At 38.7% G+C, this 56,177-nt stretch overlaps 5 protein-coding genes across 5 annotated transcripts; all 5 read right to left on the minus strand.

The window, feature by feature from the left end:
• Positions 1 to 400: 400 nt before the first annotated feature.
• LOC122665997 lies at positions 401 to 10,710 on the minus strand. Its single transcript, XM_043862114.1, has 6 exons — positions 10,558 to 10,710; positions 5,700 to 6,319; positions 4,565 to 4,742; positions 4,370 to 4,434; positions 3,755 to 4,244; positions 401 to 940 (listed from the first exon to the last, which is right to left on the minus strand). Exons 1-6 carry the CDS (start codon positions 10,708 to 10,710, stop codon positions 401 to 403), a joined length of 2,046 nt encoding a protein of 681 aa, XP_043718049.1.
• Positions 10,711 to 11,165: 455 nt separating this feature from the next.
• Positions 11,166 to 13,608, minus strand: LOC122663926 (O-glucosyltransferase rumi homolog). The gene is made up of 5 exons (XM_043859595.1): positions 13,048 to 13,608; positions 12,424 to 12,616; positions 12,256 to 12,320; positions 11,928 to 12,138; positions 11,166 to 11,504 (listed from the first exon to the last, which is right to left on the minus strand). Exons 1-5 carry the CDS (start codon positions 13,554 to 13,556, stop codon positions 11,166 to 11,168), a joined length of 1,317 nt encoding a protein of 438 aa, XP_043715530.1. The 5' UTR covers positions 13,557 to 13,608.
• A 3,516-nt stretch (positions 13,609 to 17,124) lies between these two features.
• Positions 17,125 to 20,630, minus strand: LOC122663924 (protein O-glucosyltransferase 1-like). The gene is made up of 6 exons (XM_043859593.1): positions 20,348 to 20,630; positions 19,383 to 19,945; positions 18,362 to 18,554; positions 18,075 to 18,139; positions 17,768 to 17,978; positions 17,125 to 17,657 (listed from the first exon to the last, which is right to left on the minus strand). Exons 1-6 carry the CDS (start codon positions 20,522 to 20,524, stop codon positions 17,310 to 17,312), a joined length of 1,557 nt encoding a protein of 518 aa, XP_043715528.1. The 5' UTR covers positions 20,525 to 20,630; the 3' UTR covers positions 17,125 to 17,309.
• Positions 20,631 to 28,338: 7,708 nt separating this feature from the next.
• Positions 28,339 to 30,708, minus strand: LOC122663923 (O-glucosyltransferase rumi homolog). Its single transcript, XM_043859592.1, has 5 exons — positions 30,128 to 30,708; positions 29,705 to 29,897; positions 29,490 to 29,554; positions 29,184 to 29,394; positions 28,339 to 28,740 (listed from the first exon to the last, which is right to left on the minus strand). The coding sequence occupies exons 1-5, from the start codon at positions 30,682 to 30,684 to the stop codon at positions 28,378 to 28,380; spliced, it is 1,389 nt and encodes a 462-aa protein (XP_043715527.1). The 5' UTR covers positions 30,685 to 30,708; the 3' UTR covers positions 28,339 to 28,377.
• A 12,747-nt stretch (positions 30,709 to 43,455) lies between these two features.
• On the minus strand, positions 43,456 to 47,975 carry LOC122663925 (O-glucosyltransferase rumi homolog). The gene is made up of 6 exons (XM_043859594.1): positions 47,842 to 47,975; positions 46,836 to 47,395; positions 45,268 to 45,460; positions 44,230 to 44,294; positions 43,937 to 44,147; positions 43,456 to 43,830 (listed from the first exon to the last, which is right to left on the minus strand). Exons 1-6 carry the CDS (start codon positions 47,941 to 47,943, stop codon positions 43,474 to 43,476), a joined length of 1,488 nt encoding a protein of 495 aa, XP_043715529.1. The 5' UTR covers positions 47,944 to 47,975; the 3' UTR covers positions 43,456 to 43,473.
• Between the last annotated feature and the right edge of the window lie 8,202 nt (positions 47,976 to 56,177).

The following is a 56,177-nucleotide window of genomic DNA, read 5'->3' on the forward strand; positions in this document are numbered from 1 at the left end:
GCAATCCTTTTTCTCAAAATTTTTTATTTATTATGTAGAAGTTCTATTACAGTATTAAGAAAAAAAATAAGGGCGAGAGAATGCTACCTGGTTGCGTGTATCATGCGGCTCCTACGCCTAGACATAGGGCCGATCAAGTCCTACTTCCGTTCCATTCCTTAGTTCTGGATTCTAACCAAATTCGGTTACCTTCCAATTTTTCGACCAGGAATTGGTTTCGGTTTTGATTCCAATTTCAAATAGCAATTTGGATCCTCTATGGCCGGGGAGCTGAGAGCAAGGTGTGGACCCCATCCAGGCAGGGTGCTCTGGCAGTGGGTAAGGCGATCATTTCGCCCCTGCCTGTGTGAAAAGTTTTCATATAGAGCTCTCTATTGACCTTGCCCGATTCCTTCAAATTTCAAGTGATGGACCTTGTATCTTTTAGACTCCGAAGAACCCCAAATTTGGAGACCTTATCAACCATGAAGAAGTCTATTCCTCCATCCACAAGCAATTTGATCCAAATGCGGCAACCGTTGTCACCGGAAGACTCAAGCTCATCCCTCATGTCATCTCTTACATCATCCAACACAATTTCATCCCTAGGGGAGGAGATAGAAGTAAGTGTCTCACACCACAAGCCTATCTCACCTTTTGTGCTTATACAAACACCCCTACTTGCCTTCCATACTTCATCATGAGGTACATGAAATCGTGTGCTCACCCCCGCAAGCACACTAATCTCTCCTATCGCCGTCTTCTCACTTGCCTTTTTCGGGCTTTTGATATTTTCCTTGATTGTGAAAAGGCATCTACCTTGTCTTTTCAACATATCACCCGAAATAGCTTCCACACCATAGGTATCCCTCCTCCTTCCGATGTCTTTGTCGAAACCGAAGAAAACTTGAATGATGATGTGCCCCCTCCTCGTCAAGCACAAGAAGAAATACCGGTAACTCTACAAGAATGGATTTTTAGCAGTGATGAGTACATGGACGAAGCCAACACTCGGATCATGGAACTTGAATTTGGACAATAAAGAATTCAAGAAGACGTGACCTCTCTGTGCCAAGAAGTGAAATCCGGTTTTGACTCCATCAATTCTCGCCAAGATGGGATCCTCAATGCAATCCACAATCTATCTTTCAATCTTGGTCATCTCACTTTTGACACACGAGGAGCCACACCACAAGGCTTTACTCCTCAAGGGTATCGACCACCTTTTCGAGCACCCTTCCCCGGTGAATCAAGCTCCATCCCTCCTATTCCACCATTTGACCCAAATCATTGAATTCTCTCTATCCACTTTTTGACAATAACAAATGGGGAGAAATATATGGCAATGGAAATGGAATAAAATGTTTGTAATGGAATGGAATGTTTTGAATTGAAATGTTTTGAATATTGTAATTTGCTCATTTCATGTTTTATGAATATTTGTGCAACTTTCCTTGATATCAGAAATGTTTTGAATATTATAATTTGCTTATTTCATATTTTATGAATATTTGTGCAACTTTCCTCGATATCAATGATATGTGTTGAATTTCAATATAGTGCTTTAATTTAAGTTGCTTCATTATTACCTTTTGTTGGATTATTTGTTATTATCAAAAAGGGGGAGTTGTTGAGGAAAAAACCTCATAAACTCCAAATCACGATGACACAAAGGTTTTGATGATAACAAATAAAATCACTTTTTGGACTAACTCTTGTTTAAGTTGTTTAGATAAGAGCGTAACACTAAGTAAGGGGGAGCACGTACTCAATTGGAGCAAGCACTCAAGTCAAGTGACTAATGCTCAAAGTTAATCTTAAAGACATAAAATGAAGAATTAAATTTTGAAGATAAAGACCAAGTCAAATAGAAGAAGTCTACATTGAAGACTGTCAAGTTTTTTTTTTTGGTTGAAAAAGACTGTCAACTTTAAGTCTTGAAGAGTTTGTACTATTTTGTAAAATTGATTATTTAAAGTCACAATTAATGTAATGCATATACACACACACACACACATACATTCATATAGAATGACTTTAGGAGATTAAAACAACCCCAATACATGTGACCAATTTAATTTGGAAACCCCCAAGGTAACCCCATAAAGGATTTAACTTATTTCAGCAGAAAATAGCTAATTCGGCATACCGGATTCTTAAACGGTATATCGGATCATTATTGATCTCAGGAAATAGCCTACGTATAGTAGCTTTCTAGCGCACGTTGGATAGTGATTTAGCATACCAGATCACTGCTGGCTATATTTTACCCTGAACCGGCATACCGGATCAGATATGATTGTTGAAATTTGACCGTTATACGTTAGAACATATAAGGAAATTTGGTGAACTGGCATACCGGATTAGGAATCGGTATACCGAATTATTACTGTCTAATCCAATCCGATCTTAAGACAGTTTTTATAATTATTAGAGCTACCTAGTCTATAAATAGACTCTTGTTTAAGGCTCTAATCACAACTACTAATCACAATTAAGAGCCTTCATTACAAGATTCATTGCAATAGCATCAAGTGAGCCATTCATTGATTGTACGCATCAATTCATCACAAAGCTCACACACTCAAGCTCTTCTACCTCACTTAGCTTCAAGCTCCAAGGGTGGAAGGTAGCTTACACGCTTACTAAGGTTGAGGTAATCCTTTTCTTAGTAAATTTTTATTATATGTGTTAAGTTGAGTCCTCTTGCTCGAAATCAAGAGTAGTTATTAGTGTTGAGTTCTCTTGCTCTCAATCAAGATGTGTACGAGTTCTCTTGCTCATTCTCAAGATTCTTTTTAGTGGAATTCTCTCTAAGGTGAGAGGAGTGGACGTATACAAGTTTTGACCGAACCACTATAAATTCTTGTGTTATCTTTGTTATTTGCTTGTCTTTCATTGATAACTCTTTTATTTCCGCAATATTTTTTATATTCCACTACCTTCACCTATTCTACCGGTTCACCTCACATTGGTTGGACATGAAGTGCAAATAAGGGCGAGAGAACGCTACCTTGTTGCGTGTGTGGCTCCTACGCCTAGACACAGGGCTGATCAAGTCCTACATCAATTCTATTCCTTAATTTTGGATTCTAAACAAATTCAGTTACCTTCCAATTATTTGATTTGGAATCGATTTTGGTTTCGATTCCAGTTTCAAATAGTAATTTGGATCCTCTATGGCCCGGCAGCCAAGCGGCCATTGTGCAGCCTCACACAGGCAGGGCCAAGATGGAGTCCACACCCTACCTGTGTGAGACTGCACAATGGCCGCTTGGCTGCCCGGCCGTAAAGGATTAGGATCCTTCAAATAGAGACCCTAAACTCTGACACATCTCCCCATCCCTGAGCTCACACTGACCCCCTCTCTCGAGTGTGGATCCCATTCTCGTATGCCCTTTACGGATGTTATCATGCATCTTAGGCTCAAACTATGTTTGGTATGCATTATATTCTAGGCCGGTTTTGCATTTTCCAACAATAAAAATAGTTGCTTTTATTGTTTGAGAACGCGAAATCGAGCTAGAATATATTCCAACAGCGCATACCAAACGCAGCCTAAATTCAACCTACATTGCCGGGTAATTCCCTGAAAATTTTGATTAATTTTTATTTAACAGGTACTGAAGCAGGAAGACAGAGTAAGAGGAAAACGAATACTGGGTGGAGAACATTATTTTAAGGGCAATAATTCAAGATATAATCTTCTTATTTAAGTACAAACGAAACCTTTACATTATTGGATTCATAAGAAATTGAAAAATCTTTACATAACCCTCAAGAGATTAGAGGGAGGAGTAACGATGCATGGGCTTGAATCTGCAGTAGCGTTAACCATAGAATCCATCATATATTTCTTAACCAACCCATCTTCTGCAGGGCAAGCCATTGTCTCCGAACAAATTTCGCTGGCATTTTCAGGTATGGTGGGCTTATACTTCATCAGTTTACCATATTCATTCAGCAAGTTAAACATGTAATCGTACACATAATCCATCTTTAGCTCCTTCTCTATGAACTTGCTGCCTGTCCTTCCAATGCCTTGTGCCTCTTGATGGTGACTGTTTCCCCACTCGATTGCCACCTTAATATCTTTGCACATATCATTCCCACTACTCCTTATGGGCCAGTAGTGATGCATTGGCATCAGAATTCTTGACATGAAGTCATAGTAATTTGGCTGTACCACCAAACTGACGGAATCACAAGCCAGAATGTATTTCTGGCTTACTGACCAACCTACTCCTTCTATGTAAATCTTATATCTGTTCATCCAGAAATCCCCTAAAATTACTTAAGATGGAATTAATTATACGAATACGGGGAAATCATCGACTTAGAATGCATACCAAACACTGCCAAATTAATTAGTTTTTGTTAATAATTTCACCTGTGGCTGCAATGTTTCATTAAATCCGATTCTTTAAAACCTTGTAGACTCTCATTTTTCCAATTCTGCAAGAAATTGTAATAGCCACTAGTAACCCACAATCAACAAGTTAACTACAGATCGAGAGTCGTCATTACAGTGAGTGAATGAAAGAAAGATATTAAAGCGTTTTTTAGTTCACTTTTTTTTCATTACCACGGCATAAGCTCGAATGTATGTAGAATTGCAGTTCATCAGCTCTTCTCTGGCTTTGGATGTTAAAGGATTCCCTCTCCAGAAAGCATAAGGTTTCCTTTCAATCCATTTGCTCCTCTCATTGGCTTCTCTCAATTCCTCTGACAGAAGTTCCCATGGCTTTATATTAACCTCTGGCCTGCACCAACATAACACAAAAAATATCAAATTTTAGGATTCAGATCCTTTACTGTGGAGCCGCCCGGCAGGACCGTGCTGCCCAGACACGGTGTTGCGCACAAAGACCGCCTTACCCCCACTCGGGCAAGGCATTTGGGCAGGGGTAAGGCAGACATTGCGTGCAACACCATGTCTGGGCAGCACGGTCCTGCCGGATAGTTCTGCAGTAGAGGATCCAAATTGCAAATTTTAATCAACGGATTGGTAGAGAGAGGCACACAGATGTTCTATGGCGCGCTGCCCTGTCCTGCCTGTGCTGCACAGACACAGGGCCACGCACAATGACCGCCTTATCCCTGCTCGAGCAAGGCGCTTGGGCAGGGGTAAGGCAGTCAATGCATGCCGCCTTGTGTCTGTGCAGCATGGCAAGACGGGCAGCCCGCGCCGTAGAAGATCTAGATCCCAGAGAGAGAGAGAGAGAGAGAGAGAGAGAGAGAGAAAGAGAATTAGCTTTAATGGAAGTGTGGTCGGGCTTTTTAAATTCTAGTCCAACCCTGAGTCCTCTTAATAAATCGTTTAAAACGATTAATATATACATAGGAAGTTAGGTCATTCATGATGAACATAAGGATGTGGATTCTTTACTTCTGAGCTGCCCCTACCTCCGTGCGCCCCACACACAGCAAGGCGGGCAAAGCGGACAAGGCGCTCAGGCAGGGGTAAGACGATCATTTCACCGTCTTGTTATGTCTGGGATGCACATGACAGTAGAGGCAGCTTGGCAGTAGAGGAACCCAACGCTTAAAATAAACAACTAATGGTAATAAAAAACAAAAAAACAAAAAATAAAATAAAATAAAGAAGTCATTTGACTAAAGAATTAAAAAAACCATTTAAAACCGAAACCGTTTCATTGAAACTGAAACCAGTTAAAATAGAAACCGTTGAAACCGAAACCAGAGCATTTAACACTTACCAACCCCAGAAGGACCAGTCAGGGAAAACGATAGCTAACGAGGTAGCATCTCCACAGTATTGAAACAAGGGTGGCGGAGCAGTCGTGGTGTTTGGTTGCTGATATTCGGTAGATCGGATTTTGGGCAGATCACCACAGTTGAACATAAGGTCCAAGTTTGGTAATCTCCCTGGGTATTTCCTCAGTAGCTGCACAATCCCCCACCACGTAAACAAGTCCCTTGTTTGAAAGGATCTTTTGTAAATCTCTACATAAATCCTTCCATTTACTATAACCAATCGGAAATCTGCTCTATTCTTTGCATTTTCCACCATCTCCCTTGTGATCCCTGTATCCTTCCATGGCCGAAGATCTTCCTGGATAAATTTGAAATAGTCTGGGCATCGAGCAGACTTTTCATAATAATAATAATAATAATCTTCTGTTGTTTCCAACATCATAGCAGGAGAGATTATTGATGTTGGGCAGACATGTGTCTGGTTTAGTGTCGACGAACAATCAAATTGAATTTCTAGTTTCTTCTTCCAGTTATCTGATGAGGGAATAATCCCAATTCGAAACTGGTGGTGCTTTGGTATTAGAGAGTTGAAATACACATTCAGCTTTGCGTTCCTGATAGACTGCAAATTAAAATTAAAAGACCAAAAGAATTTAAAAAAAAAAAAATGGAATTAACGATCCAATAAAAATTCATCAAAGATTAAGAAGAAAAATCCAGAAACCCCCGCCTCGCCCCTGTGAAGAAGAAGAAGAAGAAGAAACAGAGAGAGTAGTAGTATTATTTTTGTAATTGCATATGAAAGAAAGAAATGATCACTTACATTTTCGATCCTGACAGTACAAATGAAAGCTACTACGAAAAGGAGGTAGAAAGTGAAAATGGGACTTCCAACTACTTTCTTTATTACCCGCCATGCATCACAGTTTCTGTTTTGCGGCATTGTGACTCGCGAGACAGAGAGAGAGAGGGGAAGATAGGTCTGATAAATAAAAAAGAGAGAGAGAGAAAGAGACGAAGTTGGGCACGCACAGGATGCATGAGTGGGTAGCCTAAGTATTTATAAAAAAAGAGAAGAGAGAAGGGTTGTGTCTACTAGACGTATAGACACATCACTTTGTGTAGATATGGCAGGAGATATGACAACTATTTGGATGAGTCACACCCTCAAATATATATCTTAAAAGGAAATAAATCTATTTTGTTTTGGTAATTAAAGAGGTATAAATCTTTTTTTTTTTTTTGGAAATATATGAAAAGGATTATAATCTTATTTATGTGGAGAAATATCTCTACATTAAATTATTATTTTTAGGTAAATCTTTACATTATATTATAGAGAAAAAGGATTCTGTAACATAGCATGGCTCCTGAACACAAACACAAGATGGTGAAATGACCATCCCGCCCCCATGGAAGGTAGAAATCTCACCCCTATTGATGTTTATGTGCGCTCTCCCTTGGCCCCCATGTTGATGCAAAGGCCACACTCCCGGATATAAAACTCTTCCCCTATACTATTATGGAAGAGGGGTTTTCAAGCAAGTGTCATAGATTACTGCACATATGAAGTGTGGCAAAACTGTATCTTACATTGGAGGACAATAAGGTCATTTCACATGAGGAAAGAGAGTATTATCTTTATCTTGTAACTTTGAAAACCTAGACAAAAAATATAATGGCTCACATTCTTTGTCCTGGGAGCGCATCTAGGCGCAAGCTACGTCCAGACACATGGGACAAGATAGGGGCGAAATTTTGGGCATTAGAGGGGTGGGTCAGTCATTTCACCCACCCCATGTGTTTGGACGCACCCTGCACCGGTGCGCCTCTGGTGCAAAGAATTTATCCAGAGAACTTATCCCAAAAAATATATATAGACAAAAGATTTTTTGGTCAAAGAGCACTATTTACATCATCTATCATGGAAAAAAACATTAATATTTCCCTCTCTTGAACGAAATTCCTGAAATACCTTTCAGTCTCATCCAGAACTCATTATTACTTTTTAGAGTGAGAGGTAGCAGCGCTACGGGTATTTTTGTTAAACGCAACTCCAAACGCAACGGCTTAATCTGAGCCGTTAGAATAATTTTAAATCAATTCTATCCATTTAATATATTAAACTTATCCTTAACATTAACTGGTTGTTACCTCCCATAGCCGGTTACTACCCTAAGTCATTTGATCCCTCATAGGACTCTGTGCCGTCTCCGACGATAAACCTGCTGACTGGAGGAGCAGATGGATTAGTCATGGGAAAACCACTCCGTGATTTTGCTGGTGATGGTAGAGATGATGACCAACTGGATTTCGGTGCTGCCGCCGGAACCATTTTTGCCTAGCCGAGTTCCGAAACGCAAGAGCAGAGAGAGGAATCGTAGGTAAATCAGCCATGAAAGATCGGTTCTGAACTCTCTCTCAATTCCAAAGGGTTTTTACTTATTCCATTGGTCCTTTGGATTATTCCTTTGATGGGTAATGGTTTCGGGAAGCTTAGCGTCTGTTTCTCCGACGTTGGAGGAGCACCTCGTCGGAACGACCTAGCTGTTAAGGGTTTGCCTCTCTTTCTGCTACATTCATCCCGATCCCTTCCACTTCTCTTCTTCTATGGTTCATTCCGAGGAAACCACTACCCTACTTCATTTCTGATACCTTTGTAAGTGCCAACACCTCAACCACTCCTCCACTACTTTTATCGATCTTTACTCCTATAAAATAGTCTCGATCGTGCTTCAGAAAGCATCCACCCGCCAAAGTTACACACAACATATTTGAAAACTAATCCAAGAGAAAAGTAAGAAAGAAAACTTATGGGGAAAAAAAATAAAAACCGTAATGGAAGGAGGAATTGCAAAACCAACTACTGCCAATAGAACCATCAAAAAAAAAATTACTATCAATAGAGGAAAATAAGCACCAAAAAAATATTTGAAATAAGAAAAGGGTGAGTGGTAGCAGAGATTATCAACCGTCAGCGTCGGAGGAGCAGCAGCAGAGATGAAGATGGTCACCGCCGGAGAAGAGAGAGAGAATGGTAGGATCCCGATACCTCGAAAGGGTAAAGTTGATTCACTGGCAGAAGTAAAGATGAAGAGGCTCAGTGCCGGAGAAGAGAGAGAATGGTAGGATTTGGTAAAGTTGGTTCACCAATGGTACCAGTTAAACGGTAAGGGAATGAACGGCTAAGATTTGCTTATTTAAATCAACGGTTTAAATGAATGGTGGTTGCGTTTAGTGTTGCACTTATCCACCTTTATCGGTCGCACTGTGACTTTTTTCCCTACTTTTTATTTCGGAGAACCTTTTACCAAAATTTCAACCCAAATAAAGAACTTTTGTAATCATTACCCCTGCGCCCGGTGTAGAGACCTTATCCCAGAAAACATATATAGACAAAAATTTTCTGGTCAACAAGCATTGATTACATCATCATGGAAAAAACATTAATATTTCCCTTTTGAATGAAATTACTGAAATAGCTTTCAGTCTCATCCAAAACTCATTATTTCTTTTTATTCCGGAGAATCTCTTATCAAAATTTCAAATCAAATAAAAAGCTTTTACCCAAGCTGCTACCCTGGTGCAGAGAACTTATCCCAAAAAATAAATATAGATAGTTTTTCTGGTCAACAAGCACTTATTAGATCATCATGGAAAAACATTAATATTGCCCTCTCTTGAACGAAATTCTTGAAATATATTTCAATCTCATTCAAAACTCATTATTATTTTTTATTCCGAAATAAAGAATTTTTGTAATCATTACCCCGGGTTATAATTTTACTAATTAGAAATCATCCCATATTTGATTATTAAATTTCACTTTATTTTGTATTTAAATCTTTTGAATTTAAAAAATAAATAAAAATTACATCTAAAAGGATCATTACTAAATATGGCAAAAAATTTAAGTATTATATACAATTAGGGGAAAAGAACACTATTTGGTAGCGTGTGGCACGCAACACTTGCACCTAGACACAAGGCCGCACAAAATAACCACCGCACACCCATAAAGGCGAAAATCCTTGAGAACGTGTTTGTCATTTTGTGCAGCCATGTGTCTAGGTGCAGAAGCCACACATCGCATACAACCAGGTAATGTCATTTTTTTGATATAATTATGTTGGATAATGATTACAAAAGTTTATTCTTTAGGTTTGAAAATTTTCCTTTCCCTTCAATTTCCCTTGCAATCAAACGGAGATGAAACTTTACATAAATAATCCCCCAATCAAAATATTTTCTATGGATTTTTCTCCGTTTCTCTAGATAATCATTAATAGAGATATTTTCTAACCCATAAAACGACTCAAATTTATGTGCATTGATCATGATGCAACATAAGTACAAGGTCAAAGCCTTAACATCTCTCATCGTGTCTTTATTAATTAAGGATCAGAATTCAAGATCATGCACCTCATGTACGGTATAAAACAAAAGTATATGAAGAAATTTATTTTTGTTTGGCCTGAGAATGAGAGAGGGATGGAAACGATGCACACTTGTATTGGAATCATATATCCATTATAGGGAAATCACTTTTAAAGGATCACAAATCACCCTATAGAGGGAGGAGGCCCACAACATTGATTTTATTTTTTATATTTTTTGGGGTAAACATACGTCTATTGATTTGCAAGTGAGGGACTTATGGTTGATTTACAAAGATCTATCAACCATAGAGTGGAAATAGGTCAGACTGTTGTACACTGCAAAGACAGCACCTTTTTGGTTAGGGAATCAGCTACGTACATTGTTTGATTTCCGTGTGAAACTAGAAGAATTACAAGAGAGCAAGTGGGGTATGAGGAATTGGATGTCTGAAATGATTGGCTGCACATATAGCGGAGGCACCTTTGAAGGATTCTGAATGTAAGAGATCACCTCTCGGTTAGCAATAGCCTCGCCTTCAAAGATGTTCTCAAATATGCATATCTCTGAAGAAGCTAAGATCGGTTTGTATAAAGCCAATTCATCTTTTTCGGCTTTTATGATTCGTGGAAGCATCACAATTTAATTTGTAGAAGGGCTGCTTTGGAGGTTCTCAGGGCCTTATAGGAATGGTAGCTTTAGCCGGAGTGGAATGTTTCCTTGAACCAGTAGGCAAATAGGCGTCGGAAAATTCAAAGTGAGCATCTTGAGCTGCTTGGATCACCTCCCAGGAGGTCCAGGTTTGCCTCCCAAATACCAGGTCGTTTCTTGCTTTCGATAAAAACCAGATTATGAAGCTGCATAGGCTATCAACCAGTCTTTTATATTTCTTCCCCAGATTGCTGCACCCCTTCCAGTCATTGATCCAATCAGAAAAATGCCTCTATATTGTAGCATGGGGCCGAGTTTTCTACAATTATGTTTACATAAAATTTTATTTTACAGGACCTAAACATAATTTAGCCATCAGAAAAAGGTTTAGGATTCATAAGAATTGAAAATGAAAAGGACAATCGTACAATGTTAACCCTCTAAGATTTCTTCTCCATTTCCTCCACCTGCTTTAATATAGCTTCTTTTTCTTTTAGAAAAGCTTGCCTAACCGGAGGATCAAAGGAAGAAGGCATGGTGCATGGGCTTGTAACTGCAGGACCCTTAACCATGGAATCCATCATAAACTTCTTCACCAACCCATCTGCAGGGCAAGCCATTGTCTCCGAACAAAATTCAATGGCACCTTCAGGTATAGTGGGCTTATACTTCAAGAGTTTGGCATATTCATTCAGCAAATTAAACATGTAGTCATACACATAATCCATCTTTAGCTCCTCCTGTATGAATTTGGTCGCCGCCTTTCCAATGGCTTGTGCCTGCTAAGTCTCAGGAGGATTAATACCAAAAAAAAACAGGGGAAGACAGGGGGAAGGGGGTGGAGGTGTCTAAAAACATGCGAGTTGTGGTTTCTAGTTCGGCAAAACTAGAGAGTATTTCTCAACTAGCACAATGTTTTACCACATGGAAGGGTGATAAGGCAATCTTGACTATATGAATATATAGAAATTGATTATAACTGGTTACATGTTTTAATTTCAGACTTAGGCTGTGTTTGGCCAACTCTATCCGCGTAAGAAAGAGAAAGAGAAAGAGAAAGAGAGAGAGAAAGAGTTAGTTGTGTTATAGCGTGGGAAAGAATCTCCACACTATCGGCATGAGATTTCATTTTTTTTACCTGATTTTAAAAGCGTTATCTTGATTGAAACTTGACATGAGAATTAAAAAGAGAGAATCATCACCTCTTGTTTGTAAATATTTCCCCAATCGACTGCGAACTTAATAGCTCTGCACATATCGTCGCCTCTTATAGGCCAATAGTGATACATAGGCATTAGAGATCTTGTGATGAAGTCATAGTATTGAGGGTCTACGAACAAAGTAACGGAATCACAAGCTAGAACGTACTTCTGGCTAACAGACCAACCTCTTCCTTCTATGTAAATACCATATCTGTATGTTGATTAAACATGAAATTTAATTACAAAAATTAAGAAGGAATTATAATCTGATATAAACTTAAAAAAACAGAATTATAAACATTTAGTGTTAATTTGTTAATAATTTCACCTGTGGGTGCATTGTTTCGTTAAATCTGATTGTTTAAAACCTTGTTGAATCTCACTTTTCCAATTCTGCAAGAACTACTTGTATTACCATTGCAGTTGCATACTAGTAACAATCAAGAAGTTAACAATAATTAATGAAGAAATTATAGAGTAGATCACTTTTAATTACCTTGGCGTAGGCTCTAACTTTCCAATCCTGCTGGTCTTTAGAATTGCATTTCATTAGGTTTTTCCTGCTTCTGGAGGTAAAAGGGTTCCCTTTCCAGAAAGCATAAGGTTCCTTTTGAATCCATTTCTTCCTTTCATTGGCTTCTCTAAATTCTTTTAACATAATTTCCCATGGCTTTATGTTAAGCTCTGGCCTGCACCAAAACAGATCACAAAAAAAATCCAATATTAAGGAATGGCTTGTTAGGCTGGTGGTGTCCATGAACTTTAGTGTTCAGATGCAGAGATGTGTGCACAATGTGGGTATTCAATAGAGATAACAACAATTCGGCTCTCCTCCAGCCATGGCGGGAGCTGGAGGATCCAGTCTAGCAAAACAAGGGATGTTTAGGTCATTTCACAGGTGGGTCCTGGGAATCCAGATAGGATGGGCTTTGCTGGGCTTTTCTTGAATTTTGAATTGGGCTAAATCAAAGGGCTTATACATGTTTTATTTGTAATTCAAGTTTTCATTTCTCATGGCCCGGCCCAAGATTCATCGTTCCACACAATGGTTTTGGTCTATGTTATTTTTTTTAATGTTTTGGTGAAGTGGTAACAAGGAAAAGTGAAGAAGGAATTTTACCAACCCCAGAAGGACCAGTCAGGGAAAACGATAGCCAAGGACCAAGCATTCCCACAGTACTGAAACAACGGTGGGGGAGCAGTAGTGGTGTTTGGTAGCTGGTAATCGCTTGATCTGATTTTAGGCTTATCGGCACAGCTGAACATGAGGTCCAAGTCTGGTAGTCTTCTTCTTCCAGGGTACTTCCTCAGTAGCTGCAAAATCCCCCACCACGTAAACAAGTCCCTCGTCTGAAACACTTCTCTGTACTTCTCTATATAAACCCTTCCATTCACTATAACCAACCGGAAATCTGCTCTACTCTTTGCACTCTCCACCATCTCACTTGTGATTCCTGTGACCTTCCATCGCCGTAGATCTTCATGGATCCATTGGAAATAGTCTGGGCATGAACCCGCCGCCTCCTTTCGATTATCATCTTCTGTGGTTTCAAACGTCACTGCAGGAGAGATTGCTGCTGTTGGACATCCCTGCTTGGTTTGGTTTACCGGCGAACACTCCAATTGCATTCCTAATTTCTTCAAGTCTGATGAGGGACTTACAAAGCTTCCTGATTGGTTTTGGGCTTTGGAGTTCAAAAAAGCCTTTAGCGTTGACCCACTGATAGACTGCTTAAGAGCCAAAAATAAATTTTATTATAAAAAAGGAGTTCGGTTTCTCTGCACACGTACGAATAAGAGAAGGTACATGTCAAAGCCAATCACTTATCTTATTTTTGTCATTTACAAGGGGAAGAGGGGGGGTTTTATGGAAATAAAATTAAAATATGATTGGCTTTGAGATGTACGTTTACCTGTTGGTACGTGCAAATGATCCATTCTCAAAAAAAGAAAAGTCCGATGTTGTCTGCATGAAAGGGCACAGAGCTGTAGGCTACGCCAGACACATCACACATGGGATGGATATCATTCAGGAGCAGGCTGGTCATTTTGCCCACCCCATTTGTCTGGGTGTAGAAAATATTTTCCCAAAACATTAACTAAACCTAATATTAAGGCTCCACTATTGCACGTAACACAACATGCTGTTCATGTAAACAATTTTTAGAGCAAGACTTTGTCATTTGATGCCAACCTAATAGGACAAAGACCAATTAAATATATGATATCATAGTGCTTTTAATTATGGTGTGTAATAATACTATTTTTGTCCTCGTTATAATAATAAGAAGAGTGCCCTCCACATGAATGAAGGAGGGCAACTTCTTTTGATTGTAGTCTCAATTCATCCAAACTTTGTTTACACAAAGCAAAACCCTAAAATTAAAACACCATAATTTGGTGGATTAGAAATAAATATCTATTCTAACACATTCTTTTTGATAGTTCTTATCATTGGACACTGATGACATAATTTGGATTAATCACATGTCAAATTTTATAACTTAGCTAATTCAATCTATTCTTTTGCCAGGACTATCAATATTAGGGCCAACTTGAGTAACCAACCTGAACTGAAAAGGCTCATACCAAACCAAGATTTCTTATTGGGTTGGTTTTGAATTGGGGTATTAGGACCTTGAAACCGAATGGAAAACAAAAACATCTGACATCGAACCCAAAATCGGCTCAAAATTAAAACTTGAAAATCATTAAAATAAAAACAGCTTTTTTTTTCTCCCATAGATAGGTATAAATATGTATGTTAAGATGAATCCAAATCGGGCCAAACCAACTCGAATCGAAACCGAACTTTCTTTATTGCTTTGATTTCGTATTAATTCATCATTCAAGAACCGAAACCAACTCAACTGGAACCAAAACCGTCGGGAACTAATCATTGCTTATATCCAGGTGAAGAAGAAGGACAAGAAGAAACAAAGACAGTAGTAGTCCTTTCGTAATTGCAGAAGAAGAAAAGGATCACTTACATTATCGATCCAGTGAGCACAAACGAAAGCTGCAACGAACAGGAGGAAGAATGTCAAAATGGTCCTTGCACCTCCTTTCTCCATTGGCTGCCATTTATCACCGTTTTCTCTCATTCTGTCTTTTAATATAAAGTTGTAGAAAATTATCCAGGAAATCTTCAAATTTCAGTTTCTCCAAAAGTGTCCAAGCTTGTTTGTCAGATTTTCTCAGACTTACCTTCTGATCTCCTCTAGTACTGCATGCGCTTCCACCTACCCAATTGTAATTTACACTTACTTGATCGATTTTCCTGTTTTCAGAGAATAAGAATCGATCAATAAGATGATAAAAAGGGGAAAAACCAGAAAAAAAAAGAACTAACATTAAGTTTCAGTTTACAAAATTAACCACCCAATGTTTAGGGTGCTTGAGATTCCTTCATCTGAATCGAATCCACCAAAATCTTCCTATGCATCGGCACCTGAACCAGAGCCAGCCATTGCAGGTGGGAACAGGAGAAGCTCTGCTGGGATGGATAGAGAGAAAGAGAACAAAAATGTAATTGCGGACACAGGATTTTTTGGAGATTGGTATCCACATTGAGAAGCTCAAAAGATTTCATGGAGAATGCGGTTATGAAAACTTCATCGTCGCTCATCCTTGGAATCGCCCACGGGCAACCAACCGGACAAGATGGGATACTATTTTGGCTATTTTTGTGATAGCCAAACTCGACCTGACTAATTCCGTTAACATAAACATTGGATGGTTAATTTTGTAAACCCAAACCCAATGTTAGCTAATTGGTAATTTTCCCCAATTTAAAGAAAAAAAAAAACAGCAATCGGAGAATACCTGAATTTCTACTCCTGTGTCTTTGTTGGGTTGGTTGGTAACGCCTTCAACTGTCCCTAGAAATCCAAGTGGGTTACCCTTACTTACTTTTGACTCTAAAATCAAATCACATAAGCCATGACTGCTTTTTGAATAACCAAAAGCAGAGTTAAACTCTTACAAGATGAAGCAGATGATGAAGACGACGACCAAATTGAAGAGAGGATAAGCAATTAACTCACGTTAAGTTTCTGGGTTTTATACTTAAAAACCTTTTAATTAATCAAGGACGTGTTGGGAATATAAACCAGAGGAATGAAATATTGTTTTGTCTGTGCACGAAGCTGGCATTACATTCACGTTCTACATTTGTAACATTCCTGAGCGTGCCAATTACAAGGCATGGAAAAGCATCAAAGGGTATTTCATTCAGTTTTTCTTTTTTTTTTTTTCTTTAAGATTTGATATCTTAATCATCCTTCAAAGTCTTCATTCCTGAAGTACAAAGAAACACTAACCTCCCACGACGGGCTGTGGTACTGTACCCAAAACCTAGACAGAGGATAGTGCGTTCCTCGTTTCTACAATAAACAACGGACAGTGGGCACCACTGCAATGAAGTCAGCCATAAAATAGCATCATACATTGGACGACAACAAAGCTATTTTATGTGAGGAGGAGAGAGATACATAAAATGGTACTATTGTACCTTGTCCTAACACTTCAAAGAACCTTTTCTTATAATTAGGAGAAGAAATCGTTGACTCGTTGCATGACCCTCACACCAGCGCAAGGCAAATGAATGCGCGTGCCAACATGATCATCAAAATGGATGGTACTTTGATTTTACAGGGGGTGGGGAGGTAATTTAGAATGGTCTTATGTCTGGTCAAAGGGGCCACACGATCCATTCAATTAATGTTCTTTTTCCCCTATGATTAATAGAATCGAGTTTTTCTATACCCATGGTAAAAAAGGAATCTCTCAATTATGGACATCTAACCATTTGGATTAGCTTGTGAAAGGTATTTTTGGCCTTGTACATAGGGTTGAGAGTTTATCGATGGCACAAGAATCCAATCACATGGTAACATCACTAGTGAAAAAGGGATTTCTCTACTTCACCGAGGAAGGGGAAGGGAAAACTTAATCCTAATTAATAATCACAAACCAGTCCAATGTAATATATCATTAAGAGAAACTAAGGTTGCTTAGTGGAGTAGATATCCATCCTATTTGTTGTGGCCAGTCTATGCTAGAGATGGGCTTAGATGAGAGTTAACCCTCATCTCATATTCTCACCGGGCCTTTATTGGGCCTTCCCAATTTGCACCTTACGAAACAAAGATTAAAAAGAAACCACAACAGAAGTGGTAGAGAATCCACTGTGAAATCCACAAAATTTCCTCTTAATGCTTTGTTTCTATCATTAATTTTCTCAGTAAGAAAAAAAAATTGAAAAAATAGAAACCCTTATTGTACTGTATTACACCTACAAGATTCCTATTCTCTCCTTGTGGGATTATTTTCTTTTCTGTGCAGTATTAAAGAGACATGAAAATGGAAGTTCTCTGAATGCTAATGCTGCTGATTTCGATTCTCCCAAGTTTCTACATATTTAGTGTAATTCTCCTTTTTACCAAGAAAATCCTGAAGAGTTGTGGAGTTGAAGGGAGGTGGCATGTTACAGGGTCCTGTATCACTAGGAGCCATCACCAGTGTCTCCTTCATGTACTGCTTCACCAACCCAGAAGCAGGGCAACCCATTATCTCTGAACAAAACTCCACTGCTCGTTCAGGTACAGTGGGTTTATACTTCAAAAGCTTAGAGTATTCATTCAAGAGATGGAACATATAGTCATACACATTATCCATCTTCAGCTCCTCTTGTACAAATTTACTCCCTGCATTTCCAATGTCCTGTGCCTGCAACAAGTTTTTGAAAAAAAAAGCCCATGGAATTCCCTTTAGATTCTTCTTTAACCTCCATTGTAAAATGTAAATTCCTGCAAGTGCAATTGGAGAATTTGAATTACCTGTTCTTTGTGAGTGTTTCCCCAGTCTACAACGAACTTAATAGATCTGCATAAATCCTGTTCTTTTATAGGCCAGTAGTGTTGCAATGGCATTAAACTTCTGGAAAAGAAGTCATAGTATCGAGGCTTCACTACCAATGCCATTGAATTGCAGGCCAAAATGTATTTTTCACTGACCGACCAACCTCTTCCTTCCACATAAATCTTATACCTATTTCAATGCATCAAATTAAATATAAGAATTTTAAAACTTAGAAATGACAAATAGCAGTAAGGTGATGAACTCCAAAAGTTAATGAAAGCTCACCTATGTGTGCATTGCTTTGCTAAATCAGAATTCTTAAAACCGTTTCGAGATTCTTTCTCCCAATCCTGCAAATGATTAAGGTCAGGTTTTTCTTCATTTTAGTCTCTTTTTTTTTTTTTGATAGATTCTGGAACTACAATGCATTCTGAAACTTGATTCGTCTCTATTTTATTGCTTCTAGACCAAAATCTATTCCGAGAATGCATCCCAAATACAATTTTAGTGTTTATGACAATAATCAAAGGGACTAGTTAATAGAGAGGATGAAATTAAGCAAGAAGTGTTACCTGGGCATAAACGCGAGCATTCCATTCATGGTTGAAGGAGGGTTTGCATTTCATGAGGTTTTGCCTGCTTTGAGAAGTATAGGGATTCCCTTTCCAGTGAGCGTAAGGTTCCCTATCACTCCATTTCAACTTCTTGTTGCCTTCTCTCAGTTGCTTTGACAGTGGCTCCCATGGCTTTACCCTCACTTCTGGCCTGTAAAAAAGCCCAAATGTACATATACTTCATCATTTCATGAATTTCTTTCAGAACTCATACAATCTCCACCAGAATTGAGGATTTTGAATCGTTAATTTGATTAATTGCGTTTGTGATATCTCAAAGATATAATTCTCATTTTCCTCTTTTCTAGGATTCTATTGGAACCTTCCAATGGAATCACTGTACTTGTTTTTTCCCCTCTAAATATCAAGAAGTCTTTTATACCTTATTGGGAAAAGAACGCTACCCCGGTGGCATGGCTCTTGCGTCTAGACATAGGCAGATATGAAATGACCGCCTAATTCCATCCCGTGTGATGTTCACACACATGCTCCCATTGACCCTTACGCTCATACACAGGACATGCGACGAGATAGCCATTTCTTGCCCATTTATTATAGGTTAAATTAAGGAACCTCTACATCAGTGATACGACATTTTCTTTTGCACTCTTATTTTTGAAAAGTTTAATTGACTTTCCTCTGCTTATAATATCTATAAGGGAATCACAACAATCAAAATATCTATAAATGCGCACACTAACGGCTTATTGAATACATTTCTAACATAGGATTAGAATGCCATTTGGATCCGGTTGTTCTCTTCCAAAATGGATTACATTCTCTAATATTTATGAACGACAATGTATACCAAACAATTTCTTTTTTAAATTCTTAGAACATGTTCTCAACCTAGAATGCATTGGAATATGAGTACAAAGGACAATAGAAAAGAAACAATGGGTTTTTTTTGTTTTTTTTTTGTTTTTTGGGTTAATTAAGAAGATAAGAAGAAGAGAAAGGAATATTGATATGTACTTACCAGCCCCAGAAGGACCAATCAGGGAAAATGATATCCAGTGTGGTGTCATCCGCACAGTAACGAAAGAGGGGTGGTGGGGCCTTCGCAAACAGTCCTTTGTAATCGTCAGATCTGATGACCGGCTGATCATCGCAATCAAACATGAGGTCCAAATCCGGTAGTCTCCCTGGGTACCTCCTCATCAGCTGAAGTATCCCCCACCATGTGAACACATCTCTGGTCTGAAATGCTGGGCTGTATCGTTCCACATACACTGTCCCGTTCACGATCAACAATCTGAAATTGGCTGTGTGTTTTGCTCTCTCCACCATCTCCCTTGTTATCCCTCCTCTCTCCTTCCATGGCCGTAGATTCTCATGAATCCACCTGAAGTAATGTGGGCATTCCTCACCTGATGATGATGATGATGTGTGATTATGGTGGTGGGTCCCAGAGGAGCAACCTCTTGCTAAGTCTATGTTGGAGCAATTGAAGGGGAATTCATGAATAACTCTCTCTTCAGACTGTTCGACGGTCTTGTTGGAGGGCAGAAATGACCTTAGAATCGTAACATCCGTAATTGACTGTAAAAGATTGTAGAAAACATGAACTTTGGCATCAGCTTATCTCATAACCAAAAGCAGCTTAATATGATAGTATGTGGTAACATGGGAAAGAATTGGGAAGTTGGCTTTTCCAGCCGTGGGATTTGTGACAAATGCCATTCTCAAGTCTCAACACACATTGAAATCGTTGGAAAAGTCCTAATTGGAGAAAATTCTTTTAAGGCCAAATCACTAATTTGGTGATTGACACGTGTGAGTGGAAAGTCCGAGATTCTCGCCGGCGGAACCAATAATGGCCGGAGCAATCAGGGGAGCACTTTTTCGCTGTTTTTCTTTATTTCCTAATTTGATTGATAAGTGAAACACGAAGAAGAAGAAGAAGAAGAAAAGTATTACAGAGAGAGAGAGAGAGAGACTTACGGTGTTGGTCCACCAAGCAGCAACAAGGGCGGAGACGAAGAGGAGCAGGAAGAGAAGAATGGTTTTGACCGGACCCTTCTTGAACACCGGCCATGTCGTTTCTGTGAAGTGCCTATAAACTTCAGGCACCACTGAGAAAACGCTCGGCAATCTCTTGCTGTTATCTCCCATATTCATCTTCACTCAGAGCACTTTGAGTTGGAACTGTCCAGCATAGATTCTCAGGTTATACTATCCGATGAAGCTTGCAACCCACTGCAATTCCTCTTTTCCCCCAAAAGGAGAAAAATTAAAGAGAGATTTTCCCACAGACTACTGATGTACTCCTCTAATTCCTTCAGGCTTCAGCAGCTCTACAGGTCGAGCTCTGTTAACCAAGCACAAATACTTCATACAGTCTTTAATTACTCACTTGTGTACCCCCGAAAAGAACTTCCCTTTTACGTCTTCTGTGGTTTCCTCTAAATTACAGACTTTTCAGCTCCGACGAAACAAAACTTTCCTTTTATCTCTTCCCCAACTTGCTTGCTCAAGAATCCGAGATCTGTACAACGAAGCTTTTGTAAATAACACGATTCAAGTACAACAGTAAAAATGGGGGAGGGAGGGAATGAAGAAAAGGCAGAGAAATATTTCTCTCACAGCTCCCCTGATACGAACCAAGTGCAGAAATTCAATGAAATTAAAAATTGAAGTAACGGAGGAAAGAGAGATGCATACACACCTGAGGGGAAGGGGGAAGACAGAAGACGCAGAAGACAAAAAAGGAAGACGGCGATGAAGAAGTCGTCCAAAAGTATGAAACAGGATTCCAGAGTTCCTGATCAACTATTTTTTTCATTTATATTCAAAATCATCTGTATTGAGTTCTTGAAAAAATACTACTTAATTAATTAATACGGTTAGGTTGCGAAATACGGATCAAATGTCAACAAGTTCGAAATTGTGTTGGTCGATCAAATCCATCTGCATCGATCCAACCAATGATCATGGATGGATCAATAGTTAAAAGTAGATGATAAATAAACTTCGTCCATGTATTAGCCGCCCACTATTTGTATTTCTGTTTGTTCTTGTTTATTTATTGGGAATGTTTATAGTGGACAAATATCTAATTATGTGGATATAAAGAGAAGGTTGGTCACGCCGACCTTACCCAATAGGAGGGACACGGTGGTCATTTCCCATTGGGAGTGGGGGAGGAATGGAGGATAGACTCAGAAACAGTGAGGCTCTGGTGGTGTGTCCACCCTTTTCCCGTGGAGATAAAACCATCTAACCATATATTTTTTGGAATAGACCTTAAAACCAGAATCAACTGACATGGCTAATTCTGAGGAGTCCATATTCTCTACACAGGGTCAGATGAGTGGATATTCTGTTTCGTTAGTTCTCCCCCCCCCCCCCCAATGTGCCATCAAATAGAGGATACCTAGTCTACTTTTTTTTTTTAGCAACTAAAAATGGTATCTTTATCCTCTCCAATTCTCTGCTCAGTCCCTAGTCCCCTTAACAAGAAAGCGCAATGACCACCCTACCCCTGCCCTAACACTCTATCGGGGTGGGGTTCACCTCCTATTAGAGGGGTTGGGGAATTGGGTGGGTAAGGAACTGAAGGAGATAATTTTCCCTACAAATATAGAAAATCTAAGATCAAACTTCTTCTTCTAACTAAATAAAGAAAAGAAATTAAATGAAAAATTCCAAAAACCAATGATCTTTGGAAATCTATGCTTATTTCAAATTCTTGTAAACACAAAAAACTAAGAAACAAAACAAATTCAAGTAAAGATGACACAAATATTTAACATGGTTCACACATCCATCAATTTGGTGTACTACATTCATAGATGAAGTTGAAGATAATTCATTATGAAATGAAAGCAAAATGCAGTGGAGATCTCTCAAGAGCACCAAAAGTCAAAGCAAGAACTCTCACCATAAAACCCTAACACGAAAATACCCAAGTGTCTCTTCTAATTCTTGCTTACACAGCAAGAGTATAAAACAAGGTAATACTCGTCCAAGTTAGGTTGATCCATTAGGTCGGATCATCAACAAAAATATTAAAATGGTGCAAACTTCAAAACGGATACAAGAATTCAAGAAACATATAACGATTTCATTTTCACAATTTTGACCAATTTCAACTTAATGATCCGAATCAAATTCGATGGAGGGCAATCTTGTACCTGATTTATTTTATGTCTTTAATACGATCTTTTAAAAGACTAAATTTCCCTACACCCGTAGAGAATGTTTCACCCATCATCCTAAGATTCACAAGCCGTCTTAGGGTTTTTGTATGTTCCAAAATGCCCTCCCAATACCCTTTCTCGTCCTATCCCACCCTATGATGAATGAGATCACATTCACCGTGAGTAGAGGGAAAATCGGTCATTTAAATGTCCAAAGTGCACTATGTGAAAATATAGAGCTAAAAATGTGATGAGGGAAAGAGTTGAAAGAAATATGCAACATGGAAAGCTAGCTTATACAATAAGTACTGAAAAAAGTACAAGATTTCCAGCTTTTTCATATTTTATCTTTTTTTTTTGTTTGATAGAATTTTCATATCTTATCTATGGTATATTGCTTTCGAATCAGGAGGATAAAATTTGCATCCTCCCAATAACACCTATCTTAGCCTACTTTTCATGAAAGATTTGGTTCGCTCACCCAAGAAGAAAAGAATTGGCTTTACAAAGTAAACTTGTGTTAATTCTGAAAGCCAATTGCTGTTCAACATTTTGGTTGCATTTTTTTCTTTTAACATTTAGGTTCATTAGGTTGCAAGCATGGATTGAGGTATCAGTACTGGATTGTATCAGGATCGATTGAGGTTGATACTAATATCTAGTTCCTGAATCAGGTATCGGATTAAGGGTAAAATTATCAAAAAAAAAAAATTCAATTTTTAATAAAAAGTAAAAGTAAAATTGATCGATCCGGGCCAATACCGATAACGATAACAATAGCTCAATCCATAGTTGCAAGTAAAGGGGTGGTAAAAGAAGTGAAATTAGTTTAAAAAACGAAATGGATAGTTTTCTAATCATGTTTATCTATTTATTTAAAACTCTTACTATATATGGTAATTATGCTTTTTTTAAAATAGAATACATATTTTTTTCATAAAATCAAAGAATTTAGTTATGCAAAAATAATAAAATTTAATAATCTGATTTAAATTTTTTTGGAGTTAGATGTATAATCATGTTAGGTAATATTTATAAAAAAGTTATTTTGATTGGATTTCACTTTCCTTCCTTGTAATTAAATGGAAGCTTAGTATAATATGATAAATGAACTTGACATACTTCCTTCATAATTAGAAGAAAGATAAATTATAAAAGCGAGATACAGTAGCAATACGGAACTGAGGACATGATACAATCTAGCATAAGTGTATCAAAATGAAACCAAAACTGAATACCGAAATCATCTCTTACAGGTTCAGTTTTGATTTGCACCATAAAACCGAAGATTCTAAATCGAATAGGAACTAGAAAAAACGAATAGAAAACCAGTATCCCAAACTCGAATACTAACTCATGCATAAATTGGGTTAATTAATAAAATAATAAATAAATTAATAAGCAACAATTGTTGCATCATATTTGAAATATAAAATAAGTAAAACTATATAATATATATGTTCAATAATGGATTGCTACTGATGGGTCATGTTAAGATGGATTAACAAAACCTATTGGTAATGGAAATTGTTTGTTTATCTAGTGAGAGTGGATAAAAAAAAAAAGGTAAACCAGGGAACAAAAATGGAAAAGGACATGTGAAGATGAGATGGTTTTTTTTTATCATATAGGCGTGGTAAGGATGAGTGGAGGAGATCGAGAGAGAATGGGGAAACACAAGAATATATAGGGTATGAAAAGTTAAGGTTATTTTCATTATCGTTTCCCAAAACTTAACGCTATAAACCGTATGTAAATCGATTATGAACCAGATAACAAAAACATAGAAATCAGTAACATCGAATCGTATACCAAACAATTTCAATTTTGATTGATTCCTATACAGTTCAATTTTGATTTCACTTTATCAAAATATATCTCACACTGAAATTGAACTGATTGACATCTTTATTCTAATAAAAAATACTAGAAACTTAGAGGAAGAGAAACTCCTCCCCAAAAACGCAAAATTGACAAGACGGAGATGGATGTATCCACCATCCGCGGGACAACCCCAGAAACAAAAGCCCCTTTAGCCAGGAAGTGAGCCTCTCTATTGATATATAAGAAATGAACTGAAACTTTATAGTAGAAAAAAGAGAATCTTTTACAAAACATCCTAAATGACAATCAAGTTCATGGTTCCTGGATTAAAACTCAACGTTAATTAAACACAAACTTCACCCCACATGAAGTGATAAGAATATCTCCTGAATGACAATAAGACTTTTTTTTTTTTTTTTGGATGAGGGATTGATTGTAAGGGTGTTAATTTAGAATCAAAATAAAAAAGTGAAACCGGTCATTTAAATCGAACCCAATTGAACCAAAACAAATTGATTTGGTTTTTATTTTCAAAATAGAATTTTTTTCCCATATTGGTTTTTGTTTCATGATTGAAACCGTCAAACCAAATCAGCTACCCATTTTTTAACGCAATCAAATAAAGAACCGAATTAATTGTATTTTTTTAATGTTTTAATCAATGCAGATGCTAAATTATATTCTTTTTTAATTTAGGGAAAAAATTATTGGTTATAATATTTATTTTTTAAGATATAAAAAATTGACCCAAACCAAATACAAAATGGGTCAAAATGAATATTAAGTCAGATATCACATCGAATCAAATTGATTCGATTCTGATTTGAAAAATAAGTTCCTATTCAATTTCAATTTCATTTTTGATTTCCACATGTTATATGTTGAACCGAAACCAAACCAAATAAATCGGAACCAAACCAATTGACAGTCTTAGTTGATTGGAGGCATTTGGAGCCGTGATTACAAGAAACATGCCAATGTGAAAACTGATCAGCAGTTATAAGAGGGTCAATGGTACCTACCCAACTTTGCTACTACTGTCCCTATTTTACCAAAAACCAAAATTATTTAAAAGTATTTATCTCTTCCGGAGAGTTGCGTATTTCAGTGCGTAGAGTAGACCAAACGCCGAAGTTATTTGTTTATATGAGAATATTCATGATACGTACAATAAAGAGGGGGAAAAAACAAAAAAAAAAAAAATCCATTTCAAAATGTTAGACTAGAGGAGGCGAAGAAGACTTGTGGCTGGCTGGCCGCCAACAACTACTTAATCGTTTCCTTTTGATTGACCGTTGACTGTTAGACTCAACACGCTTTGCAATAACAGTCTAGCACGTGTGGGCCCACCCACCAGTTAGTTCCTCGAAGCTCCACTCACACCAATCATCTCTCATCTCTGTTGTTTCCTTTTAACTAATTAGGCGACTCATTAAATGACGAGAACGACTCCTGGATGATTTGGAACCGCTTTTATTCTTCTGATTAAAGATTCCAAGGCAAATTTACCAAAAAAAACAAAAAGACTCCAAGGCAAAAGTTTTACATTTTTTACTTCACCAGTGTTGGAGAAGGAAGAATGCCTCCTCCAGCGGTGAACCGATCTCATGATTAAATTTTTGGATCATATTTTTCCATTTTTTATTAACGAAGTCAAAACTATCATTCAATACGACTGGAAAAATTTGATACCAATATATTAAAAATAAAAAAAAAGAAAGAAATATTAACCACCATAGAAAACAATAAATCATTTTTTAGAGATAAAGACCCTCATGTCGATTGTGTGGAGATATTTTTCCATTCCCTCTTACATTGACATTCTCTCTCTTTGTTATGGTAAATGTAGCGTATCGAATATCTCTCCCTACACCCACATGGTCAACGTGAAAAACCATTTCCTTTCATTTAATTACAAGTTTTAAATACGCATTGTTCTTTTACATCTCCACCTCACATCTTCTCTACTATTTGAATTTGGCTCTCCTCCAATTGTGGGGGGAGCTGGAGGATCCAACCCAGCCAAAATAGAGATGTTTGGGTCATTTCATAGACGGGCCCCCTACTATGAAATGACCAAACTCCCCTGTTTTGGTTGGGCTGGCTCCTCCTATTCCTGTCACGATGGAGGAAAGCCAAGTCCCTACTATTTTCAATTTTCATGTTTGTGTGTGTTCTTTTGGGAAAAATTCCCAAACCAACCAAGACCTTGGGATTTTTAAAAGAAAATAGTGTATACGAGACGCCTTATCTATATGTTATCTCACACATGTTTTCTTCTCTCACATCATTAATAAGTGTCATGTTGTACACTCTCACCCATTTAAAGAAACATTTTCCCCTCTAGCTTATCTGATGTGAATATACAAAGCTAATACAGATCAATAATCTCTCTTTTTTCCTAGAGATAATGTTTCCAACCTAGAAGTAAAGGATGTGCTAGCACCTCAAATGAGGAAGAGAGATAGAGAGTAAAAGGTTGTAATGTACCCTCTACTCCGGGGAGCTTTATCCCTTCAATTTGTCTGTCTTTCAATTTCCTTAATTCCATCTAATAGGGGAGTGAAAATGACCACCCTACCTCCTGCCCGAATACACTGCCCAGATAGGATCCACCTCCCTCTGTTAGAGGGAATGGAGGTTTGACGAATAGGCAAATTGAGGCGATAATTTTCCCTACTCCGGGGGCCAAAAAACCCCTACCCTTTTTTAAAATGTAAAATCAGATGCAACTCTTGTGTTTGATTGCATTCCCAAGAAGATAATGTGAAAAAGTGGATACCGAAGGAAGAGAAAAATGAGGAAAGATGTTTCAATTCTCCCTCCAGTATCCATGTTGTTCGGTTGATCATAGAAAAAAACAAGATATTTTTTTGTGGGAACCAAGAAAACAAGTGTCAAAATTGTTTTGGTGTTTCCCCTTCTTTATGGTGAAGTCATTAAGCATCAAACAATCCCACATTGTTGATGAAACTTTCTTTCCATAGTATATTATTAAGGATTTTGCTACTTTGACACGGGTGCTTAATTTAATGCTTTCTTTACCTAATTAAAGATCCATCTCATGTATCAAACACCACTTCATGTGCGATTATTAAAACATTAAATTAATAAGAGTATTTCAAATCAATAAACCAGTTAATTTAACTGTCCAACTCCCAATGGCAGAACCAAATAATCCCTAGACATATATGTGATTATGATCACGGACTTCTTGCTTAATTGGATACCAATCCGTTGTTGGAAAAATTCTCCACAAGTTCCAAAAGGAGAATTCCTCAGAGAATTAGAATACATTAACTTTTCTTATAGCTAGAGAGATCTTGCATTGGACGCTTGTAAACCCAGAATCTCTCGAAGTCACAAAAACTATAGAAAGCCATTCATGCGGATAACAAGTGTCACTAACCAAAAAAGTCATCTTACAAACGGTTCTCGAGCCCTCGACGGCCAGCTTAATTCTTAAACCCTTCCATCCTGTCCGGTTTCCATGCGATGGAATGCAGTATCGTTGGTAAATAATCTCACATTGAATTTTTTTTTTTTTTTAGGATTTTGAATGCCACAAGGTTTAGGAGGGGCAAATGTATAAACCTGCAATCTGATGGTTGCAATTGCGCAATTTAATCATTGCACCAAGACTCATATAGATATAAATAAAAAAACAATGAATGCGTGGTTAGTTGCAATAGTGCAATTTACCATTGCACCTAGACCCATATATATGTTTAGGGAATAAAAAAAACCCGATTGTATGGGGTTCATGTGCCTAGACATTGGAGTGAACTAAAAAACACATTCAGTCAAATGTTCTTTCTGTATGTGCTTTTATTTGCCCCTGCGCTGATGCAAACGCTACACGATCAGATAACGATCTCTTGCCCATATGGTTAATAGAAAATGTTATAATTTTAGTAAGTTAAAAATAAATGACCGTAATTAAATATTTTAATGTATGTTATACTTTTTTGACCAGCAATTTTACCTCGTATGTAGGGGGAAACCTCTCTAAATTTGTTTATTTTGACTTTCCCAGTATCTCTTCTCCCATCTCTGTACTTGATTTATTGAACCGTACTTTCCCTTATAGTAGGCTTGAAGCTCTTGAGAATCAAAAGGAGGCGTCATCGTGCATGGACTTGTCTCTGCTGGAAACTTAACCATGGATTCCATCATGAACGTCTTCTCTCTACCTGTTGCTGGACATGCCAACGTCTCTGAACATAATTCCATGGCATCTTCAGGTACAGTAGGTCTGTATCTGAGGAGCTTTGCGTATTCATTCAATAGATGAAACATGTAATCATACACATATTCCATCTTCATCTCATCTTGTATGAAGTTGCTCGCTGCCTTCCCAATGGCTTCTGCCTGGTCATCAGTCAAAAAAACAAAAAAACCCTTCAAGAGAGAGAGAGAGAGAGAGAGAGATATGCTGGGAGTACAATGTCTTGTATTTGGTCTATTACATAAGTAGGTTGATTATAAAGGCCCCTTTAGAAGCCATAGGGCCCAAAGCCCCTGAGAGCTCTTGAGGCCCAGTGGCTTCACTATATGGGTATTTTGGCAAAATTCTTGTATAGGTTTCACTATAAGTTTGTATGTGAGGGTTCTTTGTAATGCAATCTGAGAGATGTGGTGTGATGATAAGCGATTATAACCCTATTCTCTATTGATAGTGAAGTAGATCTCATCTCATCGTATACTTAAGCAATCTTGCTGAACCATATAAATCCCTATGTCCATTGTATGATTGTTGTATGCGAAGAGGGGGAGAAGGGGCGAGAGAGAGAGAGAGAGAGAGAGAGAGAGACCTCTTCGGTGTGATTGTTACTCCATTCCACGGCAAACTTAAGAGATCTGCATTTGTCGCCGTCCTTTATTGGCCAGTAGTGACGCATGGGAAGCATACCTCTTGAGAAAAACGTGTAGAATCTAGGTCTTACCATCAGAGTAAGAGAATCACAAGCTAAGATGTATTTCTCGCTAACAGACCAAGCCCATCCTTCAATGTAAATCTTATATCTAAATGAAATTCCCCAAAATAAAAGAAATAAGTTACTCCTATAAAGGTAGAAATTAAGAAAGACACAAATTGTCAAAAAATTTTATTTTTTTACCTGTGAGTGCATTGATCAGCTAAACTTGATTGCTTGTAACCTTTTTGAGATTCACCGATCCAATCCTGTAAATGCTTGCTAAGTATTACAATATATATAGAAAGATATTTACTTGAGGAGAAGGAGTAATATCATACACTTTTCTTGGGGGAAATTAAAACTAACAGAAGCATTGATGGACTCAATAAGGAAGTAGTCATCATGCTTGTACGTACCTGTATATAGAGACGAGCATTCCAGTCTTGTTTCTCGGATACGTTGCAATTCAAGAGGTCTTGCCTTGTGGGAGCCACAAATGGATTCCCTTTCCAATATGCGTAAGGTTCCCTGTCAATCCATTTGGTCCTCTCATTTCCTTCTTTCAATTCCTTGAGAATTGTTTCCCATGGTTTTATGTTGATCTCGTGCCTGTTCCATAACCAAATTGTTTAAGTTGATCATTGTTGAAGTGATATATTGAAAAAAAATACATTCAATATGGGGCTGGGCCTTGGGCTCAGATCAATGGACTGGCCCATAAAGTAGCTAAGCCTTGAGAGATTGGGCCTGGGCTTTCTTCAGTATTTAAGCATGACCCATTCAGAAAAACGAATACCTAAAAGAGGAAACCAAAAGAGGGTGGAAGAAGAAGCATTTACCAACCCCAAAAGGACCAATCAGGGAAGACAATATCGAGGGTCCAGTGGTCCCCACAATAACGGAAGAGTGGAGGTGGTGACGTTGCATTGGGACCCCTATAGTAGCGTTCTTGAACGAGAGGTCTGTCATCACAGTCAAACATGAGGTCCAAGTCCGGTAACCTCCCAGGATACCTTCTCAACAGCTGTAGAATACCCCACAACGTTATCTCATCCCTTGTTTGAATTGCATCGCTGTATTTCTTAACGTAAACCTTCCCATTCACAATCACAAGCCTAAATTTTGCTGTCTTCCTCGCTTTCTCCACCATCTCCCTTGTTATACCCTTATCCTTCCATGGCTTTAGATCCTCGTGGATCCACCTGAAATATTCCGGACACTCTGAAGAAGAAGAAGTTGCATTCTTGTTATCGTCAAATGACGTCGGAAAGCTTGCCGGGCATGTCCGTGTCAAGTTCCCGGCCGAGCAGTTGAGTGGAATTTCAGGTCGACGTGGAGGGATTGTTGATTGTTTTGGTGTATCTGTGCTTTGCACTGCTTTGACTTGCTTTAACATGGAGCTTGAGCCGCCTATGATAGACTTTAAAAAACCAGAGGAGGAGAAAAATTATAGGGTCAATCCAACGGCATATATAAAATTCAAATTGGGTGTATGAGATTATTATGAGGGCATAAGAGCAATTATGAGGGACCACAACAAGTCTCCAGAGTCCCAAAAGGTAGTCCGGCCCCCAGAGCCAGTGATTTCTAACACATTGGATACCAAATTGGTCACTATCGATATCCATATTGGTATAGAATTAAGAGGTAGGGTTTAAGGAATCAGACACACACTAACGGCGTCTTGCTCCTCTCCTAATTGGTAGGCATCCGTTCAATGAGGGATCCCACGGCTGGGTCCGCTCGTTGGAGAGGACCTGGATCCTGCACCAATGGCGATATCTGGCCAATATAAGAACGATGATACAGTAGACAGACAGAAGGTAAAATGGTGACAAAAGGTACAATATTAGTATCTTTGAGGGTAAAATCGTCTGATAAAAATTAATACAGATGAGATACATATCAATTTCTAAACTGTCTGATACTCAAATGCCGATATTGTGAACTAAAACCCTTTTTTTACCCCACACACACAAAAAAACAAACAACAAAAAAGGAGGGTGAACTAAAACCCTGAATACCAGTGTATTTTTCTTATCGTATGGGTCTAATATCGGGTCTGGGCCCGTCCATTAGTCCATACTCAACCTATTTGAATGGGGGTACTACTTCTACCAAAAAAGAATGGGGTACTACAAAAGGTAGGTTATATAAGGGTATTTTCGTAATAACATTTTTTAGTTCTTATTCACATAAATACCCCTAGATATCTTTTCAACCCTCTGCTCACACCCGCTAGTGATGGCAAACTTGAAAACCAAAGCATTTCAGGGCTATTTTTGGTAAATAGAATGTTCTACAAGGCGGCGACCTGAAATTCGTGCATTGATTCCTTGCAGAAGGAGAAAGAAAGAAAGTCAGGGAGACCTTTTAGTTTTTTGCTAAAATCTACCAAGAATTGGATGCAGCCATGGAAACTGGAAAAGTCATGGAATTGTTATGGAAATTATCGATTTCAGACAGAGCACAACGAAGCTGTCTTTTTAGAAAATCTCCCTTCTTTGCACACGATCGACCAAATACTTTTGCCGGAATAGCTAGGTTGATCTAGTCCGCTATGTCTGTATAAAAAATTTTCTCTTGGAAGGTTTTAAAGAAGGGACTTACAGTGTCAATCCAGAGAGCAGAAACACAGACGCCGACGACGATGATGAAAACGAAAAGCAGGGTTACTCTTGCCCGTCCCTTCTTTCGATTTGATAAATGGTGAAGAAGCCCAGATGCCTCACCGAACAATCTCAGAAATCTCTGCGTGTGCTTTCTCATATTCTTTCTTACCCACCTACCTGTAACTGCCACTATACATTCCAAACGATCAGCCACCTCACTCAGACCTCTTCTCCTCTCTGGTGACTACTTCAGTCCGAAGCTCTGTAGCTGCTGTAATGCAGAAAGTGTTTCTTCAGAATTTTTCACAAATTACTCTCTCTCTCTCTCTCTCTGATTGGAAACGACGAAGTCTATGTTGGCTGCTGCGGCTACTCTGTGGGGACCTCCACCTTGTGTGTTTGTTAAAGTTTCCTCTTTTCTTTGGGCGACTTCACGTGTCCAACTATTAGAAGAAGCCAATGAAGAACCAACCAGCTTCAATCATGCTCTTAACCTCATCCTCCCAAAACCTCTTTTCATTACTTTTTGTTGTATTATTATTTTATAGATACACTTTGGGTCAAAGCACTTGTTTCAAAAAACACTTTTTCAAGTGTGTGTCAAAGTTTTAAAATTGTGTTTTGTTTCATTCCTTCTTTTTTTTGTTTCCCTCTTCTATTTTGTTTGAAATTGGTTGTACTCTCTTGTGTGCAAGAGGCTAGAATTGAGCTCAAGAATAGTCCCACATTGGTTGTGGGAGAGTTACTTGAGGGGTATATATATAGGATTGTTTCCTTAAGGTGTGAGCCTTTTGGAGAGGAAGACACCCTACTCTCTAGTATGTGGGGGATCCTTGGGGTACTTTTGAATCGCGCGCGCGCGCCGAGCCGGGCCGTGGCCGAGGTCGGGGTCGGGGTCGGGGTCGGGGTGTAGACAAAACCTTATAGGCGTTTTAATGTTTTGTTTAATAGATGAACCACACTTGTCTATTCGTACATATATATGAATAGTTACACCCCCTCCTGTACGTGGAGGTATACATACGGTCACACCTCCCATGTAAGGGTTACACCCCGTACGTATATTACCCGTATTCATACGGATGTATCCCTTCATGAAAGGGTACTCCAAAGATTATATATATACACCATGTCATGCCTTTTTATATAGAAAAGAGACGTATTGTCCCCGCTCCGTTCGAGCAGACATCGTATTTTCGTTTAAGTAATAAGAGGGTTGTATAGCCGTTTGATATCCTCGGTACTCGTATTAGGTTCCGCAACCTATACGTTTAGGAGTTGTATTTATCTTGGAGGGTAAGGTGCAAGGTCAACCCCGCTGCGTAAGAGGGGCATCTAAATCCTTAAGGAAAGTATCTTACGATACGACTCAACTTGATTGTCCGTGCTTCTTCCTCTCTGGTTCGTTTCACTCGCAATCGGTGTGTGATACAGTATTTCTCTATTTCGTATATCTCGCTTTGTCTTACGCTTTATACCTAATATAACAATCTTAAGGATTTAGATCTTATTTGGCTTATTTTCTGTAAGACTATGGTCGGATAATACCGTGGATACTACTGCATCGTGGACCTTCCCCCCTCGCCGTGCCCAAAAATCGCTGCTACCATACAACCAAGTATGGAGAAACCGAGAATAGTCTCGTAGTTTGATAAGATAGCACAGTTCACCGGCGAATTTTAAACGGTGGAAGCAGATGATGCTATTTGCATTAACGCAAATAGGGGTGGCGTTTGCATTGACGATCCCAAGCCTCCGGATAGTGAGGATATTGATCTCGATATGAAGAGGCTTGCTTGGATCAAGCGATTTTCAATGCAAGAACAGAGATCTCAATGCTCTATCGAATGAATTGTGATAATGTTTACAATTCCTTTGATCATGCCTACATGATTTGGAATGCTTTGGTCAACAAATATACTCGGAAGATGCTGGCTTAAAGAAGTATGTGGTGTCAAATTTTTGAACTTCCGGATGATCAAGGTGAAACCATCTCTTCTCAAGTAGACAGATTCCAGGTTATGGTTGGGAATTTAGCTAAAGAGAACATGATTTTACCAGATCTGTTTGTCACGAGTTCTTTAATTGATAAACTACCGACTCTTGGAAGGATTTCAAAACTACAATGAAACACAAGAGGAAGGACTGGTCTTTTGATCGGTGGTAGTTCGCATCAAAATAGAGGAACGGAACCGCATTAAAGACAAAGGTGAAAAGCCCATTGGATACATTCGATCCAATGCCCATCCGTGGAAACAGAGAAGAAACCAAATCTTAAGAGGAAAGGCAATCCCTGTTCGTAAAAGTTCAAACTCAAAGAGGAAGAAAGGAAATTGCTTCATGTGCGGCAAGCGGGTCACTTCAAGAAAGACTGCAGAACAAGAAGAAGGTTTTGCGATAAGGCAAAAGTCAATCTTCTTAAGAGGAAGTATTTGCAGCAATGATAATCAAGTATTTTTGGTTGAAAAACCAAATGATGGATAATTGACACAGTGCTACGAGGCACATCTCGTGGGGACCAAACTCTTTTTTGAGTTATTCTATTTTAGATGATAAGGTCTATATGGGCAACTCACCAACCAAGGTTATCGGCAAAGGGAAAATTACTTTGAAGCTCTCTTCAGAAAGATACTTGTTTTGGACAATGTTCGCATGTGCCAGAAATAAGACGCAATCTTATTTCGGGCCGCTTCTCAACAAGGCAGAATGAAGTTACTTTTTGAGTCCGACAAGCTTGTAGTTCGAAAAATGATGTATTTGTGGGCAAGGGTATCTTAGCGATGGTTTATTTGTACTAAGTGTTTTCGAGATAATAAAAGAAAAGCCTAGTGCTTCTTCCGCTTACTTTATTGATTATTATGATTTATGGCATGGTAGATTAGGTCACCGCAATGCATCTTATATTTCTTATATGCATAAGAAAGGCTTAATAGACAATCATATTAAGCAACCATTGACAAAGTGCCCCACATGTGTGGAGGCAAAATTCACTAAAAGACCACATAGGTCAATGGAACGACAAAGTGGCCTTCTTGATTTAGTGCATAGTGATCTTTGTGACTATAAGTCACTTGAATCTAGAGGAGGTAAAAATATGTTGTTACATTCATAGATGACCACTCTAGATTTACCATGGTTTACCTTCTTAAGTCCAAGGATGAAGCAAGTAATGCTTTTATATCCTATAAGGCGAGGTGGAAAATCAATTAGGGAGGAAAGTGAAAAGGCTTAGAACCGATGAGAGTTCGAATACTCTAATCTTTCTCGCTTTGTGAGGACCATGGTATTATTCATGAGACCACCGCCCCTTATCAACCTGAGTCTAATGGGGTGGCAGAAAGGAAGAATCGAACATTGAAGGAAATGATGAATTCAATGCTCATAAGCTCAGGGTTACCCCTAAACATGTGGGGGGATGCCATGTTATCGGCATGTTATATTTTAAATAGAGTTCCGCACAAGAAAATCGGATTGTTACCCTTTGAATTATGGTATGGAAGAAAACCTACCATAAAGCATTTAAGGGTATGGGGTTGTCTAGCCAAAGTGGCTATACCAGAACCAAAGAAAAGGAAACTAGGACCAAAGACATGTGATTGTGTTTTTGTTGGATATGCAGCTCACAGTACTGCATATCGATTTATGGTTATTAAAACCATAGATGATGTGTTTGACGAAAATGATATCATTGAGTCAAGGGATGCAGAATTCTTTGAGAATGTATTTCCTCTTAAGTCTAACCTATTAGAAAGGAAGGTTGATAGTAGTGTATCATCTTTTGGCCAAGAAGTGTCAAAGAATATTGAATCTATATCTAGTGATTCAAGTTAATTACGGAAGAGTAAAAGGCAAAAGAAAGCTACTTTTTCGGATGGTGATTGGGTTGTCTATCTTTTAGACAATGATCCTTTATCGTATAAAGAAGCGGTGACATCTTTAGATGCCGTGTTTTGAAAAGAGGCCATCAAAAGTGAACTAGATTCTATTTTAGCCAATCACACATGGATATTAGTTGACTTACCTAAAGGTTCCAAAGTGTTGGACACTAAGTGGATATTTCGAAAGAAATTGAAACCAGATGGATCACTAGATAAGTTTAAAGCCCGGTTAGTAGTAAAAGGCTTTAGACAAAAGAAGAATATAGATTACTTTGACACATTTGCTCCAGTAGCAAGAATAACTACTATACGAGTAATGATGGCTGTTGCATCTATGTATAATTTGGTTATACACCAAATGGACGTGAAAACAGCGTTTCTAAATGGCGACTTGGTAGAAGAAATATACATTAAGCAACCTGAAGGTTATGTTGTGCCTGGACAAGAACACAAGGTATGTAAGTTGGTTAGATCACTTTATGGACTCAAACAAGCTCCAAAAGCAGTGGCATGAAAAACTTGATTCGGTACTTGTATCGAATGGTTTTCTCATAAATGATGCTGATAGGTGCTTGTATAGTAAGTTCAATAAAGGCAAAGGTGTGTTCATCGTACTTTATGTAGATGACATGTTGATAATGGGAACGAGTTTAGACATTGTAAAGCAAACTAAAGGTTTCTTAATGTCTAAGTTTGATACAAAGGACATAGGGGAGGCTGATGTAATTCTTGGAATTAAGATCATCGAGAAAAGAAAAAGAGATTATATTATCCCAATCCCATTATGTTGAAACCATACTAAAGAAGTATGGTTATAATGATTTATCATCGGTTAAAACACCTTTGGACATTAATTGTTTTTACAAAAGAATTTAGGGGAACTTGTCTCCCAAAAGAAATACTCACAAATCATTGGTTCAGATTACATATCTAATGAACTGCACTGCACAGTATATCGCTTTAGCAGCTTGGAAAATTGAGTCAATACACTCATAATCCAAGTATAGAGCATTGGCATGCTATGACAAGATTATTGCGATATTTAAAGGAACGATAGCCTATGGCCTTCACTACGATGGAAGACCAGCCGTGTTAGAGGGCTATTGTGATGCTAATTGGATTTGAGATACCAAGGAAACATTAGCAACTAGTGGATATGTTTTCACACTAGGCGGTGGAGCGATTTCGTGGAAATCGGTAAAGCAATCCGTGGTACAGATCCACCATGGAAGCCGAGTTTATAGCTTTGGAAAAGGCGGAACTAAAGCGAGTGGCTCGAACTTTGATGGCAGATATTCCATTGTGGCCAAAACCATTGCCTTCGATATCACTTCATTGTGATAATCAAGCGGCAATAGCTAAAGCTAAGAATAAAATGTACAATGGAAAGAAGCGCCACATCCGCCTAAGACATAATTTTGTACGCAAGATATTAATGAAGGAACAATAGCTATTGATTTTGTGAAATCGAAAGCAACTTAGCCGATGTTTTCACAAAACCGTTGCTTACAAAAATAATTCATGATTCATCTAAGGGAATGAGCTTAAGGCCTGTGACATAGGTCATGTGATGGACACCCAACCTATGTGAAGAGGTAAATTCCTGAATTAGGTTCAAAGGGTACAAACGAAGTCACCGGATGACCTGTCTAGTACTACTACATTTTTGCTCATTCTAGGTAGATAGGAAAAGTAGTACCACCACAAAGGAAGGAGGATGAGTCTTATAGACTCTTAATCTAGTCGGATCTTATGTAAAGTGGGGTGTGTTAACGTGGTGCACACTATGGACTCGACCTAAATAGATGTAGGAGGTGAGGCCGCCACCGATGAGAATTTTATAGGCGAATTCTCTAAACATCTATGAGACCAGGATAGGGACAAGGCCAGTTAAAAAATGTCCATCTTTATAAAAGGGATATCACAAACGGTCGACTAGTAGGATGTGGTCAGTGAACTAGTCGGCTACACCGATGAGGAAAGGTTCAAGAAGTCGACTTCACTGTACTCGTGGCGTAGTTCATCGGACCTAGTGTAGGTTCAAGTCCCGAAGACACCCGCAACGATGTGTCCTACTATGTCTAATATACTTATCACTCGATATGTATCACTATTTTGAAACTTGTGGGGGAATTGTTGTATTATTATTTTATAGATGCACTTTGGGTCAAAGCACTTGTTTCAAAAAGCACTTTTTCAAGTGTGTGTCAAAGTTTCAAAATTGTGTTTTGTTTCATTCCCTCCTTTTTTTGTTTCCCTCCTCTATTTTGTTTGAAATTGGTTGTACTCTCTTGTGTGCAAGATGCTAGAATTGAGCTCAAGAATAGTCCCACATTGGTTGTGGGAGAGTTACTTGAGGGGTATATATATAGGATTGTTTCCTTAAGGTGTGAGCCTTTTGGAGAGGAAGACACCCTACTCTCTAGTGTGTGGGGGGTCCTTGGGGTGCTTTTGAATCACGCGCGCTCGCGCCGAGCCGAGCCGAGCCGGGCCAGGCCGGGCCGTGGCCGAGGCCGAGGTCGAGGTCGGGGTCCGGGTCGGGGTCGGGGTGTGGACAAAACCTTATAGGCGTTTTAATGTTTTGTTTAATAGATGAACCACACTTGTCTATTCGTACATATATATGAATAGTTACACCCCCTCCCTGTACGTGGAGGTATACATACGGTCACACCTCCCATGTAAGGGTTACACCCCTATACATATATCATTGTATTCATACGGATGTATCCCTTCATGAAAGGGTACTCCAAGATTATATATATACACCATGTCATGCCTGTTTTTTATATAGAAAACGAGACGTATTGTCCCCGCTCCGTTCCGCAGACGAATCGTATTTTCGTTTAAGTAATAAGAGGGTTGTATAGCCGTTTGATATCCTGGTACTCGTATTAGGTTCCGCAACCTATACGTTTAGGAGTTGTATTTATCTTGGAGGGTAAGGTGCAAGGTCAACCCCGTTGCAGAAGAGGGGGCATCTAAATCCTTAAGGAAAGTATCTTACAGATACGACTCAACTCGATTGTCCGTGCTTCTTCCTCTCTGGCTCGTTTCACTCTGCAACTGGTGTGTGATAACAGGTATTTCTCTATTTCTGTATATCTGCTTTGTCTTACAGTATATGCCTAATATAACACTTTTAAAAAGAAGAAGCAACCAAAACTAAATTCCATATGAAAAAGAGAAAAAAATAAAAATTCAGTGGACTCACCTCTGTGTCATTTTTTTGTTCTAATGTGGTGCCTACCACCCGATCTCTCTCGATTATTGATAAATTCTTGAATCCAAACTTTACGGATCCACAATGTTAATTCCTCCTAACAGGTCATTTCAATCGGTGAAGAAAGAGAAATTGATCATACAAATTGAAATGTAAAGAGAAAAAACAAAAACTAAACTATCATATTTATACACGAAAGAGAGTGTTTTTACTGGATCGAAAGAGAAAGAATCCAGACTCTCTCTCTCTCTAGGTTGAAAACCTTGTCAGTGTGACAATTACGATTCAAACAGACCCACAAAATTCGATTTTGATTGAAGAAAATTTAGAATTGTTAACCCGATCTCGAATAATCGGGTAGGAGCATTGCCTTTTGGAACTGTGAACTTAACCTCTTAATTACCACTGTCTCTTCTTGGCTACCACAGATTTTAAAATGAAAAAGTCTGGGTTTGTGTTCTGCCGGTGAGAGCCATTTCCCGGACTTTAATATTGTTTAAACCCATTGAGGTGTGTTGAATAATGTGGCACACTCATTACCCTATTGTGCGCCGACTGCCTTACATCATTTGACTCCAGAAATTCGACTAGTTACATCCACATGCAGGGAGGAGGAGGCATCTTTTCTGTTTTTTGGTCTATCCAAACACATGGGCTCACAGGCCAATTACAAGTTAAAGTTAAGGGCGAAGACTAAGACAAACCCACAATCTACAACTTAGAAGGGGAGGGGAGAGATTGATGCCTTTTTTGGCACAATATATAATTTAGGAGATCCGAGTCCCTTAACCTCCTGGGGTATGCCCTCAACTAGCAATGAACTAGCAATGCCTCCAACCAACCGAGTTAACAGTTGTTTGGGAGTAGGAGGTATCAAGATGGCTAGAAGGGTAGTAAACGTTCAATTACCTTTTAATATTCTACATTAACGATGATAACTATTGACTATACATTCGGATACAATGTGACTTTACTTGCAACCTTCTATGATGGGGATGGATGGATTGTCATTTGTTACAGATCATGCATTTCAGTCACTAACGAAGCTAGGGGAGGATGGAATTCTAGGGTATCAATCAATCGGGTCGGTCTGGTCCAATTTTGATTGAGTTGAATCGATTTTTGTTCTGTTAATTTAGTCAATTTGAAACCACATCGTTGTGCAAGTTTCAGTTTCGGTCTAATTTGATCCGATTTCTTACTGTTCCTTTTTCTTTTTTTCTTTTTTTCAATACCTCAACCCGAAAACAAAAGTTATAAAAATCCAATTAGGTCTGGATTGAACGTGTTGGTATTGATCGATCTGACCAATTCGGGCTGAACTTTGACACCCTCAATTATTGAATTCGAAAGCAAACTTACTTCTCATGAGATAAGACAATCCACCAACCCGTTTAACGTTTAACATTTAACGTTGGGAAGCCTATAAGAAAGATGGATCACGTTAATTAAGTATTCAATTAATTAAGGTGAAAGTTTCCTTCACCTTCACCTTTAGCAGTGGAGAAGGATAAGGAAGAATACACTCACCATTGGTGGGATTCAAATCCTCTACTGCCGAGCTGCCCCGGTAGGATCGTGCTGCCTAGACATGATGAGGTGCACAATAACCGCCTTACTCCCACTTGGATAAAGTGCTCGTACAGGGATAAGGCGATCATTGCATGCCTCGCCGTATCTAGGCAGCACAATCCTACCAGACAGCTCGACAGTAGAGGATCCAAATTGCCATTAGTGAATGACCTTGTGATTGAATTCTTGTGTCATCATAAAGTCCCACCCTTATTGTATAAGTTCAACTATCTAAATTGAACGGGGTGGTTTTTGATCAAGCAGACCAATTCGGACTGAACTACACTTTAACACCCTAAATATTTAAATCTAAAACAAGCTTAGTTCTCATGTATGAGATAAGCGACAATCCACCAACCCATCTAACGTTGGAAAGCTTGTAAGAAATTAACTGCTTTGGGAACGTTATGTTATTAAGTGTTCAATTAATTATGGCGTAAGTTTTCCTTCACTTTCAGGGAGAAGGAAAAGGAAGAATACGCTCACCACCGGTGATTGACCTTGTTATTGAAAATTTCTGTCATCATAAACTCACACCCTTATTGTATAGGAACGGGATTCGGGAATACCCCTCTCTAATCCATTCAGACAGGACCCACCACATGGTTTAAGTGATAACCAAATAGATTTAAAATATTGATTATTTATTTTTTATTTTTTTTGATAGAAAAATATTGATTATAAACATTAGTAAAAAAAGAAACTGTCTTAGTGCACCACATCCCTGCTTCGCAGGAGAAACCCGTTTCCAAATTTTGAACCCGCAACCAATACGTTGAAATATATAGCACAACTCAATCGATCACCAATAATAAATAAGTAGTAACTCTAGGTACCATGGCCCCAACATTTGCTCTTAAATTTGGAAGTCGCTTCGGATGGCTTCCTTGTTGTAATTAGATATTAATCCATTAAACATAAGACGACATTTGGCCAACTAATGATTAGATTGGACGGGTTAAATGTAAATTGGTCATCGAAGCTGATTATTTGTGCTTATGGTTGGGCTATAGCACATTTTAAGTCTCTCCACTCTGGATCAGCCACGTGTACATAAATTGCACCGAAAGGCAACAGCCTAGATACACCCTTTAGACCTGTTAGTCTCAAGAAATTCGAACCATTAATAATATTCTCCATAAACTCATGAGACAATAAAGTTTGGATTAAGTTTCGGTTCTAAGATATCAATCATGTTAGGTTGTTCAATAACTAGTTTTTCATCCAATTTAATCCTAGAACTCAACGCTATTTGGTCATATGCAATGCGTGGTTTCTGCACCTAGATAAAGGGTTTACAAAATGATCATCGTGCCCTCAAGGATTTTCGTCTCTTAATGGAATAACAAGTTTTATAAATTGATGATTATAAATTGTACCGAAAGGTACCATTCCATATACACCCTTTGGAGTTTAGGCTTGTTAGTCTCAAAAAGCTCTCCAACCATTAATTTTCCATAACTGATAAGACAATAAAGTTTGGCTTTTAAAATTTGAACAAAGTTTTCGTTCAAAAGATATCAATTATATTACATTTGGTCAATAACCAATTTTTCATCCTCTTTAATCATCAAACTTTAACAAATTAATATGACGGGAAAAATGAGGGTGGGGAGGGAAGTGCATATGCATCCAAACCTGAATTTTGGACTGCTAAAAGGATAAAAAGGAAATGCACAATATATTGTGGACCATTTGAAATGTTGGTAATTGGCTTTCTAATTAAGGGTGTCAAAAGCTGGCTTGCAACGGTAAGTCCGTTTGGAATCGATCCATAAAAGCTTGAAATTGTGTTGATTGGTTAGTAAACGTACACTCTCATACTTGGCATAGACCGATTATTATTCTGGCATTCATGGTACGTGCTTGATTATAGTGCAATGGTAATTTGATCGAACTGATCAACATCGGTATTCAATTGGGACCAACTATTTGTAGTCCAATTAGACCAATCATTTATAGATTGATCAAATCATTTATGGTCAGTTTATAATTCATTTATAGTCCAATTACCTGTTTAAACTTTAAAGACCGATCATAGCCTGATTAACTTGATCACAATTATAGACAGGTAATCAGCCAAAATTGAAGCCCGACCAGTCGAATTGAGCGAAGTGGAACAAAAATATCAAAAATTTGAGAAAAACAGCTTCTTTTATAATAGAAATCAAAACAAACTAAAACCGATAGTGGACCAATAAGAACCCACGAAGGCAAATTGATAACAAAAAAAAAATCATAATTATACCATTGCACCAGAATAAGAAAGACAAGGCTCCTTATGCCCGAGTTAGGCGTGCACAACTACTTTCAAGCGAGACAGCGTTGCTTGTTAGGAGCGAAATGGAAGACTAAATAGAGTGGCATGATGCGTTTGTTCTCCTACAGTATTCATTCAATAGGACACAAAACCAAACTAAAATCGATCCAAACCAAACTTTGCCTTAATGGTTTGATCTAATACACGTCTAAAATTGATTCCATCCGACCTAAATCAAACTGAACCGACGAATTGACACCCTTCGGTACAAGTCCTGGCTCCAATTTGATTGATAACCTTATAATCAATTAGGGACCAATGTAATATGGATCTTAAACAAAGTTTAACTCATGAAGTGTATTCACTATACAAGAGGGAAAAGAAAAAGGATAAATAGACCAAGGGGCGGGACATGGAGCCCGGATCCTCTCCAATGACATTTAACAATCAGAATCGAGGGAGCTCGATTCTGATGGTTAAATGTCATTGCAGAGGATTCTGGGACATGATGTATACATTGCCGGTGGTACACACCCTCTCACACAATTCCTCTCCTTCCTTGCGAGGTATTCCCTCTTGTGCGCTTGGGATTCACTATGCCAATACATGCGGTGGTTAAAATACAGACCAAGGTTTACAGTTACATGTTGAGATTGTCCCAATATTTTTTCTCCCATAACTCCACCTGATGTATTGAATTTGCTTTTCTCTTAAGGAAGACTCGGAGAGATAAAGGGTCAAAGGAAGGTGGCAAGGTACATGGGTTTGTGTCTTCAGTAGCCTTCACCCTGGAATCCATCATAAACTCCTTCGCCAATCCTTCTGCAGAGCAAGCCATTACCTCTGGACAGAGCTCGCTGGCTTGTTCAGGTACGGTGGGTTTGTATTTGAAAAGCTTCCCGTATTCATTCAGTAGATGAAACATGTAATCATAAACATAATCCATCTTCAGCTCCTCTTGTATGAATTCACTGGCTGCTTTTCCGATTGCCTGTGCCTGCCATGTCCTCAAAGCTTTGATCAGACTAAATTTCATACAGATACAAATAACATAGAATGTAAAACATTTTCAAGTCTTAGTTAAAAAGATTTTTCATTTCGACCTTTTGTTTGTGATTGTTGCCCCAATCAACGGCAAACTTAATAGATCTGCACTTATCATCCTCCCTTATCGGCCAGTAGTGATGAATAGGTTGTAGATTTCTCGTAAAGAAATCGTAATACCGAGGCTTTACTAGAAAAGTAACAGAGTTGCAGGCTAGAATGTATTTCTCACTAACCGACCATGCCGACCCTTCAATGTAGATCTTGTATCTGTGTACGATATTCAAAGTAGGATTTCATTGATGTTCAACCCTTGAAACAAAAAAAAGCAACAACTAGATTGTATTATTACCTGTGAGTGCATTGCCGTGACAAATCTGATTGCTTGAAGCCTTCCTGAGATTCACGGATCCAATCCTGCAAATTAGCAAAATCTACAAATCAATGAAAAGTTTGAAGAAAATTTTTTTGACATAACATGGGGGTCGGTTTAATTCAAAAACCTAAGTTATTAAAGTCCAAATCAAAAGCTTAAGTTGTTTGGTGGAGATAGCCAAACACATTCAAGGGAGTCCAGATCCTCTCCAATGACGTTTAACCATCAGAGTCAATCCCCACACCCCATGGATGGTAGGAGATCTATTCTAGTAGTTAAACATCATTGGAGAATAACTATACATTCTCCATTCAAGGCCCTAGATAACTCTTGTGAGACTATATTTCTCTAATTCCCAACATTTCACCGTTCCATGTCCTTGTATACATATTAAGGAGGACAATAAACAAACCTATCTTAGATAGCAATGGGATAGATCACGAAATACCACTTGGGCATCCAATGCAAAAGCTTAAGCTAATAGGTGGAAATAGCCCAATATTGTAGGGGTGTCAAAATATTGCCGAAACAGTGAAACCGGACCAAACCGACCTGAACTAGCCCGAATTGAACCGAGGCTTATTAGATCAATTTCGTGTTGTGGTATTGCGGAACTAAATGAATTCCAAGCCACACTGGTTTGACTAAAAACCACACCAAACATGAAGAATTAGATCGAGATCAAACCCAAACCAATTAAAACCAATGCCAAACCAAAAATAATAATTAAAAAAGATATATACATGTTTTCTTCCATAATTATGTATATCTATATAGTTATATACACATGGTAAACTTAACCGAAATCAAACCTTCTTTTATTTTGATTTGATTAATTTCAGTTTCGCCAATTTAACTTGACCAAAACCAAACCAAATCCACCCAACCTATTGACACCCTTAACCCAATGGTATATAAAGTCGCAGTCCTAGATGACCTAGATGACCGATGTGAGACTATATACCTCTATCACTCTCAACATCTCAAACCCTAAAGTTAAAAGGAAGGTGTTACCTGCCTGTAGAGCCGAGCATTCCAATCCTTTTTGTCAGAGGCATTGCATTTCATGAGGTCTTGCCTTGTAGAAGCCACGTCTGGGTTTCCTTTCCAGTAAGCATAGGGTTCCCTGTCTATCCATTTGGTCCTCCCGTTTCCTTCTTTCAACTTCTTCAACAGGTATTCCCATGGCCTTACATTGACCTCAGCCCTGCACCAGCAGCCAACGCTTGGTCAATTCAGTTTGAGCTCTGATGGTCATGAAAAGCGATGGATCTGCAGCCTACCCTAGCTACACCACAACCATCAATTTCCTTTAACGTCCAGATTTATGTTCAAGGGATCTCACCCATCAAACATGGTTCGAGTGTTGGGAACACCAGACCCAGCTGCACTAGTCTTCAGAGTTCAGAGTGATTTTGCCTTTTCATTTCCTTTAAAGTTTGAACTTACACCTCCACTAATGGAAGATAGTAGCTAGCTAATTAGTACTCATCGAAATGAAGTAAAGGAACGGAATAATCAACTTTCCCTATCGTTTTGCAAATAGGACCGTTCTCTCAACCCACTGCCCGAGTACTCTGCCCGGGTGGGGTTCATACCCTCTTTGTGTGAGGCTGCACACCGGCCGCACAGACAGGCGGCAATAGAGGATCCAAATTATTGCAAATAACCCACTTAGGTTTGGATTTGGCTCCTCTCCAAGGAGCTCAACACTCAGGGAGTGCCCAGAGGCATCCAAGGTTTGGGTTGTGTCGCACACATCTCGGTACATGCCTAGGTATGTGTGCGGCACAGCCCAACGGCAGGATGTTCCCTGGACGTGCTGGACTCCCTGGAGAGGTTTGGAAAAAAATTTCCTATAAAGTGGGCAACGATTTTTCTATTGGTCAGGCAAATGGAATAATCCCCTTCCTTTAGTTTTTTGTATTTTTTCAAAACGTGCTTTTCAATTGGAGCAACCAATACCCTTGGTTGCTCCAATGTTCAAAACCTTTGTATGCTACCTTGAAAACCAAGGATGAAGCATTGGTATTGTAAATCCTCTTCTCTCAAATCCTCAATTGGAGCAAGATTCTATTTTGGCGCCTCCTATTACTGAATAGTAGGAAAATTCTTAGATTATGTTTGAAATAAAGAAAAACATAATAAGACAAAAATACGATTATTTTTTTGTATATCTCTATTCAATTTAAAATATTTTAATTTTTTTTCCCTTGACTTTTAAAACATGGCCTAATACTATCTGATTTGCAGGAAAATCTTGTTATCAGGTTATCGTATTTTTTCAAAATATCCGGTTTAATCAGAACGGGATTTCATTTCGACTATTTGCGGGAAAATTTTGTCATTGCAGAAAAAAAAAAAAACAAAATAAAGAAGAAAGTGCGCCAATAAAGAAAGTGTGAGAGAGAGGGAGAGGACGGAAAGGAGTTCAGCTCACATTCACATACGAGAATGGCTCTCAACTGTTTAGATGGAATCCACTCTCTTATTTGTGGGACCCACTTAAAATGGATTCCATCTGAACAGTTGGAACCGTTTGCGTATGTAAACGTGAGCCCAACTAGACAGCAAGAGCTTACCAGCCCCAGAAAGACCAATCAGGGAAAACAATATCCAAGGTCGAGTCGTCCCCACAGTAACGAAACAAGGGTGGAGGGGCAGTGGCGTTGGGCCCTCGATAATGGCGTGCTTGGATGACAGGCCAGTCGACGCAATCGAACATAAGCTCAAGGTCCGGCAACCTCCCCGGATACCTGTTCAAAAGCTGTAGGATCCCCCACAGCGTGAACACGTCCCTCGTCTGGAACGCTTTCACGAAAGTCTCCAAGTAAGCTCTACCCTTCACGATCACCAGCCTAAAATTAGCGGTCTTTCTACCTCTCTCCACCATCTCCTTCGTAATCCCCGTTTCCTTCCACGGCCGCAGATCTTCATGGATCCACCGGAAATAATCAGGGCAAATTGAGCTCGATGTTGAATTCTCATCGTCTGCTCTCTGAAATGTCGCTAGGAAGCTTGCAGCGCAGCTTCGTGTCCGGTTTTCGGCGGAGCAGTTAAGTGGGATTTCAACTCTCTGAGAATGTTTAGGAATTACTCTCGGATTTACCAATACTTTCTGCTTCGAAGCACCTCTAATGGACTGCAAAAGAAAAACAACATTCACCAATCACCATATCAGCAGTTGAGCAGCACTGGTAGGTGTGGATTGTGTGTAAGTCATACAATGGTGATGGAAATCTGGCAGGGACGACCTTGGTGACAAGAGACAAGTGTCGGTGTATATGAGAGAGTGGCGACTACCTGGCCTAGAAAAATTCTGTGTCAGATAATACTAAACAACAATAGATCTCTTTGCCGACAGTTTTGAAACATTGAACATTAATGGAAGCACCATATCTCTCTCACAAGGGTACTTTGCAGGTGATCCGGCTTCATTACGAATGCTAAATTGCTAACTCATGGATTTGGATAAACGAGAATCAAAGATGGATGTTGAGATAAGAAAAGAGGACAGAATAATCTTTTAATTTCTCGAGCTTAGAGATGTCAGAAATTTCTTTTAGGGGTTTGTAAAGGGAAACTTACAACGTCGATCCAGCGGACACAGATAAAGGCGCCAATGAAAATGACGATGATGAAGAGCACAGTTGTTCTTGCAGTTCCCTTCTTTAATGGCCGGTTTAACATCCCTGAAAATTGACTACAGATTCGAGATCCGAGCCACCAGTTAGATTTCTCTCCAAGTTCTCGATTTCCTATCATCCACCTCACTACTGTCTACTTAAGGGGAGTATCTCCGGACGAGCTAAAGTTTACTTCGCTCTGAGACCGCAAAGCAGGCGCATTTCACAGAACTCTCCCCATTTTGCTTCCATGATCTAGCTCTCTTGAAGAAATTCCAAGTCCGATCCTCAAATCAGCAGAAGTTATTTTGTCCTGCACTTCACTTTTGCTGATAATACAAATCAAACTAGTTTCCCATCCCTTCGTGTTTTGGAATTGGAAACTGAGGTTCAGAATGAAACATTAACTTACAAGTTATAACATAATAGAGACCTTCACCTTAGTTATGGCTTGTCTGCTGCTCTGCTCTTCTCGAATGATTTCCGTCTAGTTTATCTGTTGATTTGTGCTGGCGAAGTTCCGTCAAGATAAGACAGAGATGAAAGCTTTTCACCTAACCAAACATAAATCATAAGGCCATAAGATATAGAAGATAGAACAGGGAAGGAGGAAGAGAGAGAGCTAATCACAACTCAAAAGAGAAGGCATCTCGTGAACCTGCGGTAGTTGTACAGAAGCATTCCCCGTGAGCAAAAATGGATGTGCAGAACTACAGAAGCGCGGAGGGAGAGATTAGAGAGGATCCCAATGACGCCTTTTCTTCCAAATTCCCACGGTACTGTGAAGCTCAAAACAGAGATCAAATGGATCCCCTGTTCCAATAGAATATCAGAACTTTCCTTTTTTTGTTCTGTTTTTGGCAGAAAGTGCTTTACATGGGCCTGAGGAAATTTATCCTCTCAAATGCATAGCGATGCACTATCTTGTACGCTGCACTTAAGAATTCAATAGTCCATCCAACACTTGAGAGGATAAAAAGACATCATTATCCATATTTTTACGATTAGGTTCTTGAGTGTGGTGCATTGGACTAAAACTGACTTTTACTCGTAAAAGCTCAGATGCATGATAGGACTTTCATCGCAGTTCTTACAATTAATGTACTTGAGAGGATGAAAATCCTAGGCTGGTGGTTGGGAACTAATTAATCCTCTCCAATTCCTAAAGCTATGCAGTGCGGCATTGTTAGGTGGAGATATCGACACTTGGCAGCTCGGACATCCAACGGTCTGAGCACAACAGAAGTCAATGAGTTTGGACCGTTAGATGTCCGAGCTGTCAGGGGTTGACATCTCTACCTAACACTACCACACTACACACTTTCAAGGAATTGGAGGGGAGGGGGTGAATGTTCATGTACGTGAACAACTCACTGCCCGTTCAGATGGAACATTCCCACAGAATAGATTCCATCTGAATGGCTGTAAGTTGTTCAAGTACGTGAACATTGGAGAGGATTATTTTCCTAGTTATCAATTTGAATTTTGAATGGTTCCGGTTCACTAGGGTAGCGCCTAATAGGTTCCAGTTTTTCGGTGCAATCAAAATCAAATTAATTAATTAATCAATTCCAAACTTTAGAATAAATACCAATTAATAATCGCATAGATTGGTTTAAATTTTTAATTGGTTTATCCATATATTCGGTCCATACTCCTACATAAATTAGTATAAATAATTATGAACCCCTATAATCCATTCAGTCCAGTTCCATTTCTTAAATCACCCTAAGGGCTAACTCATTAATAATTGGTTCTGTTTTCTAATTGATCTGTTTTTAGTCCAGTTGTCACTTTTTCGATCCCAGGATCCCAGATTGACATCGGACTGGGATAGGGGTACTTGGGAATTGGGATAGAATCAAAATGGGTTGGGTTTAATGGGTTTCCGAGCTCTCGACTGACCCAGATTTTGTTTGCGTTAGGTAGTTAAGAGTAGCTGACCAAACTCTGAAAGAAAGTTTGAGGGTGCTGACTTTAACCCACCACGCGGATCAACGAGAGGAAGAAGAGTAGCGCGGACCTGACTCTTGAGAGTTGAGATCGATATTATTTTGACCTTTGGAAAGCCACGCGGACCAATACGTGGAAGAAGATTAAAAGTTTGTTCCCCAAAACACCCGTTCTTTGTAGATTGGGTTTTGTTTTTTTGATAGAAAGAGGGTTATTCATTCATGTGTTCCCAACGTCAAGCAAAAGAAATCAAAATACATAAAACAGATGGAGGACTTGATAAACACAAGGTGTGAATATACAGTAGTCATAATCAATGAGTGGAAATTGATCTGGTCTCACATGTCATTGACTAGATCATCTAGACTAGGGGATGGGTCACAACCACTTCACTAGATAAAAGGCTATAGATACAGCTAAGATTAAGCACATGCACATGCATGCCAATTGAGAGGCCCCTATACATGTCGAAAAAACTAACTCCAAACTGCCCACACATGTCGAGCTACCACAACCTACTTTCAAACAGACTTGCCAGATCGACAACGGTCTGCTAGATTGACAAGTGGAGCATTGTACTTCCCCTGCATAATAAGGGTTGATATTATGGTTTAAAGTATCAACACAGTCTGTATCGAAAGGATAATTATAAGAGAACAACGTTAAAAATATGGACAATTGGAAAAAGATGAGAAAGGTCATAATTTTTTGGGAGGGGGATCGCTACTCTGTTGCTTGGCTGCTACGCCAATGCAGGGGCCAATGGGAGCACACTCACAGGCATCCAACAAGGGGGTGGGGTGGTCATTTCATGGTGCCCCGTGTCTGGGCATGGAGGCGCTGCCTAACAACGTTTTTCCTCCTACTTTTAAGAGACTGAGCAAGCAGTATAGAGGAGCACACCAATGAGGTGCAATTGAATGACTCCTAACAATGGAGGGCGAGAGATCATTTCATGTGAGGAGAAGAGATGCTAGTGTATCCCTCACATTCACAGTGAATCTTTTCGCTTTGAAAATAAAAGAAAGCATTTTCCCACTGTGAGAAGAATAACCCACAACACCAATCACAATATAGAAAATACTTTCATCAATGAAAAAACCCACATGGACATGAAAGAGAGGAATCACTCTCTGAATTAATACAAGAAAATATGAAAGTATTGATGGTGGAAAAAAGATAAAGGTTAATCTATCATGAATTTTGTTTTTTTTTTTTTTTGGGTAGAATAATCTATTATGATCACATCTTACATTATTGAATCATGCACATGCTAGAGGGACCTAGGTGACAAAAAGTCTAATCCAATGTTGACGGTACCTTTCTAATTTACAAGCTAGTGCAGCGGGCCATCTCAACGATACCCTTGGGTTGGGGAATAGGCCAAAGGGGTTGTTCCTACATGATAGGAGTGTACTCTTATTTTAGGGAAAAAGAATGCTGCATGGTCGCATTCCTTTACATCCTCACGAGGGGTTGTGAAATGATCAAAAAACCCCTTGGTGAATGCCTCATGCATTGTCCCATACTCCCATTGGGTGGGGTTCTGATCTTATTTTATTATTCCATTTTGTTGTAATTTAATGTTTGATTTGAAGAGAAATATTTTATCGAAATATATATTTTACAGTAAAAAGGGTTGATATGATTCCGAACGAAGAAGCTAAAAGAGTTAGGGGAAGACCTAAAGTTACCATAGGAGAAGTTGTGAGTAAGGACTTACATAGTCTAGGTCTTGTATCAAGTATAACATAGTTAGAATCCATTGGAGGGCAATAATCCATGTAGTAGATCCCATTTAGCTGAAAATCTCCTGATTTGTTGGATTGTGCATCTTTCCTATCACGTTCATATTTCTCCCTTTTTTTTTTATTCTTTCTTCTTTTGCTTTTACATTTTTACCCTTGTTCATACTGATCCATCGATATATGATTGATCAGATTTCAATATCAGACTCCACCAATACTGAAACAAATCGACCAATTCAGTCGATTTGATACCAATTCCTCAAACCATACTTGAGATCCAGCTCATAAAAGCACCCAACCCAAAAACTACATCTAACGGGTTAGGTGGCATACCATATAAAGGTGAAATCTATACTCCCTTCATATCATCATGCTACCCGCGGGGGGGGGGGAAGAAAAGTTAACAAATGAACTAATCTAATTCTCACTAGACTTATGGGTCTTACAGATTCACCTTCATGTGGCAAGTCATTCCTTTTCCAATCACTTTTTTTTACAATAGAGAGGAATGAGAAGTTATCAATGTAACCGTAGAAGGTGCTGTTTTCAAAAATCATAATATAAATATGAGCTATCTATTTTTATAAGGTTTTAAAAATAAATAAATAAATAAACCATTTGTTCCCATTTAGAGTTGAGAGAATGCACAATAATGTCTACAGAATTGATACACATGCATGGACATACACAAGATGTGTGTCAATAAAAACGATGTATTTGATTTAAATCAAGCAATGGTGTCCCACCAAAGACTAGAGCCTTGTAATATGTTGACGAAGACGACCGACAAGATACATAATTGGTTATCCACCTTATTGATTTAAGAAACCACATATTTTTATCTCAAGAATCGTACAGTCGGATGACTTTGTAGCCTAGAGATTGTCAAGAATCCTAAAGTCGGATGACTTTTTAGCCATACTATATACACTCAGGGCAGAGATTTCCCATGACCCCAGAATGGGAAACCACATCAATGAGAAGGTGGAAGGCGGATTTATTTAACAAGAAAACCTACAGTTTGTCTAAATAGTGCGAGTGTAGTGAGGACCCCATAGCGTATGGGAAGGAATAGCCACTCCATCGTCATGGGGATTTTTTCTTATAAACTTAGGCTCCGTTTGGTTGTAAGGGGAATTAAAGGGAAGGGAAGGAAATTTTTTAAACAAAAAAAAAAAACCTTTTGTAATCATTACCCCATGTGATTGTATAAATTATTTAATTTTCTTACCATATATATTAATACATTTTACATGTAATATTTATTTTACATTTTAAACCAAAGGGAATTGGATGCAAAATAAAGTGAAATTTAATAATCAAATATGGAAAGATTTGGAGTTATTGAGGCTCCGTTTGATTGCAAGGGGAATTAAAGGGAAGGAAAGGGAAAATTTTCAAACCTAAAAAAGAAACTTTTGTAATCATTACCCCATGTGACTGTATAAACTACTTAAATTTCTTACCATATATAGTAAAGATACAATTTACATGTAATATTTATTTTACATTTTAAACCAAAGGGAATTGGATACAAAATAAAGTGAAATTTAATAACCAAACATGGAATGATTTGAAATTACTGATATTGTCACATGGTGTCACATGAGGTAATGATTACAAAAATTCCTTTTTTAAGTATGAAAGTTTCCCTTCACTTCCCTTTAATTTTCCTTGCAACCAAATGGAGCCTGAAAATTTCCCTTCCCTTCCCTTTAATTCCCTTTGCAACCAAACAGAACCTTAGGGAAAGGGTTTTCTAAGCAAGCGTCACAAGGGAGCACCCCAATGTGGGGCGACATAACGATTTCGTAAATAAGGGACAAAGAATCCGTTTCATATTAAGAGGAGAGAGAGGGTGCTAGCGTACCCTTGCTCAGAGAACCTTTTGCTATAACCTTATTTCCAATGGTGACAGGGAAGAAACCATAGTATACAATGACCTTTAATACACGGTAACGAGTATGGTACCTTCCTTTAACTACAAGCCCAAGTTTTGCGCAGCCCATAAAATTGAACATACTCCGTACATGTGGGCCTGGTCTTGATGAAAGGTGCTTGGGCTTGAGGAGGCTAGAAGAAAAATGGCCAAGCCTGGTTGGATAACCCATGTGTTTCCAATGCTGACATATTCATTTATTTTGTGCTTTTTTCCTTCTTTTTTTCTTCATTCTTTTGTTTTCACCGTCCTTTCTTAGGTTATAGTATAAGTTGTACATAAGAAATTAGAATTACAGGCCCAACCAGAGCTCAGCCCAAGGTAAAAAATGGAATAATAGGTTTGAGGCCCGTCTAAGCCCAAAATTTAGATAAGATTGGATCAACACATCAGTCTGCGACAGTTCCCTTAGAGCACTATTAATTAGTCTGTTGTATAACTGTAAAAAACGATTAATTTGATATTATTGAAGAAGACAAATGCAGGCTATATGGGCTTTTCTAAGCATAAAAACTCCATGGAATCTACCGTGAAAAATGTTGAGACCCATTGAGTCTTGTGGTTGTCCAGGTCCATAAGTCATTCCGAGCCTCGACGGCTAGCATTCTCTTTGTCAAAAGACTCAAAAACACTATTCCTCAGGTCTCCTTCCAAAGTAGGAGTAGCAATTTGCAGGGCCGGGCCTGTCAAAGGGTAAGTAAGGCCATAAGGGCTTTATGATCCACTTGCCAAACTGTCCAGTCCACTGACTAGGTCAGTGTTTATCAAAGAGATTAATTCTGTGGATTTGGGTGATTGTGGCCCCTGACACGCCATGGATGGTGGGGGATCCACTCTGGTGGTTAAATATCATTGGAGAGGATCTGGATTCCTGGCTGTTGATGGTTCATCTCATAGTTAGTTAAAACAGAAATGGTAAAAAACCTTTGTTTGACATGTCATATTTTAAATAGCTCAGCATTCAAATGGGATGATAACAAATACGGCATTTTCAGAAACAGTAAAACAAATGGATTGTATAGGTATTAAATGTTTAGATTTGGAAAAAAAAAAAAAAAAAAAAACTACTGCATCAATTGTGAGGTCAACTCACTAATTAAATATTAGTATTTGATGTACTAATTATAATTTTATATGATATTATATTAATTTTTAAAACATAAATAAAATAATTTTTTAAAAAAATGATGTTTTGTTGCACTAAAAAATAAAAAATAAAAAAGAAGAAAGAAATCAATTTGGCCCGCGTTTTAAACACCTATAAAATGTTTCCTATTTTTTGGGGTTTTTTTTTTTTTTGGCCTTATTATTTGGAATCAATTTGAACAACAGAAAAAGGACAAATGTGTTTTTGGGCGTTTTTTGAATTAATTTGGACAAGAATTTTTATCGTCTAAGATCCCTTGCCCGGTACGGTTCCTACAGTCGTCTAACAAGAGGGGGGTGGACCCCACCCGGGCAGAGTATACGATCAGGGGGTAGAATGATCATTTCGCCCCCTTTGTTAAAGAATTGTAGAAACTGTACTAGACAGGAACCGTAGGCAATAAAAGTCCAGTTGGACAATGGAGGAAAAATGACGTTTAAAATGCGTTATGGTTCATCCACCATCAACGATTCATCAAAACAAAGAAAATTTTCTTATACCCAGGGTGAACTCTTCACAACAAATATACTATTTTTATTACCTACCTCTTATATGATGAAGGTCCAAAATACCATTTTACTGTCCCAAATGTCTGATCCAAACACAATGAGAGCCATTGGCTGAGGAAATTCCTCTTAACCATAGGTGAAAGAAAACTCTGTACAAAATAAATGTGCCTCGTCCGTATTTTTATCCTTTCAATTACATTGCTATAGAGGGAGGTGGACCCCACCCCGGGTAGTATGTTCGGGCAAGGGGTAGGATAGTCATTTCTGCCTCCTCTGTTAGATGTACTTGATGTTAAGTACGGGCAGTGTAATTGAGAGGATAAAGATCTGCCTCGTCCTTTTAAAATGTGATGCAGCCCCACAAAGAATGGCAATCAGAGCCTCGCTCTTTACTTTTGGGTCAAAGCCTCACTCTTAGGGCTGCAACAGGGTCAGATTGGGACGGCCTTTATAGAACCCTAGCCCAACCCTATGTCCCCTTAGCTAGGCCCATGCCCGACCCGACCCACCCTCAGGGTCAGAAAAATCCAACCCTGACCTACCCTCAGGGTCCGGCCGGGCTGACCCTGATTGGCCCTGATCATGGGGAGGGGGAAAGAAATGCATGGGCTGGAATGCGCTGAGGAGAACATTATCAATTTTAAATAAAATAACACTATAATAAAATGTATTATATCACTTATTGTCTTCATATGTAATATATTATATAAAAAAAATGTCGTAGACGTTTAAAATTTGTAATGTATATATTATATCATTATATTTTATAGTATAACTTAAATCAGAGTCGGGCCGAGCCGGGCCAAGCTTAGCTTGAAGCCTCAACCCTAACCCAACCCAACGCTAACTCAGGGCCAGAATTTTCTAGCTTTGACCCTCCCTCAGGGCCAAATATCTCAGCCCAGGCCCTGTTTGGGCTCAGGGCGGGTTCGGGCCAACAGGGCCAAACTTGCACCCCTACTCACTCTCGGTCTCTCACAGTCTCACTGCTAGAGGGGGAAA

This window comes from Telopea speciosissima, chromosome 6 (genome assembly GCF_018873765.1).
Source record: "Telopea speciosissima isolate NSW1024214 ecotype Mountain lineage chromosome 6, Tspe_v1, whole genome shotgun sequence".
Taxonomy (NCBI): domain Eukaryota; kingdom Viridiplantae; phylum Streptophyta; class Magnoliopsida; order Proteales; family Proteaceae; genus Telopea; species Telopea speciosissima.

What these genes read in the sequence shown, in the direction of transcription:
- LOC122665997 (XM_043862114.1), bottom strand. Translation starts at nt 10,710, where the DNA reads ATGCTTCCACGAATCATAAAAGCCGAAAAAGATGAATTGGCTTTATAC. An exon ending in GACTGGTCCTTCTGGGGTTG is followed by an intron (nt 4,743 to 5,699) that starts GTAAGTGTTAAA and finishes ATGTTGGTGCAG; the next exon opens with GCCAGAGGTTAATATAAAGC. An exon ending in ACATTCGAGCTTATGCCGTG is followed by an intron (nt 4,435 to 4,564) that starts GTAATGAAAAAA and finishes AATTTCTTGCAG; the next exon opens with AATTGGAAAAATGAGAGTCT.
- LOC122663926 (XM_043859595.1), bottom strand. Translation starts at nt 13,556, where the DNA reads ATGCAATTGGAGTGTTCGCCGGTAAACCAAACCAAGCAGGGATGTCCA. An exon ending in AAGTTAGAGCCTACGCCAAG is followed by an intron (nt 12,321 to 12,423) that starts GTAATTAAAAGT and finishes TAGTTCTTGCAG; the next exon opens with AATTGGAAAAGTGAGATTCA. An exon ending in GAAATATTTACAAACAAGAG is followed by an intron (nt 11,505 to 11,927) that starts GTGATGATTCTC and finishes GAGACTTAGCAG; the next exon opens with GCACAAGCCATTGGAAAGGC.
- LOC122663924 (XM_043859593.1), bottom strand. Translation starts at nt 20,524, where the DNA reads ATGAATATGGGAGATAACAGCAAGAGATTGCCGAGCGTTTTCTCAGTG. An exon ending in GATTGGTCCTTCTGGGGCTG is followed by an intron (nt 18,555 to 19,382) that starts GTAAGTACATAT and finishes GCTTTTTTACAG; the next exon opens with GCCAGAAGTGAGGGTAAAGC. An exon ending in GAAACACTCACAAAGAACAG is followed by an intron (nt 17,658 to 17,767) that starts GTAATTCAAATT and finishes AACTTGTTGCAG; the next exon opens with GCACAGGACATTGGAAATGC.
- LOC122663923 (XM_043859592.1), bottom strand. Translation starts at nt 30,684, where the DNA reads ATGTTAAAGCAAGTCAAAGCAGTGCAAAGCACAGATACACCAAAACAA. An exon ending in GATTGGTCCTTTTGGGGTTG is followed by an intron (nt 29,898 to 30,127) that starts GTAAATGCTTCT and finishes GTTATGGAACAG; the next exon opens with GCACGAGATCAACATAAAAC. An exon ending in GTAACAATCACACCGAAGAG is followed by an intron (nt 28,741 to 29,183) that starts GTCTCTCTCTCT and finishes ACTGATGACCAG; the next exon opens with GCAGAAGCCATTGGGAAGGC.
- LOC122663925 (XM_043859594.1), bottom strand. Translation starts at nt 47,943, where the DNA reads ATGTTAAACCGGCCATTAAAGAAGGGAACTGCAAGAACAACTGTGCTC. An exon ending in GATTGGTCTTTCTGGGGCTG is followed by an intron (nt 45,461 to 46,835) that starts GTAAGCTCTTGC and finishes CTGCTGGTGCAG; the next exon opens with GGCTGAGGTCAATGTAAGGC. An exon ending in ATGCTCGGCTCTACAGGCAG is followed by an intron (nt 44,295 to 45,267) that starts GTAACACCTTCC and finishes GCTAATTTGCAG; the next exon opens with GATTGGATCCGTGAATCTCA.